Here is a 70,486-nt window from a genome sequence, read left to right on the forward strand (position 1 = left end):
CAGGGTGAAAGTATGGAGATCATGCCTTCAAGCAACGCTCTACCATCTTCCACAGGACAAGAACCTCTGCCCAGGCAGCTTCTACATAATTAGTGTGGGGACTCAAATACAGACACTGATTCGAACATACCACTTCTAAACGAACAATTTAAAAAATATGTTATTCAATATGAAACAGGGTCATTTTGATGTACATTTATAACGAACACAGAAGAACCCTGGACATGATTTTTATTTTGGTTGACATAATGTTTTCGATATTGTTTTGATTTTTTGAACTAACAAAATAATTATTTTTAATTTGAGAAAAACTATCAACTAATCCCCCAACTGAGTTCACCCAGAGTACTTTCATACTGATAAAGTCTCAGGTAAAGCAATAAATTAGTTTCTCTGTAGTCATTTCTTTATCCCCTCCATTTCAGCCTCACTGTACTTCATTCCCAGCACTTTATATTCACAGGTACTAAAGCTTAGTATATTGAGCCCCAAACACAAACAGATTGAAGCCAGGCAATAGAAGAGATTACCACTCTGAGGCATCTGTCCATTTCAGCTTTCACAGAGGTGGCAGCTACCGTGACAGGAAGCTGAGTCATGCATAAAGGCAATCCAGCGTACAGATCAAAATACTAATACAGATGGGCCCAGGTTCTGAGCTGCACAGTGGCAGCCTGTAAGCTGCACGGACTACCTGCTTCATATGCAACACAGCTATGCCTGCCACCAGCACAGTATCAGCCAGGCAACAAACAGACAGGGTGAGCAGCTGGGAGTGATACACCTGGTCCCATTTCATTCAGCCTGGGTTCATGAAACAATATATTCAGTTAAAAGATGATATTGTTGTTAACGCTGTCAAAGACAAAATTTCAAAAGAATTCAAAGTATGCAGACTCAAGTTTTCAACTTAGTAAAGATGACTGCCAAAAAGAGTCTTAAAAAATACTGCATTATGGCTGGCATGGTGAAGAGGCAGATCAATGAGCCTCATCTTCCAAAAAAGCTGTCTATGAGAATGATAACACTAAGGCAGCAGCTCTATGAAGTGATAGTCTCTGCATCCTTACCAGGAGCTGCTTCCCCGAGAAAATTCCTACTTAAGAATTGCCTAGTAGTTTATGCAGGAGAAGGAAAGGAGATAGCCCAGCTGAGAGTTAGTCTCAGCTAAGTACCTAAGACATAACTCAGCCCCCTCTAAAATAATTTCCTTTGTGCACTCATTAACTGTCTGCAGCCTCAAGGAGCTGCTTTTCATCTCTGTATTAGAGAAATTACCTGTTCATTACACCAGCCAGAAAAGGGCATGCCTAAGCATATTTGCTACAAGGAAGGCTAAGGGAAGTGCAGATGAGACCAACAGTTTTGTAGGCAGTGACACATAGGAAGCCTCACTTCCTAGGGACTTGCATCTCATGACTGTCAGATTTTTAAACTGAATTATACCAAAGCTTCAGGCTTGTCTTAAACAGAGCGTCAGAGAATCCAGAGAGAAGATAAATATGCATGTCTACCATGACAAGCTTCAAGTGAGATTAGCTCTTTATTGGACACTGCTGAATCCTACAGGAATACATTTGGATTAAAAGTGGGTTTTTTCCAATTCCTAGACATTCAGCTCCCAACTGTCCCACAACCCTTCAGCTCAATGATGACATTTCAATATTAATGGTTGAAATATTTGCTGCATATTTTTCCTTTTTGCACAAAAGCACATTCTCCCCTGCCCAGCTATGTTCTCAGAACTTAGAGGAATGTTCTTTCTTTGAGAGTTAATATCTCGAAATATTCCCGTTTCATTTGTTTGAAATCAGTCCAAAATTTATGGGCTGCAGAACTAACAAAGCAACAGCAAGCAAACAGCACCAAATTTGCTCCCTTATACTCACATGCAAATACATATGGGATGCAATTCTCTATAAGCCATATTTCTTCTAAGAAATCAGGATTTTATTTTTTTTTTTAACAAATCTTCTCATTGGTACTTAAGGAACCCATCTGGCTGTCACCTTCGTTTCTGAAAGAGAGCTGAGCCCTTTGGTTTTGTGTACTTTAGTAGCATTGCCTCCGCGAAAGCCAGCTCAGGCTGCCCTACTGCCGCTACAGCAGCAACTCGTCCGGCTGGGACCACGGCAGCGCAGGGGGTAACCCGACCTGTGTCTTAAATACTGCCTTTAAAAACACAGTATGATTGTCTCGTGTACATTGTACATATTGTATTATATACCTGGAAATACACAAATCAGCTTTGTATCAGTTACAGCACATAAAATGTTACACCCGCGTTAAAGACTTTTGTCTCCAGCCTTTCAAACACGGGCAATCACCTGCAGAGTGTTCGACAAAGCCCTCTGTCGAAGTCTCCATCCTTCTCCCTAGAAGGGATTCCCACGACAAACAGACCCATCAAGCTCCCTACAGACCCGTGCCCACCCCTCCCCTGCCCCCCCAGCCCCTCCTCTCCGCCGTGCTGCCATGTCCCTGGCCGCCCGCCCCTCCCGGGGAGGTTTCTAAACTCCGCGGCTCGCCCAGGGCCCGCCGCCCGCCGGGGCTGGGGCCGCTCCGCTCCGCTCCGCGCCGCCGCCCTCCAGCGGGGACCGGCCCGCCGCCCCCTCCCGCCCCCGCGCTCGGCGGAGCCGCGGCCCGACCCCGCCGCCCTCCTGAATATTTCATCGGCGCTGCCCAACGGGATGCCCCGCCACTGACTGCTGCAAAGGACCGCATCCCGCCGGCGGCGCGTCTCGCTGCTTCCTGGCTCTTTCATTCTTCAAACCGCAGCTTTCATTTATTCCGATAAATAAATAACTGATTAAAAACAAAGGAAAGAAAAAAAAAGCAGCAAGAGCATCTCTCTTTTGTATCTGAGCAGGTGGGACTCCTGTGCAGGAGATTACGGAACACAACACAAGAAGGGCTCTGAACTCTTCCGAGCCCAAAGGATGAGCCGGCAGCGGTTTTCGTATAAAAATCCCATCTCGGGGCTGTGACACACTCGGAGGAGCGAGGGCGCCGTCAGCCTCACCGGAGGCGTCCCCGCTTTGGACACCGCAAACCCTCGCTGGCGGAGGGGGAACCAGAGCGACTCGCCGGCCAGCCCGCCGCTCCCGGCCGCAGCCTCCCGCCGCTCTCCGCGGTGGCCGCGGCCGGCCGGGCGGCGCTGGGGTCCGGCCGCCTCCGCGGGGCCCCCGCCGCGCCCGGCACCGCTCCGCCGCAAACTTTTCTGCCCGCGCCGCGTCCTCCTCGCCGCCGGCCGCCGCAAGGGAGCGGCCCCGGGGGGCGGTCGGAGCATCTCCTCGCTCCCCCCGCTCTCCGGCGCCGGGCGGCGGCCGCAGCCCCAGCCGCACCGCCGCCGCGGAGGCAGACGGCGGCCCCGGGCGGCCCGAGGGTCCGTATGGCCGCTGCCCTTCAGCCGGCGGCGAGAGCTGCTGGCGCCGCCGCGGCGCTCCGGGGGCTGCTGTGAGCCGGCGGCTCGCCGTGCGGGATGTGGCCGGCCGGGGCGGGCGGCAGGCTGCCCTGCCCGCGGGACGCGGCGGTGCGGCGGGCGGCGTTCTCCGGCAACCTCTCTGCGCTGCCGTCCCACCTGGTGCCGAGCGGCAGGAGCGTCCGCGTCTTCATCAGCGCCAACCCCGAAGGTAACCGCGGCTGCCGCGCCCGCCCCGCAGCTCCCCCTGCCGCCCGCAGCGCCCTCCGCTCCCCGGCCGCGCTCCGCCGCCGCTGCTCCCGGGCACCCCGCTCAGGGACCGCGGCGTGGCCCAGCCCGGCTCCTGCCCCTCTCCGGGCGGACGGCCGGGGCCCCTCCGGGCCGGTGTAGGGCGCGGGGCGAGGCGGCCGCCGGGCTGTGGGACGGGCTTTTTCGGGTGTGGGTGTACGGGCTCGGAGGAGGCCTCGGAGGCACCGGTGTACTCGGCTCCTTAAGTTTTCTGTCCGTAAATGACACGCCTGAAAGGCACCGGGGCGCGGGGCATCCTCTCATTTTTGCGCTGTCGGGCGTCTGGAGGGCACACGGGGGTTTGGAGACGCCGAAACAGGCTGCCTTCTAGCGAAGGAGAGGCTTTTCGGGGCGGGGGGCATGTTTTGTAGAGCTCTCCTGGGGGGTCTGGTTAATAAGTTTCCCATAGGTTTTATTGCACAATGAAAGCAGGTCTTAGCTGGCTGAGTCTACAGCTAAGGTGACCCTTTGATCCCGGCTATACTCTGCTTCCAAGGAAGCCTGCCTTGAAACCTGCAGTTTTAGCTAAATAAAGTCGGGGTCGTATACCCAGTATCTGAATTAATTAGGCATCCTGCTGTTTAAAGTCTATTTTTAAAATTACCCTTTGATTCGAGGAATTTGCATACATTCAGGAGGTGTCATTCCCACTTGTAAGTTAAGAGTTGCTGAAGCATATTCCCACTTGAAGCAGGGAAATAATAAATTAAGCATTCACACTTATGACGTTACTTGTCTGTAAAAAATGAGCCCACTGTATTCACAATTATCTTTCACACCACCACCCACCTTCCCCCCAACACTTCTAATTCAACAATACCGTCACCTTTTATGCAAACATCAGAGATCTGAAAATCATGCCTGAAATGACAAAATAGTTTGAACTTTGAAGTGAAAATTGTCTTGGCACGAATACTTACGGGAGTATGACAAATAGTGCTCACAAGCAAAAAAAAAAAAAACCTTGGTATAGTACTACTTTGAAGAATTCCCACACCTCCAGCACTTCTTGCTTCCAACACAAGGAAACTCTCAGCTCTCAGGGTGCTATTCAGCATCCCTGTTTGTTTAAAAAGATTGTATTCTTTAAGGAGGGCATTAAGGTTTTTGCAGTTTATTGCTGCAATCTAAGCAATGAGATACAAAAATAGCGATAATTGAAAAAAAAATTGTCTCTGAAAGAAAATGTGGGTTTTTAGAAGATACGTTACTCATTAGAAATGGAATTCTGCCAGCATTGCCTTAACTGGGAATCTGCTGATGCCTCTGCATTTGATGTGATTGTCATTTAGGGTAGCTTGATATGTTAGCTAGATATTTGCTAAGATAAAAAACCCACTAAACTAATTCTAAAAGTTGAGATTTAAAGCCATATATATCCATTTCAAGGATTTCACCCTGGAACTGTAATTTGAAAAGATCAACTTTAAAAAAATCTCTGAAACACTGGAAGAAACCAATTCAGACATTTTAGGAGTGTTTACATTATCTTTCTTGTAGTCTCACATGGTCACAATGATTAAAAATCCTCATGACAAATACTTTATCTGTGACATTGCTTCTCCTTTTAAAAATTATAGTAGGGGAACAAAATTTTAGAGTGGTCACAGGTTTTGTTTACAAACATTTAAGAACTCTCAGTGACAAGAAACAACAAATTACTATTTATTTGTGATAGCACTGTTGTTGAAGTATTACTGACTGAATGTGACTTTTGAAAAAGGAAGCGTGGATAAACAAGAAATTGGCCTTTAATGGGGTTTAGACCTCATTTAGTAAAGTATTTTGAAGTAGAATTTTTCTTGGTAAAACACTTGAAAAACTTTTTCACGCTACAAAAATTCTGGATGAAAATGTTGAAGTATTCCTACTCAGTAAACCTTTTAACGCATTCAACTACAATTTATATTTGTATGACTAAGGCCTCTCGTTAATTTTCAGCATATCACCACAGTTTATACCCATTCTTCATGATGCAGAGCATTCCTGAAAAGGGCAGTGAGCCCTCAGACTCACAGAGGTAGACTTGAACTGTAGTGTCAGAGAAGCATAGGAATTAATCCTCCTAGCAGTCACAAGAAAAATTTATCTACCACTGAAAGTGTGCAAACCTAAAAGAAGACTTCTTGAATTATGTTTAGTAAGTGTGTAGGGAGAACTCTGGTAATCAGTGTTTGGTCTGTTCTTTATAGTATGACTGAAATACATTATGGTTTTATTATGCAACTAGGCAAGTGGTTATTTGAAAAATTTTGTAACTAGAAGTCCCTAAAAAGAACAAGTGAAGACAGTTAGCATGGGTAATAGGAGCAAGATTGCTTCATTTACAGTCTTGTTTTCTAGAGGAAAATTTGTAGATAAATGAAATCCTATTTTGCCCTAGTTAGCAGCTGCTAACTTGCTCAAGTTGTTGATATCAATTAATCAATTTTCATATCATTGAAAATGACCAGATCTTTAGAAACATGGAAGTTGCTCTATTATTTGAATACAAATAAATCTCTTTTCACATTTCAGTAGATATAACCAATATTTTGAATATGCATTTAAATAGGCATTTTGGCTAAGAGAGGTTGAAGATTTTTATTAGTTTTGGGTTTGTCAAGATATTTTCATTACTTCAGAGTGATAAGAAAAGTAAGTCATATTTGCCTGATTGTAGTAAGTGCTTTACTGTTCCCTGCAGAAATCTGTGAATTGTTAACATCAAGTCAGTTAATGACAGTTTCTCTGCTATTCAGTAGTGCCTGAGTAGATGCCTGCCATTAACATACAGTTCACGTGAAAAACAACAGGTATAAACTCCCATAGGGTTCCATTACATGGGACTGTGATGTCAGCCCTATATAGGTTCAGAACAGTCCAATGATTCTTGGCTCTTCTTCAAACAGAAAATTATTTGAGTTGCAAAGTTCGTTGTTTCAAGAAGCTGTATGGTGGTGCAAGGAAATATTACAAGCTCTCGTTGAAAGTGGTGCCTAAAATAGAGTTAGGATTTTGTCGTGAAAATTAAATCTAGTGAATTGGAACAAGCTGTCAAAACTCTGAACATTTTAAATCCTTCTGGTTCTTCTGAAGGTGGGGGAATCAGTCCTTTGCTAGTTTGACTTAAAGTCTTATTGCGTCAATTAGTTAAGACATGGATACTTTTTATACTCTGTGCTATTGGAGTTTTAGTTGTGAAGATGCCTTAGTAATCAGTAGAAAGAAATTATTCCACTGACAAGGGATGTGTATAAAGCCAAATCCTACACACAGGTGGTTTCGCTGCAGACAGGATGATAATACCTTTATATAGAACCTGAGTGTGCTGACACAGGTGGTGTTAGTCAGCCTTATCTCCAAGTGTAACCAGGGTTGCATCTAGCACTTCACACAGTAAGGATGATCCCTTTCCCAGCCACTTCTTCAGCTACATACTGCACTCTCCTCTGAGCATCACCCTTGCATATCTCCTAAGTTCCAGCACTGGATTGCTGTTACAGGATTTTTGAAAGTTCATAGTTTTTAACCACTTTTAGCCTATTAATACCCTCTGTTGTACAAAACAACAACTTTCATGACGTCATGAACAAGCTTTATTTTAACAGCCCTGTTTAATTCCTCATGGTTTCTGTGCCTCCATTTTTTAAAACCGTTAAACCAACTGCTGGTTTTGACATGATTAACAATCTTAAGTATGAACTCCTATGTATACACGCAGAAATATAAAATGAAGATCTTATTCTATGGGAAGCTACTACAGATATTACCACCACTTCAATGATTATCTTGTACAAGCAAGTATAAAGCCAACCTGTACAGCTGGAACTTCATCAGCTTCCCCATGAATTGCCAGTGAGATTTCCTTGTCTTATGCTATTGAATGATTTTGAGTTTTCTTGTTTTATTATTCAGTTTTTCATCGTAGTTTATTTCCATTGACATGCATCATCCAGAATGTTGTATTAATTTGAAAAACACTCAATTCTAGCAAAGTGTGATTAATGCCAAATTTACTTATATTCTCGTGATGTGTAAAGCAAAATTGGCATCAGCAGTTAGTTTTGCTGACTAGAGAAGAATTAAATAATGATTGCAGAAATAGGTCTCACCAATGTTTTCATTGGGACCTGTTGTTGTAGGCTGCTTTGCAGGAATTACATGTGTTTTTTATCTATCTTACATGTGAAAGAAAAAATGTAATGTGAATTTGTAGTTTAGAACATGATGGTAGGTAAAACAGATGAAGAATTATGATTGCTTTAATTGCAAAGTTATTGCCATATGTAATCAGAGAAAGGCATAATCTGGCATTCTTAGCATGTTTGAGGTCTGCTATATTATTTATACCTGAAATACTGTTTACCTTAAGGAAAATATAATTGAGGAAATGTTAAAGTGAAAAGATATTCAAAAGCCAAAGAAATGTTTAGTTAATGATGGTCCGTTCTGACTGGTCCCAAAATACCATATGGTGTCCCTACTTGGATATGTTACATGAAGATCTTTTTATAAAGGCAATTTTATATAATCTGAGTGGAATTTATTCCTTAGCTAAAGAAAACCACAGATGTTCAAGTGTATGAAATTGCAAAGGAGGTGTTGCGGAGATGTGGAGACAACTCCAGGACTTTTTTTGTTCTAAGTGTTAGTTCTGGTTACCTAATTTTGTACCTATTTATGGTTTTGTGTGACACACATCACTTGTAGTGTTTAAAAATCAAAAACCAAGCTACCACTTGGGAAAAAAAAATGTTCATTAGTTTTAGAGATAAAATATCTCAGAGTCTGAGGGGGAAGAATCATTCAAGTACTCAGATTTGGTGTGAACCTTGATTTGAAATATGTCTTATTTCAGGAGATCCAGAGGTTAGAGATACCAACAGTTTATTAAGTTGGAAAGAAATTTGCCATTTTCAATACTTCTGCTTCTATATATAATTTTCTCTTTTCTCTTGTGCTATGAAACAACTCCACTGTTGGTGTGGTTGACCAAAAAGTAAGATCTGACTTTCCTAGAGACTGTATGACCAAGACTTGCATAGGCTTTAACTTTTTTGCACGACAGAATTAACTAGTACAAGATGGTTTTTTTGCTGAGTAGATCCTCAAGCCATTGTTCTGTCACACAGATAAACTCAAGAAACTGTAGTAATCTGACAATCTGCATGAAAAGAACTGCTCTTCATGTCCTCCTGTTCTTCATGCAGGTTATCTGCTTACGTAGTCTGTGGACTGGGCTGAGGATTTGCTCTAAATGTACCAAATATGCAAATGGAAACACTGATAACTTTTGTTTCATTTTCCCCAAAATTTTCATTCATGTACTCAAAGGGTAGGATGTACATTTGGCAACAATTCTGTAATCGAGAGGTGTTGGGTGGGGGGATTTTAATAAAAGAGCAAGCTATGTAATTTGTTGGGTTTGTGGCTTCTTCTTGATATTTAGAAATATGCAAAATTACCTGAAACTCAGTCATCTTCCTGGTAGCAACACCTGGAGTTATCAGCTTCAAATGGATTAGGTATTTACACTATCTACTTAAATTTTTTTGCCACATGCCCATTATTTTTAATATTAAAAATATTAAAATTGTAATTTTCTGTAGCTTTATGTATCTATAGTTGTCTGCACACACATATGCACACATATACATAAATTATATAAAATACTCTAAGCTGCGTAGGACGGTATAAATGGATGTGTGACACTCAAGTCACACTGTCATAGACTGTATTCAAACTTGCTGGTAGTGCTCAGTTCTCTTGTGAGAATTGAGTATGTTCAAAGGGTACCATTCAAGGTTGTATTTCTAGCAGTACTAAAGAACTGCCTAGATTTTGTTGAATGCTATTGTAAAACTAAAAGCTTTACAGAGGAGTGTGATTGCTTTTTCATAGCATTGAAGAAATAATATTAAAGCAGAATCTGCAATTCCTTCTTTTTCTTTCTACATTGGCAAATATTGCTTTATTTCTTCAGATGTATTTGCATGCTAGACCATGCCTCGTTCTTGGGGGCAGTGGCTTTTTCTAGGTGATTAAGGGCAGCTTCTGGACCCTTGACACAGTTTCTAAGTACAGTGAGGGACAATGAAACAAGTGCTCAAATTCCATGTGATATTAATTTCTCAAATAATATATTAGATGATGAACAGCGGTGGTGTTGAATTGGGTCCTTCTTGTGAATTGCTCCCTCAGCAAGGTATGAGACCTTCAAATGAGGGACAGCACCAAGCAGACAGCATCCCTGTGCCTTCTTTTCTGCCTGCTTAAGGGCAGTGGGATGACCTCTCAGCTGAGCAACAGTCTGCTGGGCAGCAAGCTGAAAAGGATTTCCAAGGCTGTGTTTCAAGGAGGCCACGTGTATTCTGTGGTGGGATTTGTGTAATCACATAAAAGCAGTGTAGTACAAGAGGTACATAACTGCATGGCTTGGCATCCTATCTCTAAGCTTATGCAGCAAAATAATTCCTCTTAAGAAACTTGCATACATGACTGTGTGGGCATGTGTCCACAGATTTGTGAACACGCAAGAGGAAATCCTAATTAGACTTGAAGTTTTGTTGGGAGAATTTTAAAATATATGCCACATAAAGAAAACTTCAAGGAGTTACTAAACTTCTAATTCAAGATATGACGGCAGTGCCCAAGTGGTAATTTTTTAATCTAAAGCAAACAAAATTTCTTTGAATTTAGTAGGTGAAAGAGTATTTTGTGATGCAATATCATTTCAGGCTGCTGTAATAATATATTAGTGATATCTACCTACAGTAATTTAAGGTTTTAATATATTGAAGGTGGTAGATATGAATATAATATCATAATAATAGTCATGTGCCTGGATTACAAAGAAATCTGGCAGATTTTAATATAGGCAGTACTGTTCAAGAAAACTGCTTTATCCCTTTACTGGAATTTTAATTAAAGAAGGATAATAATAGAGAGCATTAGAGAACACAATTTAATCATGGCTGTGTCAGTGGTCCTCTAAAATAAGGCCTGACATTACTCTTATTGATATAGGGTTTGTATCAAAGGTAAGTTTTTACTTACAAAATCTGTAGTCAAAAGGGGAGTAGGGCTAAATCACAGGTAGCTGAAAAGAAGCAGCATAGTAGAGTAAATAGTAATTAGGCCCAAAACAGTGCAGTGTACTCAGGTACATGCTGCTGTGCTGGGTAAGGGGGACATGTACCAAATTCAACTTTTGTAAGCCACCTCATCACCACCATAATGAAATGACTCCATCTATCTTTGACCTGGTCTTAAACTCCCTCTATCACCACCTATTACTGCCCTCTGTTAGAGATGGGGCACTGTGCTGGACAGACCTTAGACCTGAGCAGCTGGTCATTCTTGTGCAGAATATGCATCTAGAGAAAAGTCACCTTTAGAGACTAGATTTATCACAGTGTTCAAAATACACTTCCTGCCAGAAACTGGAAAGACTAGCAAATGGTAGGACTTTCACACTGAACTTATTCCAGAGTCAAGCTGTTGTATGTATCAATCGTTGGTACTGATCAAAGAGCTAAACAAATCAAATTTCAAACTGTCAGAACATGTCAAATACTCTTGTTCAGCCAGCTTGTAGCATTTCCTGGGGTGGCAGAGCTTCAGTCTTCAGTAAACACTCCTCTGTGTTTTGATTAAACCCTTGAAAATATTTAATAACTGAGCCTATTTCACCCTACTAGCAATTGAAGACTTTCACAGTCTCATCTAGGCTTTATGACTCTCCAAAGTGAAACAGGAGACAGTTGAGATAGTTATTATAGTGTATGTATGATACATAGCAATGTTGCTTGTGAAATTCTTATTTAGTCTCTAATTAGTAATGTTTTTTTTACAAGACATTAAGATGAAAGGAGAGTTAATGACTAAGAGCTCTATCTGGACAGCTTTAGTTTCAGAGTTTAAAATTAAGTTAAATTTAAAATATTAGATTAGGATTACTTTTAAATGATTGAGAACCAATGAGTAACCATGTGGGTTAAATACTTTTAGATAAGAGGAGTTTTCCGTACTTGCAGAAAATCAGCTGTTACATACAAGACAAACGAAGCAAATGCACTAAGATCAGGCTTAATTAGACCAAAGGAACCCAATACTCCTCTCTGATCCTGGCAATTTCAGATATAAGATGAAAGAATAATAAATCACAACAGGGACAAATGATGAAGGTTATGTCTTTGTGCTTAAGAACCTGCAAGGCCCTTTGTTTCCATGAATTTGTTTAGTTGCTTTACTAATTAGTCAATAGTCTTTGTACTTGTAACAACCTGTCCAAATCTTGAGATGGATTATTGCCCAGTAAAATACCTAGTCCTGCTAACTTTATTGGGAATTTTTTATGAACAAGACCATGCATATTCACCCAAAGAAGAGTTCTCAAAAAACAAATATGAGAATATCTGTGGAGAAAGGGGTCCTAGAAGCAGATCTCCCTAAAAGAGTAACTTTATCCAAAGCCATCATACATTTTTATCTATCTGTTTATAGAAAGAGAGGTTAACTGTGAAGAGCTAGGTATCCAAATGTTCTTATTCTACAGAGTTATTTAATTGGAGCCATAATAAGAAATAAACAAGGAAATTACAGCATTTGACAGTCTAAGGAACTTAATGTATGAAGTCAGATCCAAAGGAGTGTTATGCAGGACTCTAATCTAAGGGTTACCTTATTATCAAGAATTTTTGCACCTAACTATGCCAACATGACACATCTAGAGGATCTTGCTTTACCGTTATAATTAAACATAAATATTGTATGACCACTTTATAAGTGATTTTCTTGAAATTCAGGAGTTAATATTTTTATTTTTCCATACATACTGCTGTACAACAAAGGCCCCACAAATTCTAGGAAAAGAGATCAAAAGAAAAATATTTTCTTCCTTGATAATAGTCCTGGTGGGTAGATTCACAGCCTGCAGTGTTCTGGCAAGACAGAGTAGTAAGTTCTGAAGAAAATTTGTATTTTTCACTCTACAATATTTCTGATAGCTCAGATATCAGTGAGCAGTAGGTGTTGATCTTTTTAGGAGTGGTTGCTAGAAAATACTGGGAAAATTATAGAATCATACTGTTACTATTTGATAATGGTCTTGTTTTATCTATATATATTGTATGACATTTAGAAGTGATGAAGAATTATGCAGTGCTCTTGAAACAAATTATTGAAGTATTTCTGTTTGTGTGATCCCTAATTTGGTACATCAAAACACTAGCAAAATTGGATCATGATTTACTTTGAAATGCAAGTCATTTCCAAAATGGGATTATAAAGATCTAAGCCACCTGTGGCAAGCAAAGTTAGTGCCATTGAGCTCCATGACATGCCTTCTAAAGGAGGTATGTGTGGCTGTAACAGATCCAAAGGACTTTAGACAGCTATTTCATTACTTACATTTTATTGTGCAAATTACAGACTAAAGGGGCTGCAAGGGACCTCCTATTTGAAGCAGGAGCAAACATACCTGTGACATTCCTGACAGATTATCTCACTCTTCATGAGCTGTCTCCAAACCAAGATAAGAAAATACACAGGAAAGCAGACTATAGAGTATATGGTGTGTCTTCAATATCACTATGGTCATGCTTACAGGCAACATACAGACACAAAATAAGCTCATTCATCAATAACATTGCCAAAAGCAAAAAATTTCTTGAAAACCTCCTTGTTTAGAATGAGTTTCAGTAACTTTCAGTAACTGGTGTATGTAATTCAGAGATGTCTCAAATGCACTTTCTTTCTCATCATCCTTTTACCATGTCAGGAACTCAATCTGAGCATCCATACAAAATATAGATAATATGAATCAATTAACTCCTGTAAGGATAATTTTATCATGGATGTATGTATGCCCTGCAGTGGTCTGCTTGATTCAGGTGAAGCTTTTCTGGAAATGAGGAATTTATGAAGTCTCTATAATTTTATGGCTCATGTTGCAGCTTTTGCTTTGGTGGTTTATGAATGGAAGGAGGAGACTAATTTACAGGATTTCTCTTATTTATCTGGTGATTTGTTGGTCTGATTTGATTTATGTCAGTCAATGAGTTAAGATTACTTCTCAAAAGAGAATAGAAGACGTAGAAAACACAGTTCATCATTTATTCCTCCCTTTTTTTTTAGAAAACAGAGATTAAAATGCAAATAATCTCTTTATACTCTACCTGTTTTAATAAAAAATGTTCTATTTTACACTTTCTATAATCAACCATGTATAATACTATATATCCTTCCAATGTTAATGCCACAGTCAGCTCCTCACAGTCATTATGTAAATTCAAAATAGTTTCAAACAAAATCTCCAGATATAGATTCAGTTGCCTTTAACTGTGTGTAGTGTGGCAGATAAAAGATTAGTTTTTCTCTATCCTGTGGCCAAGGGACAAATACCTTTGCAGGCACTGAGAAAGACTATTAGTGTTTGGCAGTACAAGAAATGGAAATAAAGTCAAATCCATCCTTTCAGCCAGATTCTACACTGCCATTGAGGCCATAGCTTCACAGATGGTCTTTTATCCTCCTTTAAAGGTAACTGTAGCTCATTGGGTATTATTAACAGGAAAATAAGAGCAAAGAGTTGGGGAGGATGGCTACAGTAATTTGAAAGTGCTAATCTGAGAGACATTCTGTAGTTCAGTCACCAATTAATTAAATTGGTATGCCATTTGGAAATTTTCTTTATTATTTTCTGTATCATACTTGTATAAGGTATTGGTGAGAAATTATACTTACTTGTTTCTACTACATCTGCTTCTCGAAGTGACTAGTATATGTGTTGTCCTTTTTCAATTACTAACTCCTCAAGATTGTTAAACTTCAAATTTACTGTTACCTTTACATATAATCAACAAAATGTGGTTAGCAAGCAGAAGAAATTGATAAAACCTAGAGCAAGAAAGCAATAGCTAGGAAAATCAAGGCATCAGAAGAATAATTGACTGATAAAAACAGACGCATTTTAGAATTTATTAAAAATTGTCTTTTCGACTGGATTATATAATCTTCACTAAAAATAATGCTTTGATGAATCATTAGAATTGGAAGGGAAGGAGAACAAGCTCTGATAAATCACTCTTCCTTTACATGTCAATCACTGTTTGCCTCTCAGACATTACATAATCCATCAAAATGAGCCAGCTCTGTAAATTATTTGGCCATGTTCAATGAGTTTCAGTGTAGACCCTACCTGGAATTCTCAGTTTTAGAACTGTTGTGCCACAGGACCTGTAAGTGGGTGTTAATACCTAGGCTGGAATTGTCTGTCAGTAAGAGAAGTAGTCCTTTACAACCAGTTGAGATCCTCTTCTTCAGGCAAGCCACGGTTGAGTTTCTGGCATCCCTCCCTCACGTGGTTCATTGTCCGGGAGTTAATGCCCTCTTGCAGCTGCTCTCCTTTGCTGGGGATGTCATTTCATTTGTTCATCTTTGAAAAGAATTTCTGCAACAACCATGAGCTATTATGACTGTACAGTGATGTTATTAATCCTCTCCATTTAGCACCAAGGAAAAAAATATGTTGCAAAGAAAACTCCTACTACATTGGTGCAAACTTACTGCACTGATAGCAAGCAGCAGCTCTTATTCTTATGTGGGTGCTTCTGCACACCCAGAAGTGAGACTTCTTCATCTTCTGGCATAAAAGTCTTCACATCTTTCACTTGAAACCCACACAGTAGTCTACATTTATGAGTCGTGCTTTTCCAGTTGGCCCAACCAACCTCACCAGTTTTGTAGTGATCCAAACTCTGGCTGTATTACACCAAACTTAAGGAAGAATAGAACTGTCAGAAACCAACATTTGTTTCAAACTGGGAGGACAATCATGTGAATAAGGAAAATTTGAATCTTGATATTTGGATAAAGGAACCACTTTTCCCCTTCTCTTATGTCAGTTTAATACTGATTTTTTTTTAATAATGATTTAATTTTTTTAATACTGATACTTTATTTTAACATGGGTCTGGACCCCTCTGATTTTACATGCCAACTATTTTTTTAATTGTTTGGGTGTTAATCCAATAGGTGGCACTGGTTAAGCATATTATAAGTCAAGATGCAGGGTATTTTATAAAATGGCACTGTAAAATCTTCTAATTTTTTAAAAAAATTTAAAATATATAAATATATAATTTTAAAAATGCATGTTGCATATGTTCACTTACTGTTCATGTGTTTTTTTACATTTGTCAACTTACTAACCTGACAATATGGAACATTTCAGAGAAAACTATGTTTCATTTTAAGTCAGGGATTGTTTGATTGGGGGCTGAAAAAGAAGAAGTAAATGCTGCAACTAGAAGTTTTAGACTTATAATTACACTCTACATTTTGAATCCTGCCTAGTTAGGTCTTTTGTTTTGAAAATGTGTTTGTTTAGGTTTTCTGGTGTAGATCACAAATTTGTAATCACATTGTCATTTCTTCTTGCTTGAGAGACACATTTCAGAATTACTTACCATCTTAATGCTATTTTTCATTATTTCTTCTGACTTTCATGACTAGCAGGAATTCCTTTGGGCCAAAATGCTTAGTCCAGTCTTGTATTTATGGTTTTTTAAGAACTGAGAAGGTTGAGTCAGGTAGACTTTGTGCACATCTCATGAGAGAGCTCTGACAATCAGGTGGAGTGAGGACACACAGTTAACGTTACAGTAATGTTGCAGTGTTTTGCTAATCAGAGTTTATTTGGATGGGTAGTTATTTGTGCGGTTCAGTTGAATTAATGAATGGTTTTCAGTCTGTCCAGTTTCTTATTTGCCTTCCAGAGACCCAGTAGAGATGTCAGGGCTGGCATTGTTGTTTGGGGAAAGGGGCACTGGGAGAATTGACCCAGACCAACCTGCTCCCATTCCTGGTCTACCCAATCTTGTTAAGCTTTGGGTGTCTATTCTAATACTCTCTCCTCACAGAAACTCCAAGCAAAATAAATAACAGTGTCTATGGAGTTCATTTTCTAGGAAGGCAAGGGTAGTAGGGAGCTAGGGTCATTTTTCCCCTCTCTTACCTGATACATGATTCAAACCCACTTATTGGTTGCAAAATGCTCTGAGATGAAAGGCATTTTAAAAATGAAAATTAGTTATTATTATGATATTATTTTCAGAGAAGTTTTCCATAATATTTAGGAACATGTAACCTCCTAGTTTCTGAATTTTTTAGTAGCACGGGTAATGCACAGTGCTGTTCTGCATTATCAATGAAAAGGGCAGTTTAAAAGGAATAATTCAGTTGAACAGTCATATGAGTCAAGAACATACTAGCATTAAGAGGCTTGGCAGCCACTTCTTGCTTGGCACTGCTGCTAAGTGATAAAAGTGCAGAAATTCTCACTGTAGTTAATAGACAATGGTTATAAAATACCCACTTTTTTTAATATTGCAGTACATTGAAAAAATCCTATGGCAAGAATTTGTTCTATCTTTCTATCAAAACTAAGCATTTAGAAAACTTAGAGAAAGCGAATAGCTGGTTGTCGTAGTGGACATGCATTCAGGACTAGATCAGAAGTTCACTGCTCATCCAGGGCTTCCATGGTTGCACAAGAGACAGCATTATGTGTTAATAAATGTAATGGTGTGAACTGGGGAGGAGGCTATGGCAGCAGGGAATTGGGCTGAAAGAGATGAGGTGAAAATCCCCAGCCAGTGTCTGTCCTGACCCACTACAAAGCATGAGAACACCAAGAATGGAGGAGGTGATACAGAAATTGTTTCTTCCACATGTACAAGGAGCTGCTCTTTCTTGGGTGACTGCCTGGAGATGACACCTGTAGACAGTTCTGTGACCCCATATGACATTCATTTCTCTGTGCCTCGAACAGCTGCAAGAGCAGCTTTTTTCTTTTCTTTTTCTGCCTGGGTTCTTCCAGGTTCAGCTGCCTGCCTCAGCTTGTTATATCAGTCAACAATTTTCCTGCTGGCTCTCTCAAGCTGGGTATTGCAATGTTCCTCTGTCAGTCAAAGAGTGCCAGGGCAAACACCCTCCCTGCTTAGGATTTTCCTCTGCTTGAGGGCCTTAGCTTGCATCATGCATGGGTACGGTTACTCACAGGTTACTTTTCCATTACTAGATTGTCAGCTTGAATGTGCTGCTCCTTGGATCGTGGTGGAGTGGGATGCACTGTCCCCACATTGGCACCTCCTTTGCAATACATCATAGGAGAATGGGGCTGAGCAATCTCCTTGTTGAGCTGAGTCAAGCCTTGACTGAGCAGAGTCAATGTGTGACTGCAACCCACATACCTGAAAACAGCCATTCACATCACTGTGTCTGAACTCAGACCAGTGCAGCACCAGCAAGATAAATTATTTGGTCTTAGGACAGAATAATTGATGCTTGGAAATGGGTAATTTCCAGCAGGCCCATGTCAACTTTTTCTGTTCATTTGCATATACATTTTGAAATTTTTAACAGGGCTGTGTTCCATGACTTATTTTATCCCGGAGATTAATGTTTGGCAACTTTTTGTATACACACATCATCTGTTTGCTAACACTAGAGTGAAAAACGTACTTGCTGTATTAAAATCAAATAAGTGATTTTAATAGCAGAACAGCTTGTGTTTGAAGGTCAGATTTTGGCATGGGAATAGTTCACGCTGAGAAGCAGCACCTCAGCATACTCTAATGAAAACTGGCAGTGATTTGTCTGAGCTACAAGCCTTCAGAAATCACACTGCACACAAACAGTTGTGTTTATTGGACAGGAGAAAGGATGTAGAAGGATATGTGACTAATTCAGTTCATTTCTCAGGATTGCCCTGGGGAGCACAAGGAGAAGGAGGGTGCACTGACATTTTCAGTCAGTTCAAAGTGTAGGGGTGGGCAGGACAGCGTGGTTATGGAATGGCTTAGGAGCCAGCCATCTGCAAGAGGTGGCTCTTGTATGGAAGATATGCACTCAGCAAGTCACTGTCTTGTGGGTTTTGGTTTGTTTAAATACTAGAGACAAGTTTAGGGTTGGAGGAGGTTTTTAAGTTTTCATTTATGTTTTTTCAGATGTAGTTTCATTCCCACAGTTTGTTGTGAACTATTTGTATTTCTGATTATCAGAACTAACATTAAGAGGTGTAGAAAGCTCATCTCACAACTACTGTCTCATTTTTCTGATAGAAGGATTTAGTTAATATGTTCATCTGCAGCAGCAGCCTGGAAGGTGGAATTTGCCTGTGTGATGTTGTTAGGAACGGCCATCTTCACAGATTTACTGTCACTTTAAATCAAGTTAGATTAAATTTAATTATACCAGCTTATCTGCCATCCATACTAATTACCAGGGTTCATCTTAAACTATATACACTTCTGTTTCCTAAAAGTTTCAAAGCTTATTTCAAATAGAGGAATTCTTAAAATTAATTAATATAAGCACCAGACTCAAATTCCAATTCGATAAGTACATTCTGTTAGATATGGAGGTAGGAAAAAAAAACACAAAATGGGTATGCCAAGTGTCTTATTCCAACCATAGTTCTAGTTGAAGGAATGTTTTATCTGTTTCATTTTTAAGATATTACTAAGTAGCACTACTCCTGCAGTGTGTTGTTTCATTTTCTGAACAAGACTCTACATGTTAAGCTGCAGGGCACAGCACCATGTTCTAAAACTAGAGCCAGTGGGGTTCTGCAGCATAAATCCTATGGGCATATACAAAAAGTAGAACATGGTTTTATCTGTTGTAAACCTCGGGCAAAATATTTCCCATTTATCATTTAATTATGTTTATTCTTAAATTCTGCTTTTTCCGCAATACTTCCTCTGTTGTTGTTCCTGCAACTTAGCCTATTTTATATCCCTATTAAGACCATTCTGTCTGCTGTCACATTTAAGTAACTGCAAACAAAACTGTGAATTGTTGCTTCCTAAATAACCAAGCTATAGTCATGATTGATTTTCATTTAAAAAGGTATGAATCATTTTGGTTTATCTCAGTAACTGAGTAGTAAGTTGGTTTTCAACAGTTTATTCTACTTGATCATGAAGATATGATGCTCTGTGTTTTCATAAACTTACATGCCAAAATTAACCTGTGTTAAGGCAAGGAAAATAGTCTTCTATCGCTGATTGATCTAAGTGTCTCAGTTACTGTGAAGGTAAAAAAAATGAAGTATTTCAAATAAAGCAAATTACACATTAGGCTTTTATCACAAGGAACAGCAACATCATTTCTTTGGAGCCAGAATAATACTGCTGTGTTGGCATCATGCAACCCTCTGACTAATTAGCCTTGTTAGCTGTGTGCGACATTCTGCAAGGAAAGGATGACTTAGACACTAAAGTATGAAAGAAAAATTAATGACTGTGGATCCTAAGGAGGGAGCAACTCATCCATCCCTTTTATGTGTTAACACAGGCAGTTCTGAGCTAAGAGTGCTGGTTTTTTCACTCCATTCCTAAATATTTGTAGTATGTGTCTGTATTCAGCCATATCTGCAAGTGAAGTGAATCTCTTGTTTATCACTATCTAGTACACTTACTCACATCATGTGGGGTCTTTGTGTGCATGAATTGGATTTCTTTTTGATAAAAAGCAGGAAGATAACTCAAGGTTCTCACTGAATGCATTCCAAATGTTTGTGAGGGTTGAGCTCAACGTAAAGTAAAATGCCCTGCAAAACATATGGCATGGACATTGGATCCTTGGCACCACCAATTTTACTCTACATCTTTGCTCCCACTAGCCCAGACAAGAGCCAAGAGTCTTCCCAGGAGTGTACAAACAGCCTGGATAACTAAGTCAAACCTGCAAGTTCCCCTGAGGATGACTGCAGGTCGCAAGGGGCTCTCAGGTCAGGTCACTTGGGCTAACCTCTCTGCTGTCAATAGAAACTTGGGCAACCCTTAACTTGTCTAGTTGAGTCTTGAGGAGCTCTAAGGACAGCAGAGCTCTCCTGGTGTCCAGCCTGAACTTCCAAGATGTAACATGTTATGGTTGTCTCTGTTGTACTCCCCGGCATTAAGAGCTTGGCGCCATCATCTTTGTAAATGCATTAGAAGTACTTGTAGGCTGATTGGCTCCCTCTTACACTCTGCTGTACTAAACATGCCCAGAGCCCTCTATCTCTCTGTGTAGGCCATGTGCTTTTGGCCTCTGTCTCAGTAGCTTCTCCAGCTTCCTCCCCATCCTCCTGATTTGGGATGCCCAGAGCTGAGCACAGCGCTCCTGGTGCAGCCTCTTTAGTGTCAGGGAGTAATGACTGCCTGAGAGAAACCGTGGCTACACTCGTCCAAATATAGTCCAGAGCAGGGTCTCAGTATTACTAATAGTGTTCAGATTGGGGGCATAAGAGCTCTACACTTTAGATTTAAGATCTCACCTTGCATAGTGTGTGGACTGTCAAATGGAAAGCTTGTGAGGCAGCAAGGACTTTAAGGCTTCCTGGACCATTGTCAGAACATATAAGCACAGCAATGTAAAACATTAAAGCATAAATACATTGTATTACATTATTCCATTTAGAGGGGATGCTTTCTGAAAGTGTCTCTGACTTTTTTTTCCACATCAAAAGTTTATGAAGCAAGAACTGTGATAATTCAGATAAATTTAATTAATTTAATTAAACCTGACTGTACTTTTGAGCCTTTTGGGGTAGACCTTTTTACCCTGATGATGATTTCTGGAGAAATAATTCTCTGGATGTTTCTGGATCGTTTTCTGTTCATGAAAATAAGTGGTAATTATGCCACACATTTGGGTAATATTTCCAAGATACACTTAAATAGTGAGAAGGATATTATTAGTTTGGTGTAATAAATTACATTACAGATTTCACACTTTCCTAGGTTTCTTTAGATAATGAAATTAAAAATCTGTGACCATGATTATATGAACAGACATCTGACTCAGGTATATCATCTGTGACTCTGATTGTGGCTCTAAATAATTGTTAGATTTGCATATATGTCTCTTATTTGCAGCAATATGGGAAACATCGAGTCGACTGTAATCTATTGTTTTGTTTCAGTGCAGTTACACAAATAATGCGTTACCTGCAGTAGGTATTCTCCATCATTCATAAGTGAACACTTCCTTTTTCATCACATGGCGCTCAGAGCTAGTGTTTTGCAACAGTTATGTTCTATTTTTGGAAATAACTTAGCAACAATGCTATCTCTGTGTGGTCTCAATTCAGTTACAATGTAGCAAAATCCATCACATATCGTAGTCTTGTGAAAGAGAATAAATGTATTATATATACCAGATTTCACTGCTAATCAAATTTACTTTGTATTTGACCGTATGTGCAAGTGTTAAATAAATAAATGTGTTCAGATTAAATTGCATGTACAGAATTTAGTAATAATTTTGGTGTCACTGCCATATTGTACTTCATTATCAAAACATGTAATTTTGCATGGTAAGAATAACATGATATCAGAACTGAGTATTTGGTATTACAGGTGGAATCACCTGGGCAAAAGATAAATAATGCTATTAATGATAAATAATGGTTTTAAGGTTCTGTTAGATTAAAGATGGTGAAGAAAGTGATACATTTGAGACAATGTTGTTAGTTCATGTTATTGATTTGTTTCTAAGTATTGAGATCTCTTTCATCTTTGGTATATCTCTTTTTTTTCCATGGTGTTTCTTATTTGTAAAATTCAGCTTTCTGGAAACTAAACAGAAGTCAAAACAATAAAGAACTTCTGAGTGCTGAATTACAAAATTAATTCAGCTCCACTAAACTGTAATACACTGCAACATTAAAATGTGTATGAAGCATAATTTTTGACACATGCAAACACATTTATGTGGTTTTACATGTGTTGCTACGCATGCTAACACTTCCATGTGTTTGTGCAACCTACAATTTGGGGATTATATCCTAAACTTGATTTTCATACTGCTCTGTGTATGTTAAAGGTTCATTTTTGAGTGAATAATCTGTATCCCTGACTAAAAGAAGAGTTTATATAAATATTGTTAATATCATCTTTTTCCACAACACAGATACAATAGCAGAAAGAAGGGCTCTAAGAGAACATGTGTATCCTAAGCTGAGAGAATTCTGCAGAGAAAACTATGGCCTAGAATTTCAGGTAGGTTTCATTGTGTTGAATCTTGCATTACTTTATCTTGAAATTAACTCTATTTAGAACAGATAATATTTTAAAATATCATTGGAAAAATAGAAAATTGCAAAAACTTTATTTCACAGAATCACATGCAAAATTGTTGGGGTTGGAAGGGACCACTGGAGGTCATCTAGTCCATTCTCCCTGCTAAAGCAGATTCACCTGGAACAGGTTGCATAGGATTGCATCCCCAGATAGGTTTTGAATATCTCCAGGGAAGAGGACTCCACACCCTCTCTGGCCATCTGTTCCAGTGCACTGTCACCCTCACAGTAAAGAAGTTCTTCCTCATATTTAGGAGGAATTATTTATTTATTTTATTCCGCACCAGTTTCTGCCCATTGCCTTTTGTCCTATTGCTTGGCACTACTAAGAAGAGACTGTCTACTTCTTGACACCCACCTTTAGGTTATTTATGTGCTTGGATAAAATCCCCTCTCATTTATGTCTTCTCTGGGCAAAACAAGCCTAGCTCTCTCAGCCTTTGATGCACTTAAATTATTTTACATACAGATTTGAATTCTGAATAGATGAAAAAGCACCACCTTATTTTAGATATTCAGAGTATATAAGAAAAATAATGTTACATCTGAATGACTGCGTTACTAGAAATCATACTTAAGTTGTCCTGTAATGTGGAAAATAATGGAACCAGGTGAATACCGAAATTGATTACCTAAATGAATTGAACGTGGTGCATTTTTATTGTGATTATATACTATGGAATTTGCTTTCTTTAATGTCAACTGTAGCATTCCTGTTGCTTCTGAAAGTTCCTGTCTTCTTTTGTGCTATCAGAGACATAACCCATACACATCTTTGGCAAGGGCCAATTGATAATAAAAAGAGAGTAGTATTTCATTTAAAACAGGTGTATTTGGCATCACTGGTTCTTTAAATTAGGTATGTCTGAATTCACAGTCCCTTATATGTCAGCAGGCCTGAATGGTTTCTTTGCTAAGAGAAACAAATACAATTTGTGATGTTGTAAAAATGTCCTTCAGTTTTCCAGAAATTCTGGCTCTGTATCCACAAGTTTTTCTTGCATACTTAGTGACCCCAAAAATCCATCTCTCCAGAGCATAGCTTAGCTGGAAACAGCTAATGCCTTTTATGCAACATCCTGTTCCACCCACTGTATTATTCTTGATGCATATGCAGCTGGTTTTTAATCAAAATAACAAATTCTTAAATTACGATATTTGGTTTTAATTCCCTGAGTCACAGTGGAGCTGCTGAATCTGCATGGTGTTAAAATTCCAGTGATTTTTGATTATGCCTATAAAAGAATTTCATCTGAAGGTCCTAGCTCATCAGCTGATTGGGAAGTCCCAGCTGCAGTGGTACATGAAAAAAATAACAAAATATATTTAAATAATATTTTTCTTGTATTACTGCCATGTGATATTCATAGAAAAAAATTTCTGTTTCTGTTATTGTTGAGGAGACAACTTGGTGAGGGAAATGTCTCTTCCAAGTAGATCATAATCCACTGAATTCTTTGTGAGAGGACACTTGTCTTTCTTCAAACAGATTGTAATGTAGTCTCTAGGGGAGAAATAATTAAGTTTACTCTAGCTGGTATTCATGAAAGAAAATTATTTTATCATATAGTTTCAACACCAGGAGCATCTTTATGTGATATGAGGTCTGAAAGACAGTTCTACTGACACAGTTCAGAAAACTGCTAGAAAGCTATTACATATCTGTGGAAGCAAAGTAGAAAAATGCACAAAAATAACCTAGGAAAGGTAGTACAGCCTTTTGAAAGTGACTCTGAGGTAGACTTTAGCAAGACTTTTTTTTCTTATTCCAGTCCTAATACACTAAATTTCTTAGGTTAGCATGCAAAATCAAAACTACAGTTTTTAGTGCAGTGCTAAAGTGTTATGTAATTTTCAGATTCAGGGGTAAATTTACATTTCTCTTTTCAGAGCAGAGCACATAATTTTTCATCCTTATATGTAATCTTCTCCTGACCAAACAAGAATTGCCTCTCATGTGACTACTACAAATGCACTATTTGGGACACCCTCTACCTAATAAATCGTGACCCAAATGTAAAGTGTTTGGCTTCATGCATTACTCCAGCTCTCACTGAGTCACCTGAATTGTTTCAGTTGCTGCAAAGCATGAGATCTGTGAGGTGTCATCAATCTGGTGGGAGCTGTTACTGAGCATAATCACCATATGAGTGGAAGCAGAACTGACTATATTCAATCACACTATAAATTTGTTAGCATGATGGCCCTTTTTTTTTCATTGTGTCAGAAAATATTTCAGAAAAATACACACTTATTGGCTAAGAAAGCAAATAAGCTGAGCAAAAGTCTTACAGGGCACTTGGTGGTTTTGACCTGAAATACAGTACTTTTACAGGAGAGGATGGAGAGATTAAAGAAAATAGTTGTAATTTAAAAATTTGGGGGGATAACCAAGCATAGTTAATTAGCAGCATACACTTTTCTTCTTCAAAACAGTGAACTGTTTCAAATATTTTCCATCCTATTTCAGGATATATATGCTAGAAGGAAAGCAGAATTTTGCATGAATCAAAATTTTAGTTCTTTTTTAAGCTTTTGGAAGTGACAAAAGTAAAATAATTTTATTTCCTAAGCAAAATCTGTGAAACTGTAGGATTGGTAGGACAAAAGCTAAAGTAAGCAAAAGGAAACACTGAATTGTGAACAAAAAGTCTCTTGTGAGGTGACTAGTGCGGAATTGGACCAGACCAGTGTCAGTCTGCTGTGGGTAAGGAGCTCTTTCAGAGGGTACTAGTTGTCATATAACCTTGGCAGCCTCACTGAGAGTTTGAGTGTTTGTCACACAGTCGTTCCAAGCATAAGTAAAAACATACTTCAAAATCAGATATAGTTGCCTCCTTGTTCCATTTCTTTAATTTTGTAAATCTTATTTATTTTAGTTAGCATAATGAGCAACTGATAAGACCTTACTTTGAAATTCTTGGTGTCTTCAGAGGTTCCTTCGGTGAAATATTTCCTCTTGCAGGACAAAATTTTATCATGTTAAGGTACTGTGCACCAAAACCGTTACCCCATAAAATAACAAACAGCCAGTAGCCCCTAAAATTATCTGAGCTCCAGGGAGTTTCCGCTTCATATTTACAGAACTAATTTGATTTCTGAACAGTTAATTAAAATAGAAGTTGCTTTCACATTTCAGAGGAACCTCAGCAGCACAATAAATTCATTCAACAAGTAATTAAAACATTTTTTTATTGTATGCTAAGATCTGTATCTGAAAAATTTTATGAGAGTACTTAAGCTTTATCATACATCATGCAGGTAATCAGGCAGATGAATATGATGTACAGTTCGATAATAAAGTTGTTTTAATAAATAACAGATATCCGAGATGAAGAAGGGAACACTTTTTTTCCTAATGAGACTAAAAGAGAAGGACAGAAAAGAAATCTGTGCAAGTGAGGGAAATAGGAAGGTTATTTGAAATGCAGTTTTGTAGAGCAGAAAATGCATGTTCAAGCAGAATTTTGCAACAGAGTTTCTGTAAAAAATAAAGATATTGAGTATATTTTCTTGGCAGTGTAAGCTACACCTACATTGCCAAGAAAATGCATTCAATATCTTTATTGACACTCAGTGCATTGGATACCTGGGTTTTTTCACTCATCATGAGTCACACAGGACACTACCTGTCATGTTTAGTAACAATGTGCCTACTCCAGCAGACACTGATATGAGTCACAAACTTTTAAGGCAGAAATAATCAATGAGACTGCAGGTAGTGCAATTACACATAGGCAAAAATATCTCTAGGATTTGGTCTTAAACTTTGATGTTCATGGGAGAAATTTCCCAAGATTAACCAACTGTAAACTGCTGAAATTTAGTTTTACATCAACTCATTATTTGTTCTTATATTAAATCTTAAGGCTAATTTTATAATCTGTTTAAACAACAGCTAATTTTATTATTCTGCTTCTTGCAGAGTGCTTCCACAGAACAAACAATATTAAAATAAACTGTAATTTTGTAATATATTAATGTATTAATATAATTTTGGTTGGTTTTTTAAACTGTCCATTTGGACTTTTTTTTGTTAAAGTTACATACAAGATGTTAAAAATCATTAGTAAATGAGAGAAAGTAGCCTGTACCATGAGTTTTGTTCCAAAAATAATTCATACATATTATCACCATCCTTTTAAATTTTATTTCCCACTGTAAGAATTCAGCCTTTTAGTTAAAATATATAATGAAATCACAGGTCATCACTTAATTTGTTTAAATAAGTATAACAGGAACAGTTTCTTCCAGGAGTTTGTTGGCAACTAATTAGGATCACAAAAGTGAGTCTGTAGCTAAATAAGAAAGGCTGGGCAGCAAGCTCTCTGCCACTACATATCTCTGCAATCTCTGCTTCCGAGGTACAAAGATCAGCCAGCAAAGGAAGTATGATCATGTAAAACCATTCCTATTCTTTCTTTTGAGCCATGTACACAGGATGAGTTTATATCCCGTGGATACAAGTGACACTGGCTGTCAAGTCATGGTTTTGACTGTGATCCACAGTGAGATTCCCGTTAATTTTCATGGAGCCAGGACTTTTTTCAATTCTTTTGTCATTATTCTTACCTATCCATTTTATGCAATCTAGTAGCAAATAAAAGACTGCATCAAATCAAGATCTTGTCATGCTAATCTCTGTATGACTATGAAATAAGAGACTGTCCCAGGAGGGACTGGGAGGGAAAGTAAGAAGCTGGAATTCTCATTTGTATGAGGAAACCCTGCCAGTCTGTGTAAGGACTGGATGTAGACCTCATTACATTTTATCACACCGAAGAGCAAAGCTTAGTGCACAGGATGCTGGCAAAGGTAATTTTTAATTTGATTGGTAGAAAGGGCGTGTGATAAGTAACTGTGTTGCACACTGTTTTCCAGGTCATAGACTTATACTGGGGAGTAGAAGCAGACGAATGGGACAGTCCTGAGCTGCAAAAGACTCGCATGAAGCTGCTTGAAGATTGCTTGAAAAGTTCTGCAGGTCCATGTTTTGTTGTGGGTACAAAAATAATGTTTTACTTTACAAGAACAAATATAATGTTATCTATCCCAACATGCATGACTCATTAACAAACGTGTGATTTTCTTCTTTCTAAAATACTTTATGTTCATTGCTGTGCATTTGCTATGCAAATATTTCCCTATGCACCTCTGTAAATTAACAGTGATTACAGTGATGATATTGGTGGAGAGGAAAGAAGGATCTTTAATGATCAGTCCTCATAGCAAGTTGGGTATGACTGTACAACTATCACAACAGAACTATTGACAGTTTGTTTAAGGAGGCCACAGTTAATTAATTCTTGGTACCTCTCACACATGCATTTTCAGCTGGCCTAGAAAGACTTACAAAAAAGCCGCAGCAGCAAAGAACCGTCTGCTCTGATGAGCATTTGCTGTTTTGTGTCATAAACCCAGGACAATTTAGGATGCTTGGTATTAGAGAGTGAAAAGACTGGAGGTCAGTGTCAGCCTGAGGAGGCTCTGAGTCTGTGATACACTGATATGCAACTGATTGTTCTCTCCATGGTCACTTGCTAGACTTCAATGCAAAACAGTCTTAAGACCATGCCTTCACTATGCCAAATTTTCTTTCCTATTATATATTTGCCAAGAAAATAATTTACAAAAAGTACAAAGTTCTTCTCCTTTGTGCCTAAACATAGTTAAATCAACTCTAATTCTTAGACTTGTCATAATAAGAGAAAAAAGTCCTTGATTATATTTTTAAGGGAAGAATGTTAAAGATTTTGTGAGCTGAAACCACAGCATCCAGTGGGATGGAAGGGATACAAAACATTGCCTGCTGTGAAGACTGGAGATCACATCTGTCCATGCCAAAGATTAGAAAAGGAGCAACCTGTAGCATGTGTCTTTCTGTATTTCTATCACACACTTAAAACCATCTTTCTGGCTTTTATTCCTTCACCTGTTTGCCTCACTTTCTTATTTATCTTCAGAGCCCTGCAGAGCAAAGACTTTACCATAAGAACCCAGAATCTGGAGTACAGAATCTTGGCTGGGTTTGATGCTGTCATGACACTGTTTTTCACAAGCACACACTGGCCCAGATCTCTAGAGAGTTTGGGTAACTTTCATCTTGTGTGACTATATTTAGTTTTCTGGGTTTATTTTTCTACCTTCTATCTTCCCTTTGATGAAAAACAGAGTTGAAACATAATGGCATGGATTTTTTCATGTAGCAACACCCAGTGTCCTTAGACATGGATTTGTAAAACCTCTGATAGTGAAGAAAGCCTTGCTACATACTATTGCTGCATATTTTAGCAGCTCAGAATGTTGAAGCTTTTAGGAACTGATATTGTCTGCTTATCTGCCTGATATTGTTACCAAAGAAATCAAGCCAAATAGAAATTTTTTTAGTGGAATGAAACGGTTAGCAAAGAGGTTGCAGTGAGCCAATGACTTCAATATTTATTTCAGGTTTTCCAAGTATGAGCCAAAGTATTACCTCTCACAGTGGCTAGACTGGCAAAACCTCAGAAATCTGTTTATGCACATTTGTTTTTTGCTCTGCTGTACCATAGTGACATGGGGTTTATTTCATTTGCAATAAAAATTGAAGATGATTTTACTCCAACAAGCATAATTATTTTTAATTTATAGTAACATATTAAAAAAATTACTTTGGCACTGCAGGCTTTGGGCAACTTGCCATTTCTTGAGAAAGTTCTATAAAATGTGCCACTTCTTTTCATCTGGTAGGTTTTTGTTGTCTTTATGTTTTGTTTTTTTGTTTGGGATTTTTTTTTTTTTTAGTTACCAATTACCACTTTTTGAATTGAGATACAGATCTGGGATTAAATAGAACTATTGATAATCAGCTACTTGGTATATATTGATTTTAGAAAGTGTTTCTTTATGGCAGTTTTTGCCTGCACTGTAATACTGGATGGAGAGAAAAATACAGTCCTTAAATTAGTGCAGTGAATAAGTTGGAAGTCCCAAGCTTTTCTCCAAATATGAAGCAACAAAATCAAAATTAACATATATTCACAAGCACAGTGAGGAGACAGTTCTGAAAAAAATGCAAAACTAATTTCCTGTGAATACTGACTTTGGGAATGTACAGCTCTTCCCTTAACTGCTGCCTGACTTATCTATTAATACTTGATTCAGTTAAGGAAGAGGAAAGTTGTTTGGATTCTGGTTAGACTGGGTTTTTTTATTAGGTTGGGGTTTTTGTTTGGGGTTTTTTCTGCTGTATAAAATCACTGCCTATTATATTATCATTTAAATTTTTTAAATACTCATAGCTTTTACTGTAGCTAAATACATACCATGCTATTTTTGATCTACAGAATAATTTATGAAGACTCATTTATGAGGGGAAAATAGTTTTCATACAAATTTTATGCAGAAATCTTGTCTTTGGAATCTACATGGGAAGACTGAAATGCAGTTTATTTATTGAATTGTGAACTGTTTAAATTCTACATTCCACAGCAATACCAAAGAAAAAATGCATTCAGTGCATCGCTGGAACCTTTATCTTTACATACATTCTGCAAATTATAGCACATAGGTGCTTTTCCATCTGCATAGCACCACACAGTCTCTGCCTGAACTGCTGTCATTACATTACTATGTCCTGAAAGACTGCAAAATGAAAAAGTGAAATGGACATTAAATGTCAGTCTGTTACCTGTAAAGGTTTGCTCAATTAGTGCTTGGGATTGTACAAACCTTAAAGGTTATCCCCACCTATCATTTAAAACATCTGACCCAAAGAATAGTAAAAACATTCTCTACCTGCTCTGAACAGCAACTGGAATTTACATGAGCCCTCTGAAACTACTGGCAGCTTGTTCCTACTTTGAACCTGTTAATGGTGTCCATAACCAGTTATCTTCCTTGTTTGCTGATGGAGAGCAGATTGCCACTTAGAAATATGAGAATCACCAAACATTCTGAATTGGGTCTCACCATGTCCTCAACAGTTGCCACATCTAAACAGAAGTAACCTGTGCTCTTACATCTTCCCTTGTGTTTTCACTGGTCTGCTGAGGTACCCCACAGAGTATTTCTGAAGCTCCTCTTTCCACAGACCTACTGGGGAAAGCTCTTTTCTGTACTTTCAGTCCTGGACAAGGGCATGAGGAAGAAACTAACAGGTCTGAATTCAGGAGCAACACATGCAACCCTTCCTGAACAGTCCCTAGGGAAGCACAAAACTCTTTCAACTTCCATAAACCTAAAGAACCTAGCACTATGAATTTGGAATTCCCGTAGGATTTTAAAAGAATATTAGCAATTTACAATATTTGGCATGTCCTTAAGTCACACTGAAATTGAAGTGGAAGTATGGTAAATTATGGAGTGGAGTATTTCTATTATTTGTATCTTTGTCTTCCTCAGTATAATGTACGTTTTAATTGTTCTATGAAGTATATTGCTGTATCTCTCTGCTCAGTACAAATGTTTGATAATTAATTTTGAGTGCATTCCAGCCCAGAGAAAATTCCAAATTACATTATTACTGCTCTGCTGGATCTCCTCAACTCCAGTTTCAGTTCTGGTGTTACTTTAAGGTTTATTCCTAATGTAAAAACTAAATACACACAGGTTCTGGAATGCCTGAGTTATATTTTGTTTTTTCTTTCTTGGGAAAATCACCACACACTTTAAGTTAGGGAGGCAAGAGTCAGTCAAGTGTTTCTATATTAAAACATGCAATTCTGGGGAAATGCTAAGTACCCAGTGCTTTTGGGGAATTCAATAAAAGTTATCTGTGCTTGGGCATTTCAGTATTTAATTTTCCCCAAGGACACAGCTCTATTTATACTTTTTAAGTGAATGAAGAGAAATACCTGGTGCCAGACATGGCAGAACAGTCCACCTCTTCCAGTTAAGTAAATTCCAAGAAAGAAATATCAAATTATTACTTTTCTTCTCACTCTGCATCTAATTTAAAAGCTATCCAAATAAGAAATCCCTCTAATATAACTGGGTTTGGGTTTCATATCAGGAGTGCCTCCATAGGACTTCCTGGCATTGATCTGGAGTAAAGTCTCCAGATATTAATCTGTTTTAGATGGACTTGACCAACAGGAAAGATTATTCTGTGAATATCAAAGTAGAGCTTTGTATATTTTGAAATCCTTCAAAACAGACAAAATTATCTGTTTTAAAGACAAAATATGCAACTTTCCCCCCAGCAAGCTTTGGTCTTCTTTCCCAGTCTCCAGACTAAAAGGCAAAGGATGTCTATCCCTTTCCATATAGCTCTGAACAACAGATCTACACAGAAAGTGAAATCAAGCATGGGGGGATATTACATGATTAAGCTATTGTAAGTGAATTCCTTCATCTGCTTTAGGGATGGGAATGTATTTTCCTGTGAATCATCTCTGATTCTCTAAATCTTAAATACTTACCTATTTTTTACACTTAACCCATTGGAAATGGGTACAAGATTCATCAGACATCTTTTCCATATAACACAGAAACTGCATGGGTTTTTATGTAGTCTAAAAATAACCTGCATTTTCAGTCAGAGGACTGCACATATTTTCTGCTAAGTCACTGTACTTCTTTTTCTTGACAGAAATACAATTTCTGGTGCTGTGTTCCAGAAAGGTTAACTATTAAATTTAATATGAATGACCATATTAGTGAGAATAAGATTAACATGAGGTCATATTTCCATCATTCTATGTAATGTGTAGAGGAAGAAATAGGCTGCATGAGATTTATGCAATTTATTTTCTCATGACCCTCAAGGGCTTTACCAAACCATCTTCTGAGGTAATACTATAATCAGTTCAATGTAATGATCTCCCCTACAAATGAATCTGTAGATCAAAAATCCAGCATCAGCTATTCTGCAGAAATGAGAGGGATGGAGGGGATTCTAAACCTTGCAATGTTACTTCTATGTAAAGAAACAGCATACTTTACAATATTTAGCAGGCAGTTGGTAAGTTCAAAGAGAGATACTAATAGTGCTGCTTGCACCTAGCATAAATACCTTCCCTTTTCTTAAATACAGACATCCAGTTCAGAGATTCTTTGGTTCTCCAATAACAGACCCAGAAAGAAACACCTACCCAAAAAATAGCTAGTTTATTTTCAGTCTGATTATTGTTAAATCCAGCTAGCAGTAGCTGGATTCTTTTTTCTTTTTCTTTTTTTTTTTTTTTCAAATAATCAGCATGTATAATTTCACAGGATTCCTCTTTCTTCAATGACAGATGCTTATTTAAGAAGTAAAATAAGAAAAAGTATCAGTGTTCTTCATAGAGATACTGTTATGCATCCTTAACTTACTGCCTCTTCTCTTTTAAAATATTTACATTCAGTGCAAGGTGCTTTTATGTGTCCTGTTAATATGCAGTGCAATAAGCTTTTTCTTTTGTAACTGAAGAACCTGATGGAGTAACTTTTTATTTCATTCCACCTCAAAAAAATTAAGCATGGAATATTTGCTTAGAAAACTAGAGAGACTGCAATTATTGTGAGTAAATTACATGTTCTTTTCTTGTTGGCTCATTTGCATAGTATAGAAATTACTTTAATGCTTGAAACTGTTTTAAAATGTTTTAGTATACCAGTGCTAGTCATGGCTGGAGAATCAGTTCATCAGCTGGCCACATGCTTTGGCAGACCATACACTCTGCCTCTCAGTCATACAATTGCATGGCACAGGCAAGACAGTGTTTTCACTCAGGCCAAGGGCATATATACATATATATATATTTTTTTTTTACTATGTTTTTTTTTATTTCTATGGAGATCTGCTGCAGAATTTTTTAACTTTTGGCTAGCGATCTGACCTATTACCTGCAGGCCATACATAACATTCAGTGTTTATATGCTTACCATTAATTGTAATTCAAATAACCTATTATGTAAAAATTAGTGTTAGAAAAGTCATGAAGATATCCTAATAGAAAGGCGCTATTTCATTTTATCCCATCCTTGAAGAAGTATGGCAACTGAAAGCTAAGAAAATTCCAAAAAGTTGATTTTTTCATCTGTGTTATAAATAGAAAACTAATATTGGGTAGTTTTGAAGAAGAATAGGTTTTGAAATATGGCAGTTGTAAAGATGGTTTTATGAAAAGATGGATTTATATTTAATACCATTTAGATGATCAGGAATAGCAATTTCATTGTGATATTTGGTAATGTGAATTGGCTGTAAAGATTTTTGACACTCTGAACACTTTAAATGATGCTGGATTTGATAATCCATAACCTTTGTCAAGTGCCTCAGGGGTTTGGTACTTGCCTTAGTTTTTTCCTTCTGTTCAGTTTCTTTAAAGATACCTGTTGCAGTTTTGCATTCCCTCCTTAACTGTTCAGATAATTGCTTATGAAAATCATAGGAAATAGTTCTTTTCATCCTGCAGCTATGCTGTCCTTTCCCTCCTCCTCTGAATTTATAATTTAATGAACAGTAAAAAGGGTTCTCCCCCTTCAAGCTTGTGAAAAGCAGGGAATGCATGCAAGTCACATAAAAGCATTAAAAAGAGATGGACACTTCTACATCTGTGTGAAGTTCACTGGGCCATCATACTGGTAGTATTGCTGGGGAAGGAAAATTATATTTTTCTTGTGCAAGGAATTTTCAAATAATTTATTTTCATCTTTGAAGGATTAGACTGATAAAGTATCTGTCCAGAGAGCACCAGCCACCAGTTGTCCCCAAATAACAAAAGCCAATCCCAGCTGGCTTGGGAAAAAGAATTATTTGTTGCAATTAGCACATAAGAATAAAAATCATAAATAAAAGTTATCAAAATTAAGGAACTGGTCAAAGTAAGTAATATAGGCCATTCCACATGTACTTGCAAAACCAAATTAATGTTATGTTCTGGTAGTTGTTTTGCATACTATGCTAAAGTCTAAATAATGGGTGGATTATAATCTGCTAGAACTAATGTCACCTATACTAAATTTTTTTCTGAGGGCCTTCATTTATGTTATATGTAAAACATGTTTATTAACAATGTTTTAGGTGCTTCATTCAACACTGCACAGTCATGGATCTTATCAGGCTCTCAGTGACTGAATTAGGCTATGAAAGTTGTGAAATCATTTTTTTTTACATATAATTACACAATTTGATTTTAATTTTATTTGATTCAATGATTACCAATCTGTTTAGCTCTAATAAGAAGGGGGGGGGGAAATAATATAAAAGAAATTTGCAGTGAAATATCATGTCATATTACAACTAGCTTCAGTTTTCCTAAAGTCACAAGGGGTGTCGAAAATTCCATGACACCATCAGCTATCTCTGTCTGTGATAACACTCATTAATTAACGCTTCCTAATACCTTCATAGGGGCTGTGTATGTTACTAAGAACACACAGCTTAAATGTGTTATAAAAAAGCATAAATATATGTCTGTTTCCAGTAAGGAGTGTGTGTATGGGTGTACAGTGAGATTTGGATAGGTTTTGCAGTTCTAGAAATTCCTTCACAGGGATGCCTCTGTCAATCCCTTAAGCGTCTTATTCAGCCCTTTTTGGCTTGCTCAAATTTTGCTCAATCTCTGAGTCTTTGCCTCACTATTTAACACATAAATATCATCCCAAAATGGGAATGTAGAAGCTAAGCTGCCTTTCTGAGAAGTACAAGAAAGAGCATATTTCACAGAAAATAAACATATGGCCCCTTCTTGCATGTAAAGTGTACCAAAGAGGTCAGTAAGAATGCAGAGGAGTGCCAGCTTTTAACTCCGGGTTTGGTGTCCAGAAGCCCTGTCCTCCCAGCTGACTACACTGATAGGCTAAGAGTATCTTTTTGCTTTCTGACTCCATCATACCTATGTCCCTGGAAATTCAGGAAGTCACATTAAACAGCAGTAGAAGAAGCATTTCCCCATTAGCCATACTTCACCTGTGAGATGCAAGACAGGGTATCAAATCACAGTTCTTTCAGGCCTGCATTACTGTTGTGATTATTTTACAAAGTGGGGAAGGTTACACCACCATGCCTTCCTCTAAAAGACATTGATCTCCTTGCTGTTCCCAAGAAAGGTGCATTTACAATTCTCTGTAAGAAAAGTAGTGATTTCCACAGACAAGGTTATTGACTTCAGTCTGGGCTATGTGCTACGGTCTTTTATTAAACCTAACCCTTTTGATTTGTTTTTCCATCCAGTTCCACTTGTGTCAAGTGTTACAAGACCTGACAGAGAGTTGACAGATATGTGGACTGCATTAGGAATTACCTGCAAGGTCCTGAGCTTTATGTGAAAGGAAAAATGTACATGCCTGTCAAGGAATCTCCCATGCAAATTCAAAAATAGAGCAAGTGAGAATAACACATTTGTTTGGAGGAGAATCAGAGTAAGTGAGCACCTCAGATCTTTAGGCAGAGGTAGGCAAAATCTCCAGCCTTTCTCTATGCTATCTTTATTTGCTGACCTCTTCCCTAATTATATGCTTTTTGACTGATTTTCCCTCCTGCTTCTATGCTCAGGCTGATCAAAGACCCAACAACAATAAGCAATGAAGGAAAACACAACAAAACTAAGTTGGTGTAGAAGACAGGGAGGTTGAGGAGGAAGACCATAGATACTTTCTCAGCCAAGAGAAACGAGAATTCTGATGAAGCAAACTGTATCAGGGAAATAGGTCGTGAATTTCTTTTGAGGAAGCATGTTCACTCTGTATGATAGACTGGTAGCTCCTACACACTGTGTCCTGAGAAATTACTCATCCTACCACTAGGGAAAAGCTTTGAGATTTAAAAATATCACACTGTGGGTGAAGTTCAGAGTTGAGGGAATTTGCTTGTTTACAACCAGATTTGGCTGCTCTCTTTAATTTTCTGAAAGACAGGTCAAGCATCAAGAAACTCCACCATAATTTTCTTCTTTTCTACACCTTCCTGTCAAGAATTGCACTCACAGCAAAACACTTCAGCACTTGCACCTCATCCTTCCAGTCCCAATTGCAGTCAATTTCTTACAAAAGTAGTTCAATAATCCTTTTTGTTTCTCAAGGAACTGAAGCCAAGACCTGTCTCAAGTTTCTGAAACTCATATAGCCCCACCAGGGTACTTCTTCAGTGCCTCCAGGGAAAAAGGGAAGAGAGAAATTAGGGCATGGTTCTGTGAAACAACACTGCAATATTTCTCAAGCCAAGGAACATAAATATACATCCAGGCAGGTGGAAAAACAATTCTCAGTACAGAAATGTTTTTATTATGCCTTCGGTTTCCTATTTGCTTCAGCAACTTCAGTTAAAAATCATATTTCTTGTGCTTTCTGCAGTCAGCTTAAGTTCTAAAATTAATTCTATTTATTCATAACTCCAACCTAGGGAGAAAAAGCGAATGAAAATGTTTGCTTCTGCTCTATGATATAACTTTTCCCTAAAAAAATCAAAGGGACAAACAGTGTAAACAGTTCCATCACTGCTGATAAATACGCATCTTTTGCATATCAAAATAGAAATACTCAAAATAAAGTGCTTATTTTGCAAGCCATCATTAGCTTCTTTTTATGGAAGTCACTGAGTCAGTGGCAAAAGTATCAGGAACTTGCAGGTTTCCATACAGAGATGTAGTAAAGGTGGAAAGAAGATTTAAGAGATCTGCAGCAGCTCTAATGTTCTATCTGATAAGCTGCACTGCCTTACAACTCTTGGCACAGAAGAAAAATGCTTCTCTAAAAGAGACTTTGACCTGTACATGCCAGAAATCACAGATTATGACATTTTTGTGCTTTCTTCATATTTTTAATTTCTAATGGTAGTAGTTTTGGGAGACTTAATACCAATGCAACATAACTTTTCTCCTTTGATGGGCAAGAAAAGACATCACATGTATTTATTTATTTGGAGGACATTTCTCCATGTGTTTCTATCATGAGGTCCTTCCACTATACATCATTGCAGCTGGAAGTACAATAAAAAGGAGTAGAGGCAATTATTTTCACAACATCTCCTGGGTGCCTGCTACTCTGGAACTCCAGCTTCCTAAAACTTGTCTAAACAAGTTTAAGCATAGTATTACAGCTTTCTTCACCTTGGTTTCAGTTTCCAGTACAATGGCTTGGAGTTTGCCCTAACAAGCAATTAACATGTATATTCCACTGAGATAAATTGAGATAAACATACTTTCCTAACTTTAGTTCTGATGATTTACTACTGTTCAGCCATTCAGTTTTGAATTTGGAAGGAGCTGGCTATTGTTCCAATAAGTTATACCAAAAAAAATTAAAATATGACATTCTTTTCTGTTTGGTTTTTTTTGTTGTTTTTTTTTTAATAGTAAATTCTTGGTTTGAAGGCCTGAGAGGCAGGCACCCAGCTAATCCTGTTATTTTAATTTTCTTCTTTTTTCCCCAAAAATATCTCCGGCTGCACCTGCACATTTTATATCACATAAGTGATTTCTACAGGATACTGTTAGAACAGAGTTATCAGATACTTGCAAGAAATCAGAAAGTATAGTTGTACTAAATCTCTTAGGATGGGATGTTAAAAGGCCCCTAAAAACTGGTGTCCTGAACATTTGTTTCAGATTTTCAAGATGTGGATATTTGGTTTCAATATGAGTATATTTGGTTATATCAGTTAAACCCGCATTTCTGCAGGCAAGGAGGGTAAATGCCAACATGTTACAATTCTGTGTGCCTTCCTTAACTTGAATGGCTTCCTAGGCAGGTTTGCACATGCAAATGCACTGTCTTACCACCTCCAAATTCAGTATGAAAGACAAGACACAGAATGTAGCCAGAATGCATGTAAAAAGTAAGATTTGAAAACAATGGAGCATTTATTGTAGTTATGCTGAAGTGATTCAGTTTCCATACATGCAAATACAACAACTGAAAAAAATTGATGGGTGTTGGAATTTTATTACAATAAGTATGTTTTTTAGAAAAAAAATATTTGCATGAAATCTGAGGTCTTTTAATGCTGGTCCTAAATATAAGTTTTCTTTATAAATTTTACTTATAATTTTTTAATTTATAAATCAATATGTCACTTACATTTTTTTTTTATGTATCTCTTTTGTCAGTAGAGGTCTGATCCACTACATAGTAACATACATTTTATCAGCTAATGTGTGTGGGAACTTCCCAGTGAGCATTAGAGAAAAAAAATGTATTTGTCTGAGAAAAAATGGTTATTTGACTGAAATGGATGGCTTTAAAGAGGAAAGAAATATTTTATTTCATAAGAAAGATTTTATTACAAAAGGGAGGAAGCCTACAAGCAACGGCTGAGGAAGTGGGGAGTTAGGTCCCTAACCCCAGGATAAACAGAAGGCAATGAATAGGAAGAGACTGTAGGGGAGAGAGGGATCCAGAGAACTTTGTAGCCCTTGTTAGTCATGCAAACCATGGAAAGATAACATTCATGTTTCTGATGCAGTTAATATTCTGTTGCTTATACAATGCTATGAGACTGCTTGCTCTAAAAGGAGCTGCAGTAGCAGGGCCTTTGATGTGTGACTGCTGCCCCATCATTCACGCCCCAAAGCCTGATGATTAGGGTTCGCATCTGGTGACCACAGGCCTGTACCTCTCCCAGTTCAGGGGAGGTTTTGAAACAGGGCTTTTGTGCCATGGGTGTGATTTGTTATTACATGCTTTGCTCCTGGTGGTTGCCCACGAGCTACACCAGATTTCTGTGTGAGACCTCCTGCTGCAGCATGGCATCATCCACGCTGCAATCCACAGCTCTCCTGGGAATGGTAGAAGGACACCTCTGGCACATCAGTAAGACCAGCCTTTCCCAACCCCTGACAACAGATGAGCTTTATACCCCATGGTGTTTTAAAAGCACTTAAATCCCTCCAATTTCCAGCCCACAGTGTGAAGCACGGATACTTCAATAATGTGAGATACTCATTCTCCTAATGGAGCTGTCCTACTTTGAATAAGGAATCTTAGTTTAGGCTTACATTAATTTAGCAGGCTGAAATGTGAGTCACTCAGGACCTCATCACAAGGGGTCAAGGCTTTCCTCCTTCAGTAGTGAGCAGTTTCTGTTGGAAGGACAGAGCTTAGAATTAGGAAAAAACAGCTTCCACCCCATGGTTATGACCATCCATTGCATACCTGCCCCAACTCTGAATCACATCCCAGGCTTCATTCCCTGCACTTAGTTCTTGTGTCCCATGGGGACAGTAATACTTCCCAATTCCTCATGGATCTTGCGGAGTGCTTGGTCCTGTACACAAGGAAGTATATGAAGTTTAAAATTACAGTTAAAATTAACTGTGGTTAGATTTAATTCCTTCAAAGATTATTTCTTGAATTCTTATTTTTTCAAAAAGTTGACAATCCAGGACTGCTCTGAGAAGAGGCAGAGAGGACATGTGTATGCACTTCAGTGTCACGTCTTCACAAAGACCAGGAAACAGGACTGATTCCAATTAGCCCAGCTAAAGATCATTGGATCAGATCTCTGTTGGCAAAATGGCAAAAAAAATTGTTGCTCTTGATTTGACAAGTACCTGAAGTCACTCCATAAAACATTACAAATATGACTTCTCAAATGGCTTCATTTGCAGATGTCAATATATAATTTCTTAAGAAAAGATTAATTAAACCAAACAGTAATCAATACAATTTGCTGTTATTTGACAGTTGTTTTTTTATTAAAATTACCACCAAATATCTTAGCTGTAATTAAGTATATCTAAAATTTCAGCTTGTTCTGGTTTAATACAATGTATGGCATTAGAATTCATGAATATTTTAGTGATGATGTCTGAACTTATATGACATGCCATGTGAATCCCTCATATCTCAAGATCAAATCTAAAACTTCTTTGTGTCCTCCTTTTGGTTATTATTGTGACTGTGCCCATAATTTTAATATCTTTCCACATCAAGAATATTAGAATGAAAGTATTTCCCATCTTATAGACAGTAGTTTTTTAACCTTCATTTAATAGTGATTTCAGCCTCAGGCCCAGCAAAGCATCCCTGATGGAAACCACAGTGGATGGGACTCTGAGTGACTTTGTTGGGAAGGTGTCCCTGCCCTAGGATGGGGACTTGGAAGTAGATGATCTTTGAGGTCCCCCCAAACCCAACCCACACTATGATTCTGTGATTGTGGAAGCTAACAAGGCTCCTGCTGAGGTTGCTCTGTGTTAATTCTGTAAAGTTTTGTGAAGACACAAATGGTTGCTGAGGGTTTTATACGTTTGTCAGCCTGTTAGTTTTATACAGTTCAACCACCTTCAATCTAATGAGTCCTTAATTTGTTGTTTTACTATTAAAGGAAAATGACTCATCAGGTGGGAGATTTTGGTTCACGAGTCTGCATATAAAACTGTCTCTTGATATTGAACACAGCATAAACATTACTGTTCCCTTTAAAAATAATTCCCTATAATAATCAGCAAAATGCTGCAATGTTGTTACCACAAATTGAAGTTTTAGGTTCTTGCTGTAGAGTACTATTATATATTTCAAAAGGATCTGAAATAATGGTAATTAGTATTTACAGACTAAGTATGAAACAACATGAAAATTGTGAGAAATTATATTTACTCTCAATCCTGTTGTTTCATAATTATTTTTCGAAGAAGAAATTTGTATTTACTTGAATGTATAGGGAAATGAAGATAGGGCAGATATTTCCAGAGGCTGGTGCAAGCCTCTGACACAGAAGGAGTTCAGACACTGAAGCTCCTGAAGGAAAAGTGCAATTCAGAGCTTATCACTGAGGCCTCTCAGGTTTGAGTTGTTTCATGGTACCCTGATAGATTACACTTTTACAGATAGATATGAATTTAACCAGAATGACACCAAAAGAGGGAAGGGAAGGAGGTACTTCCAAGCCTCACCTCTAACATAGGAATATGTAGTTTTCACAGTCTGTGCTTGCAAATGCACCTATCCTAAGGCTGTCATGAAGCCTTAGAAACAAATAGTAGATTAAAATTCCAGCAAATGGATGCAATCTGTTTATACCCCTTAATCTTATTTTTATAATTTACCAGTGCCCCTGCTAATGGAAAACATGCATTGCATCTAGAGGAAGGTGCATTCGAGTGAAGAACTCTTCCCCAGGAGCCTGGTGTGTTTATGTGGTGTAACCCAGCATTTGAGCATTAGTTCCTCAGTAGAAAACAGCTTCACTTTCTCAGCATGCCTCCTGCTCCCAGCCTGGAGTGTGATATCACAGTCCTTCAGAAAACCAGTGTTAGTCACTTATGTACTCTGCAAGAAAATGAAGAGTTTTGTTTCAATTCCTCCATTAAAAGGCCAGTAAAACTGGGCTGTAGGTTGAAGCTAGTCTGAAGTTACCAAAAAGCACAGGAGTGACTCCATGAAGAGTTTTCTACCTCAGAGTAGAATTTCTACCAGAAAATTAGCATTTTCTACCAGGATGTTCCTCAAATGACTACACTGAGCCAGGTATTAATACCAGAACCTCAGGTAATTTCTGTTAGGGCTCTAACAGGAGCACAGCTGCAGTGCAGTGCCTCGGATGGCCTTGCTCTAAATGATACACATGCTTAGCACTGTATTTAGGGTTTGCTGGATGATATCAAAGTTCTTTTTTATTGTGTTTTGCTTAAGTAGTCAGGACGATAATCCCTAATACAAGATTATTTACAAAATGTCTTTTGCAATGACAGATGAGAGGTATTAAAAAAGTCTTGTATTTTCATTTTAAAGTAAAACCAGTCATTATTTAACTATAGTAATTGCAGTGGAGAGAGGGCAGCATGAACTGTACCAGAGAAGCAGAAAAGTACACAGAATAGTTGCAAAACAAATTTAGTTGATTAAATGCAGTACATTAAAATCAGACATAATAATGTTGACATTTTAGTATTGTTAATGAAGGGCCCAGCTATTGATCTTTGCTTGGGCGACTGTCTATTGAATCCACTGGACTTACATTCAGAAAAAGTGTAGCCTAATGAATTCTAAGTAATAATTTCTATACAAGGTAAAACTTCTCTGAGAGCAATTCATGAAATTTCTACGTCAGCCTGAGTGTGAAGAGGCTTTCCAATCCAGCATGATATAAGTCATTAACCTCACTTGAATGAGGAAGGAAAATAATACTGTATTTTGTTTAACCTCTGCAGCTTCAGAACTCCAAAATCACTATGGGCTCTATGAATAGATCAGAACAGTAAAAGCTTCAAAATTTTCCATAGCTATCTCATTATGTGAAGCAACATAGGCCTCTCTGAGGGGAGCTACTAGCTGGAACGAACACAAATCAAAAATGAATTCAGATTATAAAAATAGTGGATCGTTTTATTTCATTAAATTAATTTTTATATCATTCTGGTTGCTGAATACATTAATTCTGTTCTCCTGACCCCTTGATGTGTACCCTGAATGGAGCTATAGTGGGATCTGAATGGGTAGCCAGGCAAACTCAACTTTCCCCTAAAGCCTCTCTATTGGAGAAGCTTCTTGGAGGACTCGAATGCTGTGACTTGTCAGAAACTGGATCCTGGGCTATATGAACTATCACAATTCCTACATTCCTTCAGTTCTCCTGAGCAGTGGACAGACAGTTGTTGCTGTCCACCAGCTCTTTGTCAATGCTTTTCTGTGGAGGGTGCCAACTGCTTGCCAGCAGAGCCAGTATGGTAGTTCACGAGCTCTCCCTAGTCTGCTCCAGGCAAAAATCAGCCAGGTTGTTTTACACAATGTCAGGTGTGGTCTGAGCTAACTGGTTTTCCCTGGAAGGATTAAGAAGTGTTTGTGCACTGCTCTGATGTCTGCTCTGGGGCTGCAGCATCTGGCATGGTGAGATACTGGAGTGCTAAGTGCCAACATAGCTGGGTTCAGCAAAGTGTCCTGCTGCTTTGTGCTGTGATAATCAGTGAAGCAGGCTTCATCATCATCAGTTATTGATTTTTCAGGGTGTTCTTCCGCTGGAAGACTTCAAACCAGCTTCTCATTATGATGAGTGGTTTAAAAATAATGAATATTTAGATATTATTTACAAACATGCTCATTTACATTTTTAAGGCACTACTATATTAGTATTAGCATTACTTTACTAAGAGATCTTTCTGATGCAAATCCAGATTCTGATACTGTTGGTTCCTCTCCAGTTAAGTACTCCTTCTCATTAACGCAAGATCTTTGCTGAATGCATTTAAAATGAGGAAAGAAATTTTAAAAATCAAATTTTAAATTCAGTAAGAATTCTCGCTGACTTCTGTGGACCAAGTATTTAATGCAGAATTGATCTGATGATCACAGATTTGAAAAAAATTGTCAAAAGGTAGCAGTAATTTCCTTTAACACTATTTTCTATGGAGTTGTAGGACATTACAATCGTATTTTTACAAAATGTTTACAGACAGTAAACTACAGATATAAATTTCTTTTAAATGAGTATATTTAGAGCACCACAACCAGTATTTTAATCTTCATTTTTTTAAAAGGGAATGCCTCCTCTGTGAGTAGAAATTGATTTGGTTTGATCAATTTCTACTCCGTATTTGTTCCTTCCTTGCCCCACTGTTCATTCAGCTACTGGGGCAAAGACAAGAAGAATAGAAGACAGAAAAGTAGCTTGTGGTTCTGCAACACTGATCCTTGCTGGTATAAGCCACAATTTCAATTTGCTTTTGCATGTGAGGATAATCTCAACCTGTGACTAATGGAACTCAATAATACATGAGTCAATACCCTGCTAAGTATGTAGGGTGTTTTTTAGTTATTTCTTTTGAATGTCTTTGTACTTTTACGACTAGTTAGTACTATGAGAGACAGTACATCTGGTTGAAATTTTCTAAGTCATCATAGTAAAATACAGCTCAGTACAGAACCTTTAACAGTAATTCCTGCCACACAGTATCTGTTACCCTTCCTAGTAATTTCAAAGTCATTACAATGCTACCAGACTTACTTTTAGGAAATTCAGATCCTAAGGATGCTTTTTGCATAGTGAAAAAGAAAAATTTAATCCCTACCTCTCTGTAAATGCGTAGGGCCTATTGGGAGAGAAGTATGGGAACATCCGAATACCGGGGGAAGTTGAATCAGCAGAATTTGAAATGATCCTGGATGCTGCTGTAGAGGCCAAGCTAGAGACAAGGATTTTAGAAGAGTGGTACTGCAGGGATGAGAACGCAGTGCCACCAGCATATTACCTCAGACCAAAATCAGAAATGCTGAAGAACTACCAGAATACGGTAAGTCATAGTAACGTGCTCACTGAAGTTTTCTCTATCTGTTACAGTGGCAGGCAGCCCCCAAGGTCAGGCACTTGCTGTTGTCTTTGAATTAGGTTCTACAGCCCTGTCCACATCTGAACAACTGCTGCTGTGGTGCTCCTTTCCTGTACGTGGTGAAGGAGCACCTGCAAACACCAAGGAGCGTGACTCCTGCACTGATGCACTCTCTGATTTCTAGAGCAAGTGAACCTGGGTCATCTGTGACCTGTTTGGGCTAGTGGGACAGTTGTACAGATCTCCCTTCCCTGATGTTGCAACATGGAGAACTCAGGCTCTTCTGCTTTGTACTGTGCATTTGCTAGATTTCAATGAACAGGACTTGCAGAGGAAATACGCATTTTCCCTTCTAACCCCACAGAAGAAAATTCTGACAGTCTAGCAAGTGCTTAGCACTGTCCTGAGTCAGATATAATCCTTTTAACTTATTAACTGTATTCAAACATAAGATTTTTAAACACTGTTAATTATAATTTTTTAAAGCAGGCATTTGTCTTTAATTGATGATGATAAAAATGGTATCTATTTCTCAGGGCTCAGTTCCACCCTCCTACACATCCAGTACATACCTAAGAGCATCTTTTAGTGTACAGGAAATTAAATCCTTAAAAGAGTTTTCACTTCATTTTGAGTGCATATTGTATTATTGGGGATTTTTGTCATTCAATCTTAGTACTTTTCCTGAAGTTACTGACTAACACGGGACTAAGTAAAAAGCTGTTCATTAACTTAAGTGATTGTAACCTATAACTTAAGCTGTTCATAACTTAGAATAACTTTTGAAAATATGTCCATAACTTAAACCTGTAATGTAGATGTAACATAACTTGAAGATGTAGCACAGAGTTACATTTCATAAACTTATAGAAAGTAATAAAAGCTACTCAGCTCTGTCAAGAAAGAGTAAGGGGATTTATCGTGAAGATTCCACACTCTGGGAAAACTGGAGACTCCTGAAATATTTCACCAGCAGTAAATAAAACCTAGCTGTTTTAGAGAAAGCACCAGCATAGTATTTGCAAGATACCATCTGAAAGGATTAGTGAATTTATATTAGAGTTCCTCTCTGATGACAGTTAAGATTAGTGTTACTATAGCAATGAATGAATGAACATAATGTCACATATAATCCTGTATTTTTAAAATATGGTAGCTAATATAAGGCACTTAATTACAGGTACCAGGAACCTCATTTTTAGTTTTGAGATACAAGTTTAAATTATTATCATTATTACGTCTCATTAAAGGAGTGATAATTTTAGCAGTATTGCTGCTGCTTTATTATCATTATTTCAGGCTTGGTTCTCAAAACCCTCTTTCTGTAAAGCTGTTATTGGCCTTACTCTTGAAAAATATTGCATTAGCTACCTACTCTGGGGATTTAGAAAATACTCCAAGGAGCTAATTCTTAAAATTCCAAAATTGAATACAGTACGATCATCTGCAGTATATAAAATGTTTAACTTTTGGGTTTTTTGTTAGTGTATGTGTTTCTCTATTACCATGTTATTTTTGGCTTGAATATTAGACTTCTACTTTCTGATGCTGTTCATGTATGCATTACACCTACTTTTTAATTGTGGATATTTTTAAAAGATGGAATCTTCTTCAAATTCTATGAATGAGAACAAATGGCAAGATATATCAGAAGAGATTAAGAAGATTTTTAAGACTGCCGTGAAATTGCTGTATGAGAAAGGAAAAATGAAACACAGCCAAGCAAAGAGATATCTTTCCTCTGGTAAAGTTCATGCTAACAATTTCTATGCATTCATTTATTGTCTTTTCTGTCAACCTTTCCACAAACATGAAAATATATTTCTGTTTGCATTTCTTGTATAGGGGAGAATGGGGGAAGAAAAAGGTTTGTTGTGCTTGCTTGAGACTAAAACCCATACAAAAGAACCCAGCAAATTCTCTGTGTTTGTTTTTTTCTGTTTTTTACAGAGAACAAATGTTGTCGAGTCTGCCTGTTGGGGGTAGGGCATGTTCTTGAACTGTTTATGAAGAAAAGTTGACAGAGACTTTTGTGTTCTCTTTTCATCCCCAGCTATTGAAGATGAACTTGATTTTGCCTTGGGTAAACAAACACCAGCTTTCCTAAAGAAGTGTGTTTGCTATATCCGGAAAATTGCCAACATTGAGCGTTTCGTTAAAATTCCGGAGATGGGAAAATACATGGACGTGGTACATAAATCTGGGAAGTTTCTACGAGATCCCGAGGCCCATGAGAAACTGATCAAGCTCAGGGATGAGTTCATTCCTACCATTGTTGCATCATCCAATCTGAGAGTGTACACATCCGTCACCCACTGTGACATGAAACTGGGTTACTCCCAAGAAGTGGAGAGCCATTACATTGAAGGACTTGGTAAACAGTTCTATGAAGACATGATTGATATAATCCAAGCTACAGTGCAGCAGAATTTTGACACAGAGACAGACATGCTGTATGATGAAGTTCTTCAACACTCATCGTTATGTAAAACATACTCCACCTTTTATGAATATAGATGTGAGGCATTAAACATAGTTCACAAATATGTTCTACCTAGAAAAATAGGACACGTTAACCCTCTTATCATATATGGAGGACCATGCACAGGGAAGACTCTTCTGTTAGCTGAAGCAGCGAAGAAGGTAAATAAGTACCTTACATACTAAGGTCATGTTGAGAGCATTACTGTGTGTAAATGCTAACTTAGTTTAATTCTTTCTTTTCTCAACAGATCTAAAAGCCCTCGATATATAAAATAAAAATAATAGCATGTATATTCAGTATATTATTGTACACATATGCAGAAAAATATTACCTTCCAATAATAACATGCCTGTATAATGTGCTTAGCCAAAACAAATACAGTTTATCAAAGCTCTTACAAGTCTAATAGGAATCAATATATTTTGAATTAACAATGCATATTTTAGAATGATCTCTTTCCTTCTTGTTCCTCTGAGGGCCAATGAATCCACAACCATCTATACATCTTATTCTGGTTTTAGTCTTAAACACAAATACAGTACGTCTTTCCAAGCCATGCCATCTCATGTTCTCATTAGAAATTATTCCAGAATTATTCTAATACACTGACTACAAATCTATATGTAGTAAGCTGCAAAAATACCCATACTTACGTATCTGGCGTATGCTGTTTAAGTCATTGAGCTGAGTACTACAGGGAAATTAATGAAACATTTGTGCAAGCCAGGACAAGATGCAGAAAAAGACCAAGCTGGCATCACCAGACCTAATTCTGCAGGTGACAGTGACAGCTTTGAGTTCCCAGCAGGGTGGTCAGAGAACTTAGCATAGTGAGCTGGGAAACAGCCATATCAGCCAGAAAGAAATTAAGAAAGAAATGAAGAAGAGAACAGTACTGTTTAAGACCCCTGCATCTACTTCCTGTGTAGACACATTAGCTGCATATATGAAATTGGGATTTGCAACTCAAGATCTCATTTCATATCTGAGTAGATAAGTCAGCCTAGAGACTGTGGTTCTGCTTTTCTTTTAAAATACTGTAATAACATCAAGTGAGGTAAAGAGATGTAAAACCAAGTGTGTTAGCCTGCACAGACTAGGAAGATTGGAAGAACTTACATCCCTCACTGGCTTGGAGTGCTCTAACCAAAAAAACTTCAAGAGATACATACTTCTTCCTTTTTGTGGCAGTGTTTTAGAGTAAAAGTCACAGGTACACCAAGGCAAAGTGTAGTTCTATGGGCCAGGGATTAAAGTGACCAGCTAGTTAATGGCAATCTGTACTCTGATCTGTGTCCTCTAGAGACATGTCGTTATACTCAGTCAGAATCAATGCTGAGCAGGCTTAGGTGGTAGGCTGGTGTGCCTGACCAAGGATGACTGTGTAGTGTCTAAGGAAGTTCATTTATAAGAGACTCTATCTACTTACTTTCAGAGGTGAGACCCAGATTTTGCAAAGAGTATCCTGGGATTTATGGAGTACATTCTAGTCATGTCCCCTTTGATGTAAGCCTTTTTGTGCTAAACAACGATGATATATGATTTTACTTTTGTTCAGTGCACCCACCTCAAACTCTGACAGTGAAAGCATTTATATTCAACTAGTAATATTTTTAAATGTTTATTCATATATAGACTATCATTATTTATAAAGTCTGTTACTGTGCTTCATTGAGATATAAACTAAATTATGCTCTATATTCTAGGCCTACTCCTGGTTGCAAGAAGAGATGGGACCAGACTCTGACCCCGTGGTAGTTATAAGATTTTTGGGATCCACTGAAACAAGTACAGATCTGAAGAATATACTTCAAAGCATTTGTGAACAGCTAGCAGTCAACTATCGTTGCCTCGTACAAAGTTACCCGAAAAAGATTCATGACCTTCGGGACTTGTTCATAAATCTTTTGAATGAGTCTTCATTTCACAGGCCACTGGTGATTATATTTGATGCTTTAGAACAGCTAACAGATAGTGATGATAGTAGGAAGCTCTGGTGGCTTCCCGTTCACCTTCCACGTTCAGTACGGATAATTTTGTCAACACTGCCAAACAAGCATGGGATCCTGCAAAAACTGAGGTGCCTTATTCATGAAGAAAGTAACTATATTGAATTGACTGCAAGGGACAGAAAGATGTGTAGTCAAGTACTGAAGCATCAGCTGCTGCGAGTTAAAAGGAAAGTAACATCAGGGCAACAAATCTATGTCAATGAGGCATTCTCCAAGTGCACACTGCCTATGTTTGTGAACCTAACCTTCAGAGAGGTCAGGCACTGGAGATCTCATAAGGATGTGGATGAGTCCTCCCTCTGTGTTACTGTCCATGAAAGCATAGAGCAGTTGTTTTGGTCACTGGAAAACAAGTGTGGGTCAAGACTATTGTCAAGAGCACTTGGCTACATTACTATGTCCAGATCTGGCCTGAGTGAAATGGAACTGGAGGATATTTTAGCCCTTGACAACAGTGTTATGTATGAACTGAATGAAAGAGTCAGAGAGAGTAACCCATTGAGAATTCCATATATCTACATTGCAAGACTTAAGGAGGGCTTACAGGGGTATTTAATAGAGCGACAGGTGAAAAATGTAACACTGCTTCTTTGGGCAAATAGGCACTTGCAACTAATTGCCCAGAAATTGTACCTGCACAATGAAGAAGACTTACGTGAAATGCACACGGTCATGGCAGAGTATTTCCTTGGTGTTTGGTCAGGTGGACGAAGAAAACCTTTTTACAGCAATGACCAGTATCCAAGTGGTTTTCCTGACCGTGGCAGTAGAGGCCTGAATGAGGATGAAAAGCAGTGCATGGATCAGGCTGCTTTTGACAGGCAGGCACCAGATCAGCCATGGGTCTTTCAGTGTAACCCATTGGAACCTGATATCTTTTTTATTAATCACAGAAAAATGACAGAGCTTATTCATCACTTAACAAGATGTGGAAGAACTGATGATCTTCTGTATGGAGTCATCATGAACTTCAGCTGGCTGTACACCATGATTAGAATAGGGCAGTTTGATAAAGCACTTTCTGACATAGAGCTGGCTTACACCTACTCTCAAGAAAAGGAGCTGAAATTTCTGGCCAGTACCCTCCGCAGTATAAAGTTCAAAGTAGTAAAATACCCAGGTTCACTCTCTGCTGAATTGCAGCAGAGACTTCTCCCAGTAGTAAGTTCATTGCCCAAACTCAGACATCTCCTCCTAGAATGTGACAAGGATGGACCCAAGTACTGCTCTATTGTCCCTCTGCATTCCTCCATGGATGTGACTTACAGTCCCGAGCGCCTGCCGCTGTCATCCAGCTGCATGCATGTCACTGAGATTTTGCCTACATTTAATCCCAGCACAATTATTGCTGCTTTAGAAAATGGCTCCATTAGCACTTGGGATGTAGAAACCCGCCAGTTACTAAGGCAAATTACAACAGCTCCATCTGTTATTTTAGGGATGAAGCTTACTAGTGATGAAAAGTATCTTGTAGTAGCTACAACAAACAACACTCTTTTGATATATGATAACATAAATTCCTGTCTTCTGTCAGAGGTGGAAATTAAGGGGTCAAAACACTGTGGAATTGCAGGGGACTCTAGTTTTATAAATGGATTTACATTATCAGTCAACCATGCGCTTGCTTGGCTGGAGGCCAGTAAAGATGTTACTGTAATAGATCTGCACTATGGCTGGCCTCTCTATCACTTCCACTGCTGGTACGAAGTGACCTGTGTGCAGTGTTCTCCAGATGGAGTTTATGCATTCTGTGGGCAGTATTTGAACACCACGACCATTTTCCACTTGGGCAGTGGAGAGAAGCTGACCACTGTGACCTCAGAATTTTCAAGTGGATTTGTGAAATTCCTTCTCATTTTGGACACAGCCCAAGAAATGGTGATGGTGGACAGTGAGGGTAGCCTCTCTGTTTGGAATACAGAAGACATCGCAAAACCCCAGCTTACAGATGACTTTGACTGCAGAAGAGAAGACAGCGAAGTTGTCAGCATAGAGCTTTCTGAAGACCAAAGTGCAATTCTAATTTGTAAGGCTCTCAGCATTGAACTTCTTGACACTCATGTGTGGAAGGTGGCTGAAAAGTTTAGAGCTAAACACAATGAGCGCTTTATATCTGCTGTGTTGTCCAAAAATGGCAACTGTATAATTGCTTCAATGGAAAATACCTCAGCCATTTTTGTTTGGAGAAGAGACACTGGACAGTGTATGGCAAGCTTACAAGAAATCTCAGGAACTATAGTCAGGCTAATTAAATCAAATCATCATAACATGCTGCTATCCTTATCCACCAGTGGTGTCCTTTCTATCTGGGACATAGACATCATAACTGCTATGTCCAATATTGACAAATCTGGCAAACCCATCCAAAGATTGGTGTTGCCAGCCAGAGGTGAATTAATATACACATTGGATGGATCAGATTCTGTCCATAAGTGGAACTTCAGCACTGGATTTATTGAAGCTGTGTTCAAGCATGAAGGTATTGTTGAAAACTGTGTGCTGACATCTTCTGGAGAGATAATGGTTACATCAGATGATAAATGCAGCCAGTATGTATGGCACACGGTTAGTGGTGAAAATATCTTTCGCATTAATGGACAAAAAATCTCAGAGCTAATGATTACTCACAATGACCAGTTTGTAGTCTCTCTCTGTGAGCAGAATGCATCTAGAGTTTGGCGACTGGCTACAGGACATAGGGTTTGCAATATTTTAGTTGCCTTACAGAATGCATTTATAACAACTGCAAATACATTTGTGGTTGGAATGGCAAAGAACAAAGTGTTGGCAGTGAGTCTCTGGACAGGCAGTATAACAAAGAAGTTTTGCTGTGACGATGGTGCAAGCATTGTGGATATTAAGCTGATACCAGACTGCCCAGATATTATAGTATTTATAACATCTACTGAAACTGTGAACATCTGGAGCCTAACAGAGGAGGTCATCTGCAGACGCGTACAGTTACCTACCAATTTCTTAAAAAAATTGGAAGACTTTGAAATATCTCCAAATGGGAAGCTAGGAATTATAACCCGTGGTGATGAGAACATCAACGTGCTTGATCTATACAGCGGAAAACTTCGTGTGGTTCACGCTCCAGGTGTCATCTGGCGGCAGAGGCTGTCTCGAGATGGCCGGTACCTGGTGTATATTTGTTGTCGTGGGGAAGAAGATGATGACAATGGTGCAGTCTCTAGTTTAATTGTAATGAGGCTAGCAGATGGCAAAAACATTGGTGCCTGTTCTCTTTATAAAACTCCCACTTTTCTTGCACTCTCACAGAGACATTTAAACATTATTATTGGATTTGATGATGGAAGTATAGGTACTTACACTGTAGTGGATCGAGTTGATGCTGCACTGAAAATCAAAATTGCTACTTCAAACAGCCGTCAGATTTTCAACAATGCAACACAAGTGATTAGGCCAAAGTGTCACAATTATAGTTTCAAAGTGACTGCAGACTGCATTTGGAGGGAATCAACAGAAGTATTTGCAAGGGATAGCCCCATTACAGTTACAGAGGCTGAGGTGAGTGAAGGAACACCAACCAAAAGACACAGCTACTGCTATGAGAAAGTGTGCTCAGCCATAGATTGCAGAGGACACAGTTTTGCATCTGACAACTGAGTAACTATCTGGACGAGCTTATCTGAATTGTACACTTGTTTAGGTATGTCTTCTGAATTAATGTAAAAAATCAGTGCGTTTTTTGGAAGACAGATAGAAACAGCAGAGGGCAGACCAGCTGTTTTTTTCTGTCTTACATTTCTGTAAACATAAAAGCAAACATAAAGCAAGTGGGCTGCAGGGGTTTTTTTTAATTTTGGAATACAAGGTTTAGTCCAGAATTTCACCAGGGCCTTGATAAAAAATTTCTAGCAATACTATCAAAGTTGTTATGCTATTTTAGAAGTTAGGTGATCATATCTGTGGTTGACAGACTGTTTTAACTAGAACTAAAGCTCTAAGTTATTGGTGAGAAGTCAGACCACTGTTTTATATTCCAAGTCACCTAGATGGAACTTTAGCTAACAGTCAACTTTATACCCACTTGCAAAAATGTGTTTTTCTCCTTGATGGTGCAATGACAAGATGTCACCTGCCAACCTGGAACACTTGATACATTCCATCATCATTTTAAAAATACCTACTTTTCTTTTTCTTTTTTAATTCGGATTAATCTTTGGGCTGAAAGGAGTAGGTGCCAGTCAGCTGCTAACATGTCAGCATGTGAGGCAACAGAATGAAAGCTTTTTTTTTTAAATTGCATGCAGGGATTTCAGGTTTCTGTATTGTGATAAAAATTATAAAAGTCCTGAGTTCTAAAGGAAGTATAGGGATTGGGGTTTTATTTTTGGTTTGGGGAAATGTTTTGTCTTCATAGTCTGTATTAGTACAGGTCGTAATGAAAATTTTTCAAAGAGAAGGGGCGTTACTGATGAACACTTAAAGACATTTATTTCCTTATGTTAAAAGGTTGCTGTCCATTTTGTTGTAAGAAAGTCTAAAGTATCTCCTATGTCTCCAAAATAATCCTGGTAGTTTTCAGACGTGCCATGTATTAGTCCTTATAATCTTTGCCTTAGTATTGTTTCTGTTCTTTCCCATTATAAATACAGATCAAATGACCAAACACTCTGGGACTCCTTGTGTATCTGCTGAAATATTCCACTAAATGTAAAGGCTGACCAGAGGTCCTTTCCTAGTCCAGTTTCTTACTTTCACACACAAGCTTCACTTTCTGCTTTAGAAACTGTTCTGAGCCTTTTGTACAGTTTTACCAGTTTCAAGGCAGAAATTGTGAAATGATGACAAATGCTGTAAAAAAATTTGCATTTCCCTGAGTAAAAATATACACTGGACAACATCTGAAAGGATAAGAAAATTTTTCCCTACGTGCATATCTAAAGAGGGCACACCCATGGAAATATTTTTAAATTATTTAAGCAGAATAATCTTACTTTTAAAATCAGAATTCCATGTCAAAAATTTCCAAGAAATGAATGCTAAGCTAGAACTTAATGTAGTGTGTGAATGTTCAGTGTACAAGCCAATATAGTATATTAAGTGACTTGAATGATTTTTCCTAACTGGTTTGCAACTAATAGATCATATTGAATGTTTTTATGTAAACTTTGTATTGTTGGGAAAACCTACCCAATCAGAGATTTATATTTTCATAAATGTCAAATTTAGTTAAATTTTGTTACAGAGTTGTTAAATTAGAAATCTATTGCGGTCTTCAAACAAATATACAGTCTTGTGTATGCATTGTTTGTACTAATAAACTGTGGAAGCAGACTTGTGTGTGTCCCTTAATTCCATAGAAATTCCACTCTGGCAGAGGGACATGTGGTCTTTGCAGCTTCTTTTGGCCTGTACATAAACAAATTTAAGGACAGTATTGATAAGGAACAATTCCAATATTTTTCCCATTGCAGCTAAGTAAATCAAGCATCAGAAATAAGAGATTAAAAAAAAAAACCAACCACCACCACATGCTTAGATGATGTTTCTGACTAGATTGCATACTGACAGTATGCAAATCAACAGACATGAAAGCTTTTGTGACCAACTCAGTAAAAAGCACCAAAAAAAGGGACCTGAAACCCCACTGCCATTCAGACCTGTGAAGCTATGGGAAGAGGCACCACAGTTCCCAGGACTCCAGGCAACTTCCACCTTCTTTCAAACATGGTGCATGACTTGTGCATTTTGGCCCTAAACTCCCTGTCCCTAACCTGTGTAATACTGGAAAGTTAGTTCTTTCATTATCTTGGAAGGGAATACATCTTCTGTCTGCCAGGAGAGTGGCTGATTTTGGGTAGTAATGAAGTATCATGTAATCACAGAGCCACAGAATATTCTAAGTTGGAAGGGACCCCCAGGGATCATCAAGTCCAACTCTTAGCCTTGCACAGGACACCCCCAAGAATCCCACCTTGTGCCCAACCTATCTCATTCAGCTGGCCAACTTTCTGAATCAATTTCTCGGGGGTCAGACTCCTCACGCTGAGCCTATACAGCAGACACAGGGTTCTGAATGGCTTCAGGCTGCTACTACTTGCTACTGCAAGAGTGACTGCTCCACAGCTCTTCACAAATCTGTCCCCAAGAATGTGTATCCAGTGGTACTGAGACAAAGTATTTTCTCCAATAACGATCCATCCAAATGCCAAGGGCTGCTCTACCCTTACATAGGATTAGTGCAATTTACGTTTTGTTAAGAAGCATTATTTGCGTCTCTAGAGCAAAGCTTTCATTTATCTTTTAGATAAAGTGCATCTATAAACAAGCTCAAATGGGGTCTGTATTTTCTGACACAGAACATTCTAGGAATAGGTTGTAGCTGCAAGAAAGCTTTAACGGGGAATCAGCCGGAAATTCTTTGGCAGGCAAAGGTAAGCCGGAGGTCAGCTAGAAAAAATATTTTTATCAGTCATTTCCTTTGCACCACAGCTGGGGAATGCATGGCCCGTGACTTGATTTCAAACAGCCTGTGGCCATTCGACTTTTTTCACATTATTATCAGATAACATCAAAATGTGGGTTAACATGTAGCCCGGAAAAGTTTGCATTCAGAAGGCATTCAGGTTTCAGTGGCTCCCCAGCCCTGATTTCTCCATGATGCACACTCAAGCCCTTTACCTGAGGAAACACATGATTTAGCCATTTTGCAATCAGAGTTTAAAGCAAATATTGATTGCTAATTGGTATTTGTATGAAGAGGGGACTGTTTCAGCTTAAAATCCTGAGAGTTTGCTCTTTTTCAAAAACTATAAATGTGTCTGTATGATATGTCACAAAATGGGTCCTCTGGGGCATTTCCATAAAACTGTTAACAGTTTGCATTGTTTAATTTTGTTGATTAACATTTTTAAAATACCTACTTTAATATAAATATTAAGACTGCAGAAGGACAGACTTCTGAAATTTATTTTTATTTCTTCTAATTTTTAAAATTTCTAATAAATTTTTATTTTTTCTTCATACTTTTTTAATGCATTTTTTAATATAATCATAAAATTGATCATGTAGTCATCCAAGTGTGTACTACAGCTTCTGGATAGGCTTCATTTACAACGGTTAGCTACTAAGAATCATTATAAAGTATTTATGCTACAAATATAACCTACTTCTCCTTCTTGTTCTTGTAGCCTGCTATGGACATTATTCATTATCTCTTCCTAGATCACCACATGGCTGCAGGGAGAGCAGTGAGCTACATTTTTTCTTGTGGTTTACCTTTCCAGCCTGGTTACAGAACACCATTCCTTCCATTTTGGGGCTAGTCTCCTGACTTTTATGACATGAACTGATGTTCTCAGTGTGGGTCTAATTCATAATCTCAATTCTCAACTTCAACAGGAAGGTCAAAGGCTGCAGGAATAGTCATCACGATCCTTCCCAAGGCAGGATGAGGCATTTTGTCATGTGTTTCTCCAGAAGGGGCAGTTTGAACCATCATCGTTCTGTGAAAAAGGTCTTTCACTATCAAGGACAAGCTATACAGTGCTCAATTCACTTGAAAACAGAGGCCAATATGCAGAAGAGTGTGGGGGAATGTTTCCAGTCCAGTAGAACATGCTCTTAAAATCACACGTTTCCCCAAGTGACTGCTAAAATCTGCCCCTACCAAGCTCTTCTCCCACCTCTGCTGTCCTGTCATACCAGGGTGGGTGAAGTTCCCATCCTGACTCAGCCAAGCCCCTGATGTGTTCCCAGCCATGGTGCACTTTCCATTTGCAGCACAAGCTCACTGGTCTCCTCTGCAACCTCAGCAGTGAATATACAAAAATGGATTTGAGGCATTCACATGTTCCCACTGTCAGAGCTTTCACCACATAATACTGTATAAATAAAAGCATCTGCCTGCTCTCCTACTACATCTCTGATTACACATGCATTTCAGTGCATGTGAAAAAGTTTCTAAACTAAAATAGATCTAGTTAGCATATTTAAAGTGAAATACACTGAATTGCAAGGTGAGAGATGAAGCAAAAATTCCAGACCTGCTGTAGCACAGATGAAAACAGAACATCCGAAAGCAACTGAATAGTTTGCTGGCATTTGTCTACCTTATCCCATTGCTTGCTAGTAAATTGCCCAGCACTTCCCACTGCAATATCACATTGACAATAGCATATGAAGTCATAAAGTTAGCCTTTTAGGCTGCCATTTTTCGAGGCAGCCTTCTATCTCAGCAGGAACGTTCTCCAGAAAACCTCAGCCAAAACAGTTGACTAAGGTACGAGAATGTGATTAGAGGGAAAAGAGGATTTCTGAACTATGAATGTCTCAACTACATTTCCTTTGAAAATGTGTCACACCTGTGTTTTTGAGTAAGCATTATGGATTGGTGAGACAAGTGATCATTTCCTGCAGGACACATCTGTGAAAACCTGTCAGGCAATCAACCCAAAAAGATCCCAGCAGTTCGCACATACTCACACAAAGCGCTGGGTTTCAGAAGCACAGCACGGCTGGGATTGCAGGGGATGGGACAGAACTTGCAGGGGATGGGACAGATGGGACTAGGACAGAAATACCGGTGTTGGTTTGAGAAATCTCAAGAATGAACGGTCTGTGGAACAACAAAAAATACGGTAGACATGGAAGGGGTCAGAAAAGGATGCCAAGTATCAGGAGAAAGGGGAAGGCAGCGTCACTGTGTTTGCTTTGAGTGGCCTCTCGCCTTAAAACGCAGCTTTTCGACTGGGACATTTGTCGGCCTGTTAGCCCACCTCATTAGCCCAGCAGCCACAAGTACAATGGCAAAATGCCGCAGTCAGAGCTGGCCATGGGGTGACCTCCGGCTGGGCAGGGCCATAAGGCCGCTCCAAGCACACACCGTGCACAGGGCTGCTCACTGCTGCAGATTCATGCTGCATCCCCCGCCCCCCTCACCTTCTCTCACAACCTGGGGATATGTTAGCTTGGCAATTCTTTATTTACTGACCCAGAAAGCCCTTGGAGAGTTTAGTGAAGGGTTTGTACTAGGAAACTTCCTGGCTCTTGAAGTCCATTTTCAGCTAAAGCTAGTCATTTGCAGGAGAAAAATATTTAAAATGTGCCAAAGACCTGTTGCAGAGCCTTGCAGCACGCCAGCTCATAGCCTGCAAATGATGCTTGGTCTTCACGTTATGACATAGTCGTCTGCTTAAAATCAGCATATCCAAAGCAACTTTTATTGATTTCTTTGCTGGCACATGACGTTTCGCCCCCTCTGTGCGCCGGCTCCTGCAGCGGGAGGCTGGGGCCAGGTGGCACATCTGTGTCCCTGCTCCCGGGCACGGGCTGTGCCTGCCCCAGCCCACCGCTGGCATGGCTTTGTCAGGCTCGGCTTCAGATCACTGCAGGGGATACGAGGGGAAGCGCGGCAGGGCAAACCAAGCTCTTGGTGATTTTAATCCAGCATCCTCCTTCCACGGGGAAGGAGAGGGTGCAATCCCTGCAAGGCAGGGACGAAACTGGAAATCCGGAGTTATTTAGAATGAAAACAGCACGCCTACTCAATACAGCAGCCAAACTTCGTATAAGTGCTTCCATGAGGCTTAACATCACAAGGAAAAAAAAAAAAAATTGGGGGGGGGGGGGGGGGGGAAGGGGAAAAAAAACCCTAAGGGATTTAGTTGTACTATCCAGAAGGTTTTGTTAGCCCTGCTTTGCACCCCCCAGCTGCGCCACAGGCACTTAGGTGATGCAATCTTAGTGGCAGTTCTTTCCAGGAGGCGTGTTTTACAGTTCCCAGGTACATCGATATGTGTTAAAGATCACACATGACCCAGGTGCTTGCCTAACTTAATCCTCTCCTCCTGTACAGGGAAAAACTCTCTCAGCTTGTTTGTGGCAACAGAATATCTTTCATGTGACTTCTGGAAATACCACACTCAGATCAAAATTACTCCAGGAAAGTCGGCAGCTTTCACAAGTAAATGTGACGTGATACCTGCAAATACACGTCAGAGCTGAATTTCTCTTTAGAGAATCCCACAAAACAGGGGTGAAGAAATGCCATTGCCAGGAAACATGCAAGAGAGGAGCCTTCTGCCAAATCCCTCCAGCACTGTTTGTGATATGGGGAGGTTTAATTTTAAGAATATGCAAATGGAAGCATGAATACACTGACAGGCTCGGGCTTTGTTGTGATCATTGTGACTGTCCCGGAAGAAAGGAATTATTTGGCACGTGTTCTTCCACTTCTCCTTTTTTTAACCCTGGCCAGAAAACGGTGAGTTCTATCAGGTTTAAATGCAGCTTGCAGGTAAAGGGTTACAGATTCTAGGAAGTATTAAATGCAAACTTTAAAGGATTTTATTTTCATCTAGAGTCACATGATATCTTAATACCCAATGACACTAACTACAGTGTCTCATTAAGAGGTCATGCAAACTCCTAAGCTAAACAAGGCATTCTTACATATTTAACATTCAAATGCAGAAGCCAAGCTAAGCCATGGAAGATTGTAATCAGGAAAAGCTACACTTCCTGAACCACACAAAAGCTACAGGTAGGAAACGTTCTTTTAAACTTGTAACATTGTGCTTTCTAAAGAAACTGTTTGCAGGGCGTATTTTGTACTCTCTTTCTTCTCTACCTTTCAAAACAGTCTAACATTATCCTGAAAATATCTGATCTCGCTTGTTCCACCTGTTGTAGAGTCAGGATTGGTTTTACATTCAGAAGTGCAGTTGGATCAGTGGAAACCCAAAGAAAACTATTTTTAATTTAAACTATTTAAAAAGCAAAGTTTCTAAAGATCTCTTAGTTATTGAAATGGTTGAGTTTGGGTATGTGGGGTGAAGGAGGAGTTAATATGTCTTTGATGTCTGAAATTAAGGGATTTAGAGCTCTCCTAACTTCCTTATATCATGAATTGCACATTGTTTCAGTCACACTAATCCAAGTGTATTTTAACGGATTTGGCTTCCTCAATGAATTTACATGATTTCTAAATTCCCCTCCTACAATTTGGTACATTTAAAAATAAAATCATACAAAAGCAAATGAAAGGCAGATGGGGAATACTACCGTGTTCCATAAAAGAAGAATAAAATTGCAAAATACAGAGTAAGAGTAAAGTCAGTTAAAACCAGTCTATTTTAAATTGAGGATTTAATTTGCATTAAAGCATACCAGTTTTCATGTGGAGCAATGAAGTTTCACTGACAATTACCGGCAATATTGCAGGAGTTATTTTTTTTTACTTGCGCTGGAGGAATTTTCCAGGCTACAGCATTAGCATTTTTATCACAAAGATCTTTTTCTCATCAGAATTTTTGTTAAACTGTAATTGTTTTCAGACAGTGTTCTAAATACTCTGCTTTTTAATACCATTATAGGAATTTAGTTAAAGACTGCATTCTAGAGGGTTCTGGTTGGGTGTTGATTGCCAGTGATGTAATTTTCTCACAGTTCATTCTATAAAACACATCTTTTTTAGTATCTCCTAGCACATAATGCTAGGAGATAAAAAAAAGAAATGGAGAATAATACCTGAAGCAACTTGTTTCAGATAAGCTCTCAACTTTCTTTGGGGGGAAAAAAAGGGGATTGTCATTACCAAAATTTAAAATAAATTTTAGTCCAGACAAGTTTACCAGTGGAACTACAAGAAATTGTCATTCACTTTCAGGGTGCCCCATATTGAAACACAGTAGGTCTCATATGGAGGAGGGCTAAGACCCGAGCACAGCCTAGCTCAGCCTGAGCCATGAAATATTTCTTCATCAAACTCATTGTACCAAGCTGTGCCCATGGCAGTGTAGCAATAAACCACTGCACTTTAAAAGAGCTGCTCCAAGTTTACTGTTACTGACTTCTGAACCTATATTATTTACAAAAACTGCTGTAGATAAGGGGCTTATTTGGTAAGCTCCATTTGTATCTCAGGGGAGTAAGAGGAACACCATAGCTCCCAAATTAACAGCCAGCCACAGGCTTTCACTGATAGGAACACAGCACCCAAAACATGAAAAGCAGCCTGCCATGGCCAGTCTCTTCTAAGAAACATCTGTACAAATTGTGTCTCAAGGTAAACCTGCTTAGTAGCTCAGTAGTTAAATTTGTTGAATATTAATTACACAAAGTGTCTTTGTAGGGTGGAAGGTACAATGTATACTGACGTAACTCTGTGACCGAAAAGACAGAGTGCCCAATGAATAAGAGGGAGCCTTCCTTAACTCCTTTCCTAAAGAAAGTAATACACATGAGGTGCTTGCTGTCAATCATTCTAGTAGTTCAGGTAGTTTATATGCTCTCAATTTTATTGTTAGTGCAGAAATTTGTACTGCTCTAATTAATACCTTTTTTTTCTGATTAAAAAAAATATTTTCTTGCTTTGTCACATCAGTATAGAACAAAAAATAGTGTTGTTTCATAGGGAGGGCACACAAATCAAATACTTCCTGCTCATAATAACCAAAAGAAGAGAAAGGTTCTTGGAAAATAAGATAATTGGACACCTAAGGGAGAATTTTTTCACTAGAATTTTGGGGAAGGCCAAATATAAAAATCAAAACACTATCAGAAGTTTAGAATAGTTTTCTTTTTACTCCAAAGCTAAGACAGGCATTGATCAAAAGGCAATCCAGACCTTCCAGTTTGTAGATCTCAGGGAACTTGTACCACATTTAAGGCTAATACTGAAAACCAACCCAATGATTTTTGCACAGCCTTAGGTAGGTGGGAAGATCGGGCAAATCTTCAAGTGAAGGGAATTGTGGCTTCCTTCCTTGGAAAGCCTGGTTAGAAATGGTTCACAGTGCAAGGCAAACATTTGTGACTGTTGAGGCCCTTCTCTAATCACACTCTTGTTTGTACCTGACCTCAAGGAAATAAACTTGCTGAAAGTATTTGCTTTCAGACTTTGCTGAATGAAAGCTAAGGAAAGCCTTTCTTCACATCTTTCAGGAAGGGATGATCTTTTGTTGTGTTTGCACTGTATCCAGTTAAACATGGCCCCAGCATTGTCTGCATCTTTCACTGTTTCAAAAAGGACAGGGTTGGGGGAAACACTCAACCCACTGAAATGTGATGAAATGTAGTCAGGCAATAAACATTTGTTTAGAACTTATAATTTCTTCCTCAGAGGATTATATATGATCACCAGTCAGCAGAGAATGCCCATGCCTTCCACACAACAGTCCTGGTGGGGAGGGCATGGCTAACCAGAGCAGGTGGCCAAATCCCAACGCTCCTTAACCAGGAGCACCTCATCATGCTGAAGAACCAATGTCAGAACTTCATGCCCAAGCAATGATGCATAAAAATTGTTGATTTTTGCTGACCTACAGAACAGTGGTGGCTAGCAGGATGTATTGCTAAGGAGAATAGGTATAAAATACAATTTAGTTTTAGTTACTGAAGGTTTGATATCAAAATGAACAAAATAAATGAGTTATGGTAGAAAGGTCAAAAAGGATTGCTGGAAAGAAGGGGGGGGAAAGCAGCAATTTTTCCTGTGAGTTCACCTCTAGATTACTTTCACTTAGACATATGGAGGAACTTCAAAATTTTATTAAGAACTGAATACTTTGTGTGGAGACCAAACGTTTAATCAGACAGGAGATGAGAAAAAAAGGCCCAAGTTGGGGTTTTTTTTCTGTGTGACTTTTTTTGTTTGCCATTTTTATACAAGTTTATTTTACTCCTTCTTTTTTCATTTTTTATCACAGATGTTTCCTGCAAAGATACAGATGCTTTCTGGTTAGAAAAATATTTCTGGTTGAATATTCTATTACTAATTCACACCAGTTACTTTTCCATTTAGGATAGCAAGGAAGAATGAGCCTTCTCCTTGGGGCTTACTCTTTGTAATGTTACCAGCTTGACCTGGCTCAACTTTTCATCACTTCCAGCTTTTTAATACAGTTATGTTTTTTCTATTAAAGAGCAGTTAGTTGTATGATTTTATGTAAACAAGGCCCAAAGCCTTGCTATTGCAGGCAATCTGCTTTTCTGAAGGAGCTGAGTAAGAAGTACAAGTGTACCCCATGTCAAGAATAACACACACCCAATGACTGAAAACCATTTCAGTATGAAGTCCACCCTAGGAACTCTTCTCCCTGGTTCCAGTGGGAACAGTATCTAATCCTCACACTGCCAACAGAGGACAGAAATAACCTGATGCAAGTGGTGCTGGTGCTACCCAGCACAGAGCTGCCAGCAGAACAGCATGCCATCAGCACAGATTTGCCTGTGCTGGACAGAAGCTCTCCAGGCCATAACAAAAACAGGTGATTTCACATTTGCCCAATCTGCATTGCTCAGAGCAGGTACATCTGGACGTTAAGGCATGTTTTCAGGCAGGTTAGCATTGATGTACTCTTATGATACACTCTGATGCAGAATATCTGACAGCAGCATTCAGGCAGGAAAGGAAGGGAGTGACCCAAATGAGCCATGTGAAGCCGCATGTCCACAGTCCTGAGAGCCCACCAGACTGCAGGTCTGTTCCTCCCCTGACTACCTACCCTCCCCACTAAATTTATTGCAATGACTGTATGTGTTGACTGGATTGTATTTCTTACACTTGCTTCCCCTTTCAACCCATAGCTGCTTTGAAACCCTGTTTTATCAGCAGTAGATTTGGGAGTGCCCAGTCTTATCTACCTTAATAAACACCTGAGCTTTGTGCAACAGCCTAAGATGCAGAAGCAGCAGCTATGCCCTGGCACAGCCACCCAGCAATTTCCTCCTCTGTGTTCTGGGCTGTGTTCTCCTTTGCACAGCCGAGCTGGGGCACAAACCCCCTCACCAGGACCCAGGCCCTGTGCCAGGGCAGCTCCCAGTCCTGGGACTGCAGCCCACAGCCAATTCAGGCTCCCTTGCCAGCTGCTCCACTTGCCCAGCCTGTAAATCCATGCTGTCCCACTGCACTACAGGCAATTTATTACCTCCAAAAAAGTGTTATCCACTCTTCCTCTCTTATGGCTAGCAAGCTTGATAGCAATTGCATTTACATGACTTTACACATTTCCATGGAGCTATTCTTCTCACCTACTCCTGATCTACTATAGTAAAAGAAGCCTAAGTCTCAAGGTAATTCATGTTTTTGAAGTAAGTTGCAGTCTTGTTCACTTACAGCTCAGTGGAAAACAAGCAGTTACTCTCAGCTGTCAGGAACCCGAATCAACCTTTGTTAAGGCCTTCTCTGTCTCTATTTCTGGTTTGGGTGTGGCATGGAAAAAACAATATTTACCATCTCAGTAGCTGTGCCCTTTGTGTATTTGTTTTTATATTCCCTTTCCCCATGTGAATTTAGCAGATGTTGCGTGGCTTGGTATCAGCTGTGAATTTTGTTGTCAGAGTACGTGCATGTCTCCACAGAACATTACTAGCGAATAGGCAGTGTCTGCACAGAAAAGATAATACAGATGCAGCTGCCAGGCACCATAACAGAGGTAAATGTAGATAAAGGGATAAACACCAAGAATACCATAAGATTTCATTTTTAATGTAAATGAAATAAAAACTACAGCCATCAGCCCTGAATGGAAGGCTACCAGGGGCCCGAGGATCTACCACCATGTATCATGTCCAATTTTTGTCTTTAACATCTCTTTTTAAATTAAAATCACTTGGGAATGTTTTCCATTGCTTCAGATGAATTCACACAGATTGCAAAAAAGGCTAGTTCATATTTACCAATATACATTAAAAACTAATGCTCAGTGCAATTATCCCATTAATTACCTTCTATAAAACATTTCCATTCAGTTTTTGTTTATATGGAGTAAAAACACAGGACTTTATTCGGGTACAGATAATCAGAAAAACCTCAAAGACAGTTTAAGAAAACAGAGGAAAGCCAAGGGCAAAAGCTAGATGCCAGGGAAAGGTCAGCTTGCTGTTTTCACAGCCAATTACCAGCACCCAGTATCCATCAAACTACAGCCTCAGCTTTCTCCCATTTCCATGCCATCCTTCTCCAATAAAGTTTTACAGTGGCACCACAGAAATCAGTGTGGCTGCACGTTCCTCCTGGAGAGTGAAACTATTTCTCTCAGAGCACCTAGCTACCCAGGTTTTCCAGGTGGGGGAAAGCCAGGTTTGAGAAGCAAGGAGGCAAATCAGCCCCCATCTCTGGGTAGGAGGCAGAATTTGAATCAAATTCTCCCAAATGGCCTAAGAGCCAAATCTGCCTCTAGAGATTAACACTCTTTAAAAATCCAACCCAGTGACTTTCTCGTCAAAGGGCAATATGTCACACTGACCAATAAATAAAGTTCCAACAAGATATTTGCTTTATGACAGTGTGACCTGAGGCACACCATTTATAGTCCCTGGAACAAGGAGTTCTGCTGGAAATGTCAGCCTGGTGTTAGCATACAGCATTACACCTGCATGAGCAAATGCACAGGCGAAACACACTCCAGGAAATTTTGGTGAATATAGCCCATTCCTTTGCACAGAATTAAAGCAAGGGAAAAAAAAAAAAAACCTAAGCTGTCTTGATGCCAGACAAACTAGGTCTTTTAAGGCAATGAATCTTTTCCTATAGTCTTCAAGTATTGTTTTACTGAGAGACTAAAAATGGTTGCAAATGCAATCAAGATTGGCAATTCAATAACACCACAGAAATGCAGCTGTATTTCACTGCTATCTCAGCATTATCACATTTTAGCAACAATTGGACCTTTTTGATGCTGTGGTCAATACTTTGGACCTGTCTTCTGAGAAATAGTTATTGAAATTATAGTGTAAGAGCTCTTTGCTCTTGTTCATGAAATTGTTGTGTGTAATCATTCCCTTAGCCACCCATCACCACTCAATGTCTGTGAAGGAAATTGGTTTAAAATAACCAATGGAAAAGTTCACCTGCACTCTAAAGAGCTCTAGATTAAATTATTTCTATACTTTACACTTTAATCTAAGTGCTGTATTTAAAAGCAAAGAAAAGCCTGTTGAATCAAGAAGAATTCATGTAAGAGAAAAAGTTATATCACATAAAAGGGTCTTTATTAAAGTATTGTATCAGAGTCATTGCTTGAAAATTTTTGAGTGTGACTTATAACTGTTTTGAGTATTTGTCTGTTTTAAAAGGTTTGTTATTCATTTTCACAGACTTCTGTAACTATGCTTTTCTACTCTCTGCTGACCAATTTTTAGGTGAAAAGTTCAGGAACAACAAGGTTAAAAAAAGTGTCCTCTTATGTTTTCCACACTTGTTATGTAAAAGCAGTATTGTGATGAAGCATCTTGAGCAGTGAAACTGGGGGAAAAGACACACCACTCCATCACCACTTCCTCAAAAAAGGGTGAAGGAAAAATAAGTGCATCGGGTGTTTAAGTATCTTTCAGGTTATGTCTGATATGAGAGAAGAAACAGATAAAATCTGATAAGGAAGCTGACTTATGTGGCTTATACTGTTCTAGGATTCCTAATTTTAATGCACATATTTGATCCTTCTCAAACATCCCAACAGGTGTCTAGATCTAAACAGCTCTAGATTACAGGCTGCAAGATTGTCTCAGAAATAGCTGCCTGAGCCAAGCACATCCCAGCCTTACCATCCACTGAAATACCTGATTGGTGCCTCTAACATGCCAGGCATTTATGTGAACTCTGGACCACCAATACCTGACATAATTAACATTATTATTATTATTATAATGCTCATAGAATAAACTAAATTTGCTTACACAACATATAAAATTCTTCTGATGAGAAAAGCATCTTTGCCAGGTGTCACAATGCAAACCATATTACTTATATGGATTTCATGTTATGATCCAATTAAATAGCAATAAGGATAAGGAATAATGAAGAAAGTGATAAAAATATTTTATCTGTTTTAATACAAGACAACTTGGCGAAATTTGTTTTTTAAAATGAGCAAAATCAAATTTTTCTTTCAAACATGATTCTACTGCACCAAGTATATTGTTCTCCGGGTTTTACTTTCACTTCTCAAAATCAATTTTTCTGTGTGTGCCTTAACCCAGATATTGTGCCCTGTGCATAGGTGTCTGATTCTCAGACTTTCTGGGAGCTATGAATTTGGGCAGGTGGCCAAGCTGTTAATTTTCATCTTCTGTTTCAGTCTTGCCAGAAAAATACAGGTTTTGTCTGAACAATGAATTTATACCATGTGCTTTGTGGGTCATACCTAATCCTTTGTGTAGGACTCACTTTGGGCTATCAGTATCAAACCAAGGGTGTAACTCTGCAGACTCGAGCTATTTATAGACAGGTTTTGGTATCTTTTCCTTCTGTTTGCATTCCAATTTGAAAATCCATTTATCACTTGAAATCTTACAGCCACAGAAAGTACACTTGTTTCCTTAATCCTCTATTCCTCTATAAATTTTCTTTTAAATAGTGAAACCAACACTGTCTCTTTTCCCTGTGGGTTCTATTTGCCCCTCAAGAAGTTAAAGTTTCATATATCCCCCTAATCTGTTGATTCTTTAGCCTGTTAAGCTGCCACAGATGTTAAAATTGCCTTTGTCAAACAATTATGATGTTCATAAACCACTGATTCTTCTTATTTTCTGAAATTATTTTCCATTCTCTATATCATTCTAGCTTGATGCAAAAAAAAGAAAATGCACAAAAAATTTGTTTTATAAGGCCAGTATTTGAGATGAGCCCCAGGAGCATGGCTTATTGCAAACCTGTTATTTGCAGTGCTGTAACAGCTGCATTAAATGAGTATTTGTTAGCATAAACTAAACCTGACTGAATTTCTCTAAAGTAAATTTAGGACAAATAATCCAGTATATATATATATAGATATATATTTGTGTATGCATATTTATTTATGTAATCCAGTGTGTATATATATATATATATATATGTAAATATATATATATATATACATATATATATATATACAATCCAAATAATCCGTGGTATGCTCTGTGCTACTGGGCTTGAATTGTTCAGTATCATGCCACAGAAGAGCCCAGATTTGTATGTTCTGCTCTTGACATGAAATAAATTTAATAACAGACTGAGATTTCTTTGTTCAGTACAACAGACTCATTTTTCTGGCCTGTACAATTCTGGTTCATCTCACATTCCTACAGCCTGCAATATTGCTGTCCACAGAACTCACTGTGCAGTGCAGTGCTAACAGGCTGAACAGCTCACCTAGGTACTGGCACAAATTCTCTAGGACTTGAAGGACTGGGTCCATCAAGAGCCTCCTGTTTTCCAGATTTCTCCTTGTGTTTCTCAACCTGTACAAGTTTATTGCTACCCTGCAGGATTTGTTTTTTATTCAGGTTGTTTTGGTTTTCCTCATCTCCATGGCATTCCCTGTAAGAAGCATATTATTCTAAGATACATTTTAAAAAAGCCTTTTGTGCTCCATACAGAGTCTCCTGAATAAGGCTCTGGAAAAGAAGTTTCTTGCAAAAGAAACTACATGAATAAATACACTACTGCCCAGGAGAAGTCATGCTCCTTCTCCCAGACAAAATGGAAAGGTTAACTCCATTAAGGCCTGCAGAGACTGAGTCCTTCATCCCCAAAATATCCTCTTCACACAGCTTTTGCAGCTCCCTTGACAGAAGGATAATTAAGTTTATATTGGCAAAGACCCTATGCATTTATGCCAGGAAAGTCCCACACAATTTGAAATTAATCAATAGCACAGAAACCCCCTCCCACCTACCACATGGAGCCCAGCCTCCAAAAATCTGCAGCCTCTGTAGGGTGGTATTTGAAATAAGCATGTTTGCAGAAGTAGCTTCACCCTCCTCCCATGCCACCTTCCCACACAAGGAGATCTTTTGGTACTTTCCTCCCATGGGAAAAATAACACACCTATGTGGAAAACAAAGGCAAAAAATGCCTGATTTGAGAAAATCTTCTCCCTACTGAGCCAATTCACTTTTCTCCCATTGAGAAAAAATGTATTTCTAGTCCAGGAAAACACAACACAAATATGATTTAGCCTTCATGTCAGTAAAGATCTAGTAAGAAAGGCTTGCCTGAAACAGAGCCTGAGCTCTACCCTACATTTTGAGGCACTTCCTTTGCTTTCCAGGAGGCCTGAAGATCTCCCTATGGGAGCAAGATTACAATTAATTACCACAAAGCTTTCCATGCATTTTGAAAGGCTTTTCCAGGCTTTTTGAAGCATTCAGGTGAGACACCTGGAAGACTCTGAGGTGTTTGTTACTCACAGTGTACAATTACCCAGCTCCCATTGTACTTCAGGGTTTTGCCCCCTCCCTTCCTGCAGGATTTCCCCATGCAAGGAGGCTCCAGGTGTCTTGTCTCTGAGCTACCATCAGGGGTTTGCAGCAATTCCTTGTCTGGGTTACAGCAGCATCTCCAAGCACTATAAGGGATAAAGGCCTCACTGCTTTGGCTGTCCCAGAGACACCTGATAACACACACAACATATTTAAGCATTTATAGATTACCTAGATTCTTCCATGCTGGATCCACGCTTCCTGCACATCCTTACTTTAGGGAGAATAAAGAGGCACAACCCAACCACATCTTGCTTATTATTAAAGAATACATTATCCCTGAGAAATAAATGCTCTGGTTTTTTTATCCCTTTGGGTTTAGGAGGCACATAATTGCAGGTACCTGAAATCCCAAATGATGGGTGTCATCAGGAGGTAATTGCACAACCTGTGGTGACCACTGCCTCGTGTGGCTTTGGCAGCAGTGGGTTCCAGTGTCTGCACTGGGCCTGAGGTGGCTCAGAGCTCACCCAGAGCAGCAGGGACTCCCCAGAGTCAGGGAAACTCCAGGTTTACAGGGAAAATTATTGGCTGCAGTCCAGCGCATCACCGCCCACCTTCATCTTGGTTCTTCTACTCTTGGTATGCTGTTTTTCAGCCTCTTCTCTCCCAGTTTAGCACAATTTATGTTTCAGTAGCCTTGATGAGGAACTTTAAGTTGCTTTGGATAATGGTGCTGTCAAGCTGCCTTGCTCAGACAGAAGGGATCTACCAGTAGCATGCTGCTGTCAAGCCCAGGACTTTAAGACAACTGAAAAGATTTTGCTAGACAGTGTCTCATGCATT

General features: G+C 38.7%; 1 protein-coding gene across 1 annotated transcript; it reads left to right on the top strand.

Moving 5' to 3' along the window:
- Positions 1–3,481: 3,481 nt before the first annotated feature.
- On the top strand, positions 3,482–53,116 carry NWD2 (NACHT and WD repeat domain containing 2). The gene is made up of 7 exons (XM_062493443.1): positions 3,482–3,632; positions 22,655–22,743; positions 27,705–27,821; positions 44,750–44,953; positions 46,589–46,733; positions 47,043–47,632; positions 49,181–53,116. Exons 1-7 carry the CDS (start codon positions 3,482–3,484, stop codon positions 53,114–53,116), a joined length of 5,232 nt encoding a protein of 1,743 aa, XP_062349427.1.
- Positions 53,117–70,486: the final 17,370 nt, after the last annotated feature.

Source organism: Cinclus cinclus, chromosome 5, assembly GCF_963662255.1.
Source record: "Cinclus cinclus chromosome 5, bCinCin1.1, whole genome shotgun sequence".
Lineage (NCBI taxonomy): Eukaryota > Metazoa > Chordata > Aves > Passeriformes > Cinclidae > Cinclus > Cinclus cinclus.

Coding starts and splice junctions, on each gene's coding strand:
- NWD2 (XM_062493443.1), top strand. CDS start 3,482: ATGTGGCCGGCCGGGGCGGGCGGCAGGCTGCCCTGCCCGCGGGACGCG. Junction 27,822..44,749: donor CTGCAGGTCCATGTTTTGTT/GTGGGTACAAAA, acceptor GTAAATGCGTAG/GGCCTATTGGGAGAGAAGTA. Junction 44,954..46,588: donor TGAAGAACTACCAGAATACG/GTAAGTCATAGT, acceptor TATTTTTAAAAG/ATGGAATCTTCTTCAAATTC.